At 30.2% G+C, this 72,089-nt stretch overlaps 8 protein-coding genes, 1 non-coding gene and 1 pseudogene across 10 annotated transcripts; 5 read left to right on the forward strand and 5 right to left on the reverse strand.

Moving 5' to 3' along the window:
* Positions 1-5,931: 5,931 nt before the first annotated feature.
* On the reverse strand, positions 5,932-12,921 carry LOC137826643 (uncharacterized). Its single transcript, XM_090297836.1, has 8 exons — positions 12,722-12,921; positions 12,515-12,579; positions 10,388-11,049; positions 10,073-10,298; positions 9,553-9,989; positions 9,063-9,200; positions 8,808-8,895; positions 5,932-6,179 (listed from the first exon to the last, which is right to left on the reverse strand). The coding sequence occupies exons 1-8, from the start codon at positions 12,919-12,921 to the stop codon at positions 5,932-5,934; spliced, it is 2,064 nt and encodes a 687-aa protein (XP_090153962.1).
* A 3,125-nt stretch (positions 12,922-16,046) lies between these two features.
* Positions 16,047-17,390, forward strand: LOC150023402 (aspartic proteinase CDR1 pseudogene; annotated as a pseudogene).
* A 3,244-nt stretch (positions 17,391-20,634) lies between these two features.
* LOC137826507 (aspartic proteinase CDR1) lies at positions 20,635-21,958 on the forward strand. The gene has a single exon (XM_068632493.2). It carries the CDS (start codon positions 20,692-20,694, stop codon positions 21,916-21,918), a length of 1,227 nt encoding a protein of 408 aa, XP_068488594.2. The 5' UTR covers positions 20,635-20,691; the 3' UTR covers positions 21,919-21,958.
* A 1,561-nt stretch (positions 21,959-23,519) lies between these two features.
* LOC137810445 (aspartic proteinase CDR1) lies at positions 23,520-24,925 on the forward strand. Its single transcript, XM_068611694.2, has one exon. The coding sequence runs from the start codon at positions 23,569-23,571 to the stop codon at positions 24,862-24,864; it is 1,296 nt and encodes a 431-aa protein (XP_068467795.2). The 5' UTR covers positions 23,520-23,568; the 3' UTR covers positions 24,865-24,925.
* Positions 24,926-27,509: 2,584 nt separating this feature from the next.
* On the reverse strand, positions 27,510-28,862 carry LOC137826154 (aspartic proteinase CDR1). Its single transcript, XM_068632025.2, has one exon. The coding sequence runs from the start codon at positions 28,845-28,847 to the stop codon at positions 27,567-27,569; it is 1,281 nt and encodes a 426-aa protein (XP_068488126.2). The 5' UTR covers positions 28,848-28,862; the 3' UTR covers positions 27,510-27,566.
* A 6,429-nt stretch (positions 28,863-35,291) lies between these two features.
* LOC137825545 (aspartic proteinase CDR1) lies at positions 35,292-36,684 on the reverse strand. Its single transcript, XM_068631241.2, has one exon. The coding sequence runs from the start codon at positions 36,656-36,658 to the stop codon at positions 35,354-35,356; it is 1,305 nt and encodes a 434-aa protein (XP_068487342.2). The 5' UTR covers positions 36,659-36,684; the 3' UTR covers positions 35,292-35,353.
* A 5,774-nt stretch (positions 36,685-42,458) lies between these two features.
* Positions 42,459-51,518, reverse strand: LOC137827193 (protein LNK2). 2 transcript variants are annotated; one of them, XM_068633424.1, is made up of 8 exons: positions 51,102-51,518; positions 46,727-47,039; positions 46,420-46,531; positions 45,370-45,676; positions 43,811-44,509; positions 43,544-43,701; positions 42,968-43,343; positions 42,459-42,866 (listed from the first exon to the last, which is right to left on the reverse strand). In XM_068633424.1, the coding sequence occupies exons 1-7, from the start codon at positions 51,123-51,125 to the stop codon at positions 42,995-42,997; spliced, it is 1,962 nt and encodes a 653-aa protein (XP_068489525.1). In that variant the 5' UTR covers positions 51,126-51,518; the 3' UTR covers positions 42,459-42,866; positions 42,968-42,994. The 2 variants fall into 2 exon arrangements, with proteins under 2 accessions (XP_068489525.1, XP_068489533.1); XM_068633432.2 differs by having other exon boundaries at positions 46,656-47,039; positions 51,102-51,480.
* Positions 51,519-55,773: 4,255 nt separating this feature from the next.
* On the reverse strand, positions 55,774-55,846 carry TRNAR-ACG (transfer RNA arginine (anticodon ACG)). Its single transcript has one exon. It is a non-coding gene; the product is annotated as a tRNA-Arg (tRNA).
* A 3,847-nt stretch (positions 55,847-59,693) lies between these two features.
* Positions 59,694-62,608, forward strand: LOC150023403 (annexin-like protein RJ4). The gene is made up of 6 exons (XM_090297638.1): positions 59,694-59,845; positions 60,119-60,264; positions 60,572-60,790; positions 61,292-61,504; positions 61,597-61,686; positions 62,202-62,608. The coding sequence occupies exons 1-6, from the start codon at positions 59,773-59,775 to the stop codon at positions 62,403-62,405; spliced, it is 945 nt and encodes a 314-aa protein (XP_090153764.1). The 5' UTR covers positions 59,694-59,772; the 3' UTR covers positions 62,406-62,608.
* A 4,975-nt stretch (positions 62,609-67,583) lies between these two features.
* Positions 67,584-70,642, forward strand: LOC137829591 (annexin-like protein RJ4). Its single transcript, XM_068636433.2, has 6 exons — positions 67,584-68,067; positions 68,490-68,635; positions 68,741-68,956; positions 69,479-69,691; positions 69,842-69,931; positions 70,188-70,642. Exons 1-6 carry the CDS (start codon positions 67,995-67,997, stop codon positions 70,389-70,391), a joined length of 942 nt encoding a protein of 313 aa, XP_068492534.2. The 5' UTR covers positions 67,584-67,994; the 3' UTR covers positions 70,392-70,642.
* The last annotated feature ends 1,447 nt before the right edge of the window (positions 70,643-72,089 follow it).

A 72,089-nucleotide genomic window follows, 5' to 3' on the forward strand; every position in this document is an offset into this window, starting at 1 on the left:
ATCACAAAAAGAAGTTGCGGGGAAGAAAAGCCAGGACGTTCTGTTTTCGGAAAACCAGTTTTGTTCACTCTCGGTCCGGGACTTACTACGCCTTACTCCTTGGGTATTTTGGTCTGAAATTTTTACCAGACATTGGTTATTGTGTCTACTGACTTTTGGCTGAGATTTGAGACCCAAATTCGTCCCACAGGATTTGCAATAAATTTTTTATCCCTCACTGCCAGGCCCGAAAGGAAGGTTCGTTTGTGTCTGAAACTGTTTGATCTTTTTCCTAGGTGAATACTCGTCCGTTTGACCTGAAATTTGTCGCGTTTTTTCCCAAATTCAGTCGAGATTCTTACGTGGAATTTCAGAAAAAAACTATTCCGGGAGAATTTTTCAGAAATTTTGTTGAAAACCAAGGCTATCTTCTACGAAACTTGTGAAATTTCGCCCTACTTTCTGCAATTTTATTCTGGGTCCGTATTGCGTTGAAAAAATTCACAGAAGTACTTTCATATGTTGTTTGCACCCAGCTAAGGAGGCACGTCCATAAACAAATCACAAAAAGAAGATGCAGGGAAGAAAAGCCAGGAGGTTCTGTTTTCAGAAAACTAGTTTTGTTCACTCTCGGTTCGGGACTTACTACGCCTTACTCCTTGAGTATTTTGGTCTGAAATTTTTACCAAACATTGGTCATTGTGTCTACTGAGTTTTGGCTGAGATTTGAGACCCAAATTCGTCCCACAGGATTTGCAATAAATTTTTTATCCATCACTGCCAGGCCCGAAAGGAAGGTTCGTTTGTGTCTGAAACTGTTTGATCTTTTTCCTAGGTGAATACTCGTCCGTTTGACCTGAAATTTGTCGCGTTTTGTCCCAAATTCAGTCGAGATTCTTACGTGGAATTTCACGAAAAAACTATTCCGGGAGAAGTTTTCAGAAATTTTGTTGAAAACCAAGGCTATCCTCTACCGAAGCTTGTGAAATTTCGCCCTACTTTCTGCAATTTTATTCTGGGTCCGTATTGCGTTGAAAAAATTCACAGAAGTACTTTCATATGTTGTTTCCACCCAGCTAAGGAGGCACGTCCATAAACAAATCACAAAAAGAAGATGCAGGGAAGAAAAGCCAGGACGTTCTGTTTTCGGAAAACCAATTTTGTTCACTCTCGGTCCGGGACTTACTACGCCTTACTCCTTGGGTATTTTGGTCTAAAAATTTTACCAAACATTGGTCATTGTGTCTACTGAGTTTTGGCTGAGATTTGAGACCCAAATTCGTCCCACAGGATTTGCAATAAATTTTTTATCCATCACTGCCAGGCCCGAAAGGAAGGTTCGTTTGTGTCTGAAACTGTTTGATCTTTTTCCTAGGTGAATACTCGTCCGTTTGACCTGAAATTTGTCGCGTTTTGTCCCAAATTCAGTCGAGATTCTTACGTGGAATTTCACGAAAAAACTATTCCGGGAGAAGTTTTCAGAAATTTTGTTGAAAACCAAGGCTATCCTCTACCGAAGCTTGTGAAATTTCGCCCTACTTTCTGCAATTTTATTTTGTGTCCGTATTGCGCAGAAAAAATTCACACAAGTACCTTCGTATGTTGTTTGCACCCAGGTAAGGAGGCACGTCCATAAACAAATCACAAAAAGAAAATGCAGGGAAGAAAAGCCAGGACGTTCTGTTTTCGGAAAACCAGTTTTGTTCACTCTCGGTCCGGGACTTACTACGCCTTACTCCTTGGGTATTTTGGTCTAAAAATTTTACCAAACATTGGTCATTGTGTCTACTGACTTTTGGCTGAGATTTGAGACCCAAATTCGTCCCACAGAATTTGCAATAAATTTTTTATCCATCACTGCCAGGCCCGGAAGGAAGGTTTGGTTGTGTCTGAAATTGTTTGATCTTTTTCCTAGGTGAATACTCGTCCGTTTGACCTGAAATTTGTCGCGTTTTGTCCCAAATTCAGTCGAGATTCTTACGTGGAATTTCACGAAAAAACTATTCCGGGAGAAGTTTTCAGAAATTTTGTTGAAAACCAAGGCTATCCTCTACCGAAGCTTGTGAAATTTCGCCCTACTTTCTGCAATTTTATTTTGTGTCCGTATTGCGCTGAAAAAATTCACACAAGTACCTTCGTATGTTGTTTGCACCCAGGTAAGGAGGCACGTCCATAAACAAATCACAAAAAGAAGATAAGGGGAAGAAAAGCCAGAACGTTCTGTTTTCGGAAAACCACTTTTGTTCACTCTCGGTCTGGGACTTACTACGCCTTACTCCTTGGGTGTTTTGGTCTAAAAGTTTTACCAGACGTTTGTCACTGTGTCTATTGAGTTTTGGATGAGATTTGAGGCCCAGATTCATCCCACAAGATTGGCAATAAATTTTTTATTGATCACTGCCAGGGCTGAAGGGAAGGTTTGTTTGTGTGTAAAACTGTTTGATTTTTTTCGTGGTTGAATATTCATTCGTTTGACCTGAAATTTGTCGCGTTTTGTCCCAAATTCATTGGAGATTCTTAGGTGGATATTCAGGAAAAAAAATTTCGGGAGAATTTTTAGGAAATTTTGTGCAAACCAAGGCCCTCTACCAAAACTTGTGAAATTTCGCCTTACTCTCTGCAATTTTTGTTCTGCGTCCGTACTGCGTCGAAAAAAATCACAAAAGTACTTTCATATGTTGTTTGGACCCAGGTAAGGAGACACGTCCATAAACAAATCACAAAAAGAAGATGCGGGGAAGAAAAGTCAGGACGTTTTGTTTTCTAAAAACAAGTTTTGTTCACTCTCGGTCTGGGACTCACTACGCTTTACTCCTTGTGTGTTTTGGTTTGAATTTTTTACCAGACGATCGTCACTCTATCTATTTTTTACCAGATTCGTCCCACAAGATTGGAAATAATTTTTTTATTGATCACTGTCAAGACTGAAAGGAAGGTTTGTTTGTGTGTGAAACTGTTTGATTTTGTTTTTAGGTGAATAGTCTTCCGTTTGACCTGAAATTTGTCGCGTTTTGTCCCAAATTTAGTGGAGATTCTTACGTGGAATTTCAAGAAAAACTATTTCAGGATAATTTTTTAGAAATTTTCGCGCAAACCAAGGCTATCCTCTACAAAAACTTGTTAAATTTCGCCCTACTTTCTTCTATTTTTGTTTTGCGCCCGTATTGCGCTGATAAAATTCACACAAGTACTTTCATATGTTGCTTGCACCCAGGTAAGGAGGCACGTCCATAAACAAATCAAAAAAAGAAGATACAGGGAAGAAAAGCCACGTTTTATTTTTGGAGAACCAGTTTTGTTCACTCTAGGTCTGGGACTAACTACGCCTTACTCCTTGAGTGTTTTTGATGAGAATCAAAAAGATGTTGTTAATAGGAAGAATGGACAAGGGCCAAATCATTTAAAGTTCTTCTTATTAGTCTTTTCAAAAGATAAGGCCTAAGCCCAAAGCCCAAAGCCCAAGCCCAAGAAGGCCAAAGCCTTAAAAGCCCAAGTCCATCCCATGAGGGGCAAGGCCAAGCATTAAATAAAAGAGCATCATTTGAATTACTCTTGTATAGTTGTAGGAGGTGTGGATATTAAATAAAGGAGTATGAATTTGTAAAATAAAGTCACATTATCCATGTGACTTTAGGAGAGTAGGTGTAGGTGTAGTTTTTAGGAGGTGTCATAGTAGAAAAAGGTCACACCTCCCATGTGACTTGTTTTTGGTGGGAATTTCAAATGAGTTTCATTTGAATTTTCCCACCTATTTTTCAGCACCCTCACACTATAAATAGAGGTGTGGGCTCTTGTAAAATTCAGATTGGAAATTGGATATAGAGAAACTCTACTCAAATTGAGAGAGAATTGTGTGAAAACATTGTCTTCTCCTCTACCTTGTCTTATCTTGAGTGCCTTGGTTCTCTCAAGTGGCGGCATTTGCTCACTTATCTTGGAGCCTTCACACTTCAAGTGGCGTGATCATCAACCAAGCTCTCCATTCTCATAAGTTCCTTTCTTCTCCATCTTTACATTTCATTTCCAATTTCATTCGGATTCAAAAACATGTCTAGGATCTTTCTATTCGGTGTTTTGAATTTAAATTCATGTAGTGTTTGGTTCTTATGCTCTTTTGCTGGATTCAAGTGTTTCTTCTTCATTTCTTCTTAATTTGTTCAGTGCATTTCAGTTCTTAAGCTTTTTAATCGGTGCATTTGCTTTCTTGTTCAATTTAATCGGTTCAATTGGCAAGAAATGGGTCTTCCATGTGAGTTTGGTGTTTGGTGCAAGTTTTGGTGAGTTCTTGAAACATAGAACATTGATCCAATTCTATTAAAAGTGCCTATTCATTCTCCAACTCAAGTTGATTCCATAAAATGTCAAAGAATCATTTACATCTTGTTAGTGGAATCATATCAGTTTTGGTCTAAAATTTTTACCAGACGTTCTTCACTGTGTCTATTGAGTTTTAATTGAGATTTCATCCTCAGATTCGTCCCACAAGATTGGCAATAAATTTTTTATTGATCACTGCCGGGGCTGAAAGGAAGGTTCGTTTCTTTGTGAAACTGTTTGATTTTTTTCGTGGGTGAATAGTCATCCGTTTGACCTGAAATTTTTCGCGTTGTGTCCCAAATTCAGTGGAGATTCTTACGTGGAATTTCAGGAAAAAACAATTTCAGGAGAATTTTTCAGAAATTTTCGCTCAAACCAAGGCTATCCTCTACCAAAACTTGTGAAATTTCGCCCTACTTTCTGCAATTTTTGTTCTGCGTCCATATTGTGCTGAAAAAATTCACACAAGTGTTTTCATATTCTGTTTGCCAGCAGTGAAAGGAAGGCTCGTTTCAGTGTGAAACAGTTTGATTTTTTTCCTAGGTGAATACTTATCTGTTTGACTTGAAATTTGTCGCGTTTTGTCCCAAATTCAGTCGAGATTCTTTCATGGATTTTCAGGAAAAAAAAAACTATTTCAGGATAATTTTTCATAAATTTTGTACAAACTAAGGCTATCCTCTACCAAAACTTGTGAAATTTTGCCCTATTTTCTACAATTTTATTCTGGGTCCGTACTGCGTTGAAAAAATTCACACAAGTACTTTTATATGTTGTTTGCACCCAAGTAAGGATGCACATCCATAAACAAATCACAAAAAGAAGATACGGGTAAGAAAAGCCAGGATGTTTTGTTTTCGGAAAACTAGCTTTGTTCACTCTCAGTCTTGGACTTACTATGCCTTACTCCTTGGGTATCTTGGTCTGAATTTTTTACCAGATATTCATCATTGTGTCTATTGATGTTTGGCAGAGATTTGAGCCTCAAATTCGTCCCACAAGATTCGTTATAAATTTTTTATTCATCACTGCCAACAGTGAAGGGAAGGCTCGTTTGTGTGTGAAACTGTTTGATTTTTTTCCTAGGTGAATTTGTCTCATTTGTCCCAAATTCAGTCGAGATTATTACGTGGAGTTTCAGGAAAAAAAAACATTTTCAGGAAAAAAAACATTTTCAGGAGAATTTTTCATAAATTTTGTGCAAACCAAGGCTATCTAAAATTTTATTTTATTTGTTATCATTCAGTAGAGTGGAGAGATTGGTACCTTAAATTTTTGTTTTAAAGTGATCTCCTTTTCTATTAAATAAAAAAAGTCAAGATATTCACTAAATTCTTTTCCAATTTTATCCTTACTTCATATTTTATTTGATTAATTTATTTTGGTTATTTGGACATTTTATAATTTCATAAGTTAATAAAGCAGTTTTTTAATTTTAAAATTTTATTTACTTGTTTTCATGTAACTGACAAGAGAGTGGAGAGATACGTTACTTTATGTTTTAAGTGTCATTTAAATTTAGTTTTATGAAATATATTTTCACTTCTTCAGTTTTCACGGGACGGGGACGGGGACGGTTGTTTCTCAATTTGTTTTTTTTTTATCATTGTTATTCTCTCTTCCATCTCCCTCACTCTACCTCTCTTCTTCCGCTAATTTCTTCAAATCGTTGTTCTGGTTGGCGATGTCTCTCCTTATTGGCCCCTCCTTCGCTCCCTCTTGCCTCACCGAAGACAATGTCTGCGTCTTTCCTAATCCAAAACCTGATCTAGACAACAGAGGCTCGAGAAAGTCGTCGCCATCGGTATGGATGTTTTCGTTGACGACAGAAGATGTTGTGTCCTTAGGGGCTAAAGGTAAAGTGGGAGAGGTGGAACTTTCTCCTGAAATTGAAAATGCGAAGTTTTTCTTATGTTGTAGTTCGTTTTAGTGCAAAGCTATGGATGTCGCAGTGGTCAACCCCGGTTCCAGACTCTTCAAGGCCGGTTTTGCAATTATCGATGAATGACGTGAAATCTTTGGGTTTCATTTTCTTAATCAGGGCTTAGAAAAAGGCTCACAAGATTGCAAGTAACACGATGTATGGTTAGTTCTTTTTCTTCACAATATGATTGGGGGTTGCCATTGGAAGTGGGCATAAACTGTAGTGTAACATTAGTTTAGTTTTTACTTAGTTTATATGCTATGGTGTTATGTTGAAATGAAGTTGAATTTGTTGTGTTTAATTTTAACGATGATTAATAATTATTTTTATGGTATGTTTATGTCCTATATTTTGTGTAAGGTTACGTCTTTCCTAGTTTATTTTGTAGGTTCTGATGGAAGCAATTGCTTTACGAAGAACAAAAGATGTGACATTAATTTTAACGATGATTAATAATTATTCTTATTATATGTTTTGTCTTATATTTTTGTGTAAGGTTGCGTTTTTCCTGGATTATTTTGTAGGTTTTGACGAAAGCAATTACTTTGTCAAGAACAAAAGAATGGCATTGGTGTGTCTACCATCTAAAACTGTTTAGATTTGTTATGTTGAGTTTTCTATGGAAGAACCAGAGTTGTGTGATAGGGAGAAAGAGAAAATAAAGGCATTGTTGAGAAGAAGTTTTATATATGAGAATAAGACTTCGCCAAATTTGTGTTGATTTGAAATTGTGTAAATTCCAGTCACAACGCAACCTTTCAATTAGTGAAGCTATAATTTTGGCTTACAAATATTTACTCAATAGTTTCCTCAACTTGATCCAATCAGTGGTTCAGTTAGGTTTCTCAAGCATTCTGTGTCATAATTTATTCAGCCTAAATTTAGTTTAAAAAAACATTATAATACTTAGCAATGATAATAAGTTCATTTTTAAAAATTTTGATAAGAATATGCATGTAAGAAAATAATAAATAAAATTTATAATTTTTATAAACTTAAAAAATTATGAATGACAGAATTTCAAAGGATCATTTAAAGGTAAATTATGTTTTCTTCTTCAGTAATATAAATTTACTTAATTATTGTTATAATTTAATTAATAAAAATATTTATTAAGAATAATTTTATTTTATTTTTAATGTTAGGAAAGGTGAAAGACATCTGAAATATTAATTTTTATTTGGTCTCTCGAGAAAAATTCATTATTATAAAATCATAACATTTCAAATAAGTGTTTTCTCCTTTTTAGAACATATGTATATAGACAAATTAAAGTTTAAAAAATATGAATACACATAAGTTTATGTTTCATTTCAATAAATATGAATACACATGATTATGATGAAAATAAAAAATGTGAATATACATTTTTTATTTATAATACATATACTATAAATTTATATTGTTAATATAAGTGTATTAACTATAACATTGTTTATTCGAGTTTTAATATTAAACATAAATATATAAATGAAAAAATAAAAATGCGGATACACAGGCACGACAGCGTCAGTGTTTCCACTAGTAGTAATAATAACAATAACATTAATAATATTAATATTTTTATTAGTAATATTAATAATAATTTTAATAATATTAATATTAATATTAATAATTAATAATATTAATTATATTAATACTTATATTAACAATATTAATAATATTATTATTATTGTCATTGTTGGTATATTATTAATAATAATATTAATATTTTTTATCAGTAGTAATATTAATATTTTTTTTATCAGTAAATAATAAAATTAAAATAAAATAACACTTCATGGGTATCTCAACCCTTATACAAACTGCGTAAAACTAAAACAGAAAAAGGTTTGTATTTTTGCTACATAATTTCAGCAAAATATGCAGGGAAAATTTGCTCCTTCAAAACCATTAACCCAAAAGAAAACTCTTTTAGGGTGTGTTTGGATTAGGGGGTGTGGGGGAGTGGAAAGTTGAGGGTGAGTGGGAGTGGAAGTGTGAAGTGTGAAGTTGAGGTTGTTTGGATTGGGGTATGTTAAAGTGGATGTGTGAGGAAAGTTTATTGGAAATTGTGAGTGATGTGATAGTTGTAAGAATATTATAAATTATTTTGAATAGTAAAGTTTGTGAGATTACAATTTTACCCTTGTATATAAAAAAAATAATGATTAATCCTATTTCATATTTTAGTTAATTATAATTTAAAATTAAAGTATAATTATATTATTTAACATTTTATTAATTAAGAATTATTTTTTATTTAAGTTAATTTGTTTACATAATTTTAATATTATAAATGATTTTATAAATTATGTTATGTTATATATATACAAATATATATAAAATTAATTTTAATAATAATTTTCATTATTATGAATAGCAAAATAAATATATTTTAAAAAAAATAGAAATTTGGAATATAACATGAAAATTAAGTAGGTGTCAAAATATATAATGTAAAGTCATTACATGAAGAACATAATAATGTTAATTAGAAAAAGAAAAGACATTCCTAGTAATAACATTTGAATCCTTCTTGTGGAGATCTTCAAAATCTGATTTAACAATTCCCTTTGAGTGGGGTTTTCCTCCTCAGGTTGACCACCTTCATCATCTTGTGGTGGCAATTCATCCTCTTCATCATCTTCTTCGTTTGCATGTTGTGGTCTACCAAGTTGCCATATGCCATTGACCTGGAATATATTTAATTTTGTCATACTTTTTTTGCCAAAGTAATGATTTCAGCCTAGCATTGTTGCTTGTTCATTGGACAAGTCAAAGCCATACACCTGCAAGATCCTCGTTATCAAATTTGCATATGGGAGAGGCATCTTGCGTGAAAGTTCTTTTCAAAAACCACCATTTGACGCCTGGTACTGAAGTATCTTGAATAATCAAGAACTTCTGGAATCCTCGTTGGTGGAGGAGGAACGTCAACATCTTCTGCTGGAGATTTACCCTTACGGGTTCTGTTACGTTTGTGGGATGATGATGCCATCTATAATGCAATTACTACAATAAATAACTAAACAGAAGTTAACATAATATCATAAAGCAATAATATAACAATGACAAAAACCAAAATATTACATTGCAAATGAAAGTAGGAGTTCACAAAACAAAATATTAGATGTCCAATAACTAATACAGACAGTCAAATATTACATACCCAATAAGTAAGAAAGAGAGTCAAATATTACATGTCCAGCTACTAACAAAGACAGTCAAATATTAGATTAATAATAATTAAAGGTAACCCCACGCAGAGATATGAAATCAATGCCTAGTCATAAAGCCAAGCAATTGAAAAATGGTAGAAAATAAATTATTTCATTAAATTAATTGTTTACATAATCTTGCCACATTTCGTTTGCTATATCATCCCTAATATCACACCCTATCCTGTAATCATGTTCACGAGCATGGGTGGTGTTTGGTTGGACATCTTGTTCTAACAATTCATTATCTACTTCTTCAAGCAGAGACTGATCATTGTCGACCCCGCGTAGAAAGTTATGCAGAATACAACAAGCTAAAACAATTTTTGTCATGGTATCCACATCATAATGTGGCTCAGTCCCACTGGCTATAATTGGAAAACGTTTTTTAAGCACCCCAAAGGTTCTCTCAATTACGTTCCTAAGTGATGAATGTCGATGATTAAACAACTCTTTTGCATTTTGTGGTCCTCTTCGCGAATATTCTTTCAAATGGTATCTCACCCCGCGATAAGGTGTTATTACATTTCGTTTTAACATAAAACCTGCATCACCAAGATAGTATTTTCCTACAAAGATTGTGGAAAACTGGGTTAGTATATATTACTAAAACCTTTTAATTTTTCTGCACACCCAATCCCCTATAACTAACCTTCTGGAATAACCAAAGGATCGCCTCGTACCAAAGCATCTTTCAATATCCTTGAATCGGAGGCAGTTCCTTCCCAACCGGCTAAGACATATGTGAACTTCATGTCAAAGTCACAGGCTGCAAATATGTTTTGGGTTGGCCAATCTTTTCTCCCTCGAAAACGAGGCGCATCAGCACGTGCAACCTTAGCACGTACATGACTCCCATCTATGGCCCCTAAACAATCCTAATGTAAACAAAAATTCATAACTTTAATTAACCACAACCTAAAGAAGACATTACACATAATTTGAAGTAATGTTTTTATCAACAAACCTTAAAGTAGGGGAAAAATCGACTGTTGTTAAGGATGTGTGGTTCTACAACCGTTCCATTTGGTTGAATTAAAAATTCCCCCTCCAACCTTAAAATGGCACTCAAAACATTATGAAAGTGACGGGAAACTGTTTCTCCAGACCGATGGAAAAAGAATGACACACTTCGATTCTTCACATTATGCCCAATAATGTGAAGAAATTTCGCTACTTGTTCTTCCACGGTTGATCGATATGCATCTTTAACAAGTCCAGTTCCCCGTATTCGTTCACATAATTTAATGAAAGCTTCTGGTCCCATGCGAATAATGTGACGAGACTGTTCAGTGTGAACCAAGTACTCCATCAATTCTTGTCTGCGACGCTCTTTTTGTGGTTGGGACTCACTGATACAGTTGCTTGTAGTAGGCATTGTGCGTAACAATTTCAATCCAAAGGCAATCATACAAAGAATCATGACTGATGCACCTTCATTATTTTTTTTTATTTGTTCTTCGATTTGTGAAATTAAGTTCATGTTCGCCGCAACAAGATCGTCATAAATTGCAACTGTTTCCTCAAAGTGTACCATCTCTGCCTCGTCATAATTTCTTTCCGAATTCATACCGAACGCGGTTACCGTATCGGTGTAAAAGTACACCAATACAGTTACCCTAAAACGTACTTTTAATTAATTTTAATAAAAAAATTAATCAAAATTACTATATCATTCAATAACATTATTTAATCAAACAACAAATAAATATAAACAAATAAAATAAAATAAAAACCTAAAATTTCTATTCTACTTCTAATTTTCTTTGCAATAATTTATTATCAATCTAAAATAAACTTTTTTTTACTTTTTAAATTAGTATAACATTTTTTTTTAACATTTAATTCTAACACCAATAATTTATGTCAAATACAAATAAAAAAAAAAACCTCAAAATGATATTTCTACTTTAAATTTTTACTGTTTTTTTAATTAATACAACATTTTTATAATGTTTTCTATTATAACATTAATAAATTATGTTTAATCTACAAAAATAAAAACCCTATCAAAATATTTTTGAAATTTTAATTCCATTCAGTAAAAAAAAAAAAAAATTAAATCTGTTTCATAAACAATTCATTTTGGAATAAATAATTATTTTCTACATTTATAATTAAAATATCAATTAAAAATAGCACTTCTAAAATATCAATTACTTTTTAAAAAACCTACAAATTAAAAATTTCTATTTCCACTTGTACAAATATTCATTTTAAATACATTTATTTTTATCTTTCTAATAATTTATGTACAATCTAAAATAATATTAACTACAGATTATTAACTACTTTTTAAGAAACCTACAAATTACACATTTGACATTATTCCACTTGTAAAAATATTCATTTTAAATACATTTATTTTTTTCTTATAACAATTAAATCTTATAACAAAAATTACAAAAACATTTTTTTTAATCTTTTCAACTAATAACATTAATAATTTATGTCCAATTAAAAAAAAATTAACCATACAGAATACAAATATACATTTAAAAAAATTATCTATTCTCTTATAAACAATTAAATTAAATGTTAAATAAAATTAACTTTGTATATTTATTATTATACAATATTTCAGTTTTCTTATACAATATTTATTAACTTTGTATATTTATTATTATACAATATCTATTCTCTTATTAACAATATTTATCTTAAATTTTTCACTTTTCTTTAATGACAACAACATTTTTTTGTTTGATTTAATTATAACATTAATAATTTATGTTTAATATAATAAAAACATAAAATTTACAAATTTCTGTATACATTCTCTAAATAATTCATTTCATAGAAATAAATTTTTTTCTTAAATGTTAAAAAATTAATAACTATCTACGAAAATTAAAACAATAAATCAACTGAAAAAATTAATTTAATTAACTAAACTCCTTAACATATTTAATTAACTATCTAGTAACAACTTAACATAATTAACTAAACTAAACTCTAAAAAAATTATATTACAACAACAGCCTTAACATAATAAACTAAAATAAATTCTAAACAAATTATATTACAAAACCATAATCATAAATATAAAACACAAATTAAATAAAATAATTTTACATAAAAAAAAAATTAAAACCTGAAGATAAGCACTCAACAACAGCAACAACAGCAATAGGATGCCTTATAGGAAGATCAACACACCTGAAAATACCAGAAAACAAATAAATTAACAAACAATTTTATTTCAAAAATTCAAGAACATAATCGATTATGGCATCACCTACACAGAGAGGATAATCGATTATCAATGCATAATCGATTATGCTGATAGGCTAAAAAAGACCATAATCGATTATCCCAAACACATAATCGATTATGTCCCGTTTCACACACATCACATAATCGATTATCAAAGCATAATCGATTATGCTGATAGGCTAAAAAAGACCATAATCGATTATCCCAAACAGATAATCGATTATCACCCATTTTACACACTATACATAATCGATTATCCCTCGAAAAATTTGCAGATTCCACCATAATCGATTATTTTGCCTGTGATATTTGACCCATAATCGATTAACCGTTGAATGAAACATATGAACTCACCTCAGATGAACCCACAGATGAACCAGATGAAGGCACAGATGAACCCAGAGATGAACACACCACTTTCAGATGAATAACCTCTACGTTAATGAAGCCCCTAACACACACTATCACTTACGAATCTCTCCAACTACACACTCTATGCTTCGCTCTGCTCTTCGCTTATCTGTGAATTGTTTCACTCAGAAGCAATGTTTATAAAGAAAAACCAGGAACCTCACACACCTACCTCTCACCCACTTCATTCATGAGGTCTCAAACTTTAAGATGGTCAATAGATTCCTGAACCAAGTCAGGAATCTCTTGCTGTTCACTTCGCATCTTGCTGTTCACTTGGCATGCATGCAGAGGCATGTGCTTCTTGAATCCAGCAAAAAAAAAGCAAAAAAGTGAGGGCAAGATTGGAAATGGGTGGTGATGATTTGGCACTTCCACTGCACAGTGACACTTTCTCTTCACCTTTCAGAAGAAACCAAATTCCCTCAACTTTCTCTTTCGCTGCACTCTCACCCGCAACAAACCATAGAACCAAATGGGGTGCTGTTGTGACTTCCGTCGTCGACAACAGTACCACCCCTGGATCCAAACACACCCTTAGTCCGCTAACTATCCACCATTCTCTTCTTCATTGTTGCCAAGATGGTAATGGTATCTCTTCTTTACTATGTAGCACAGACAACACTGATATGGATACTGATACGACACGGACACAGACATAAAGATACGTATAATTTCTAAAATGTAGGACACGGGGACATAGATCTATATATTATATAATTATGAATTATATATATTGAGTTTCAGTATTTTTTGTAGCAGAAAAATGTTTCTCATGACTATTTCAAAATGATTTGTTTCTTATTTTTATAATCATAATAAAAATTTATATAATAAGTTTGAGTTTTTAGAAAATTAATGTATTTTTTAGTTTTAAAATTGTGTTAAAACTGTGTTAGAATTGTCAGAAATTCAAAAAATAGTTTTTGAATTAGACACATTATGAATACATGTCCTATGAGCGACTGTGTATAATACATGTGTCTGACACGGACACGTCATTTAAAAAACGTGTCTGATGGATAAACAAAACACAACCACTCATTCTAACATCTACAAACCAACTTAGTTCTTCTTATTTGCTATCCCACACCAACAGCTCCTGATTCACCCATCTTCCACTGCAGAAATATTAATCATATAACATTAATGATATTTATATTAATAATACTAATAATAATAATTATCGTATTAATAATATTCATAACCATAATAATATTGTTAATATTAATAATAATAACTAATTATATTAACAGTAATATTATCAATATTAATAATATTATTAATAATATTGTTATTATTGGTATATTTTTAATCATAACAATAATATTAATAATATAACATTAATAATATTTATATTTATATTTATATTAACAATAGTTTTAATAATATCAATAATTATAATAATAATTATAGTATTACTAATATGAATAACAATAATAATATTTTTTATTTTTATCATTATCATATTCATATTCATATTTTTTTTAAAGAAAAAATAAAAATCAAATGATAAGAAGAAATAACAACTAAACCAAATGATAAAAAGAGATAAAAACTATAATTTTTTTTATGAGAGATGAAGATATGAAAAAATAAAATGTTTCACGTTAAGAAATATTCTACATCTAATCAATTGTTTCGTTCTAGTTTAATAAACTGCTTCCTTCCACACATTTGACAAATTACTCACGTTTAAAATTTAAAATTGATAACTTTTTTTTACAAAATGACAGTACATTAGTATTAAAAATAAAATAAATAAATAAAAACAATTCTCAATTAATTATAAAAATAATTAATTATTTAAATACTTAAAAATAGAATATTCAAAATAAAATAATAAAATAAAATAGGAATAAATTTGTATACACAAAAACAATTACAATAAAAAAAATTTCTTTATATATAATTTATATATAAGTATAGATATAAAATTAATTTAGTTGACGTTACATAGAATCAGCCATCAAAAGGGAACACAAAGAATTGGTGTGAATAAATAGCAAAATCCACCACAAATTTAATATTATTAATTAATTAACGTTAATTTTCAGTCAACATTAAATATCTATTTTCCTATAATGTGAGAACGTTAAAATACTTCATTAGTCAACCTTTTTTCAATATATCTAAAATTTAAAATATTAATTGACAATAGAATATCATTACTATTAATTGATTAGATAATAAAAATCTGAAAATAAATATGGATCAAAATTAATAAATACACTAATAAATCATTAATTATAGTCAAAAGTCAAACAATATGTTTTATTTTAGGTTACTCTTTTATCTTTTAAGTTAAACTATGATCACTGAAAAAAACTGCTCTCAGGTTGATAGGGAAAAATTTCAATAAATTTAATTTAAAACTGAAAATGTTTAATTTCTAACATATTTGAGATGTTTTTTCATAATTAATTGAAATTAAACTTCTAATTGATTTAAAAGTTCCAATTATATGTTTTATCCTTAACTTTCCTTAAATTTAATTGACCTTTAATTTCCTAACTTAAAAAATCAAACCCGGTACTCACACTACAAGAAAATCATTAAATAAAAATTTATTTTAGAGAAAAATAAATAAATAAGAAAAAAAAATAAATAGTTGTTATAGTAACTAAATTAGAAACTAAAAAAAATATTAATTTTTAAATTAGTTTTTATTATTAATAAATAGTTTCTAAATTGATATCTAATTAGCTATCAAAGTTTTTGTTACCAAATTTAGAATCTAAATAATTGGTAGTTAAAACTTTGTTAGCTAATTAGATATCAATTTAAAAACTATTTATTAATAATAAAAACTAATTTAGAAGTCAATAATTTTCTTAGTATCTAAAATAATATTCAATATATCAACTAATTATTTTTAATCTCTAATATTAATTTTTATTTAATAATTGTGTGAGAAAAACTCACATTCATGCATCTCCAAGAGTCTTGTAAAAACGTCATTAGGAATCATAAAGATTGAGACATTACTTATTCACTTTGATTCATGTCAGTGATGACAACAATGTCACACTATTCATCTCTTGTTTTTGTTTTACTGTGTCTTTGCAATCTCTATTCTTCAGAAGCTCTCAATGGTGGATTCAGTGTGGAGATGATCCACCGTGACTCACCAAAATCACCATTCTATAACTCCACAGAAACCCAGTTCCAAAGAATTGCCAATGCCCTAAGTCGTTCCATTATCCGTGCGAACCATTTCAACAAATCTTTTGTGTCTGCAAACACACCTCAGGCACCAGTAACCTCAGCTCAAGGAGAATACCTAATCAGTTATTCTGTAGGAACCCCACCACTCCAACTCTTTGGAATCATTGATACTGGTAGTGACCTCACTTGGATGCAATGCCAACCATGTCAAACATGTTTCAAGCAAATCTCTCCCATCTTTGATCCTTCAAAATCCAAAACCTACAAAACCATCGGTTGCTTCACTGATACATGTCGTTCTGTAATAGGTACCTCTTGCCCTACACGCACCAGCAATTGTCTATATACTATTAGATATGGTGATGGCTCATACTCACAAGGAGATCTTAGTTTTGAGACACTTACCCTAGCCTCCACCAGTGGCTCACCTGTCACAATTCCTAGTTTTGGAATAGGATGTGGTCGTAGGAATTATCTTTACTTTCAACATGGAGGTTGTAGCATAGTTGGGCTAGCACGTGCACCAATGTCCTTTGTGAATCAATTGGGTCCATCAATAGGTGGAAAGTTTTCTTACTGTTTGGTGCCAATACGTTCACCACCAAGTGTATCTAGCAAACTCAACTTTGGAAATGCTGCTGTGGTTTCTGGGCGTGGCACTGTTTCAACCCCCATATATTCACGAGCTGGAGAACCATTTTACTACCTAAACCTAGAAGCAATTAGTGTGGGAAGCACTAGAATAGAGCTTGGAGGGTATCCACCAAGAGGTGGAAAGGGAAATATCATAATTGACTCAGGCACAACGCTCATTTCTCTGCTACCTGCTACTTACTCAAAGTTGGAAGCAATGATTGCAAACGATGTTAAGATGACACCTGCTAAGGATCCAACTGAAACGTTGAGCCTTTGTTACAGAGTATTTGATAGACCATATGTGCCAGTGATCACAGCACATTTTACTGGTGGAGATGTCGTTTTATATGATTCCAACACCTTTATTGAAGTGGCGGATCGTATAATCTGCTTGGGATTCCTGAAATCTCATGGTAGAGCTGTCTTTGGGAACTTGGCTCAGCAAAACATGTTGGTTGGTTATGATCTTCAGAAGAACACAGTGTCCTTTAAGCCTGCGGATTGCACAAAGCAGTGATTGATTTGTTGTATATTTTATTACTAGGTCTTTCAATGAATAAATCTTAGTTAAACTTTTGTCTAGCACAATATTCCCTTTTCTTTTCAACCAAATTATACCATTATCACGAATATAAGTCAAATTTGATTAGTACGAATATATTTTAATAATTTGAGAGATTATATATTTACTCACTTTTATTCATCTGAGTCATAACCACAATGTTTCGCTTTATGAATTTATGGATTTGTTAAAAGATGATGAGGATTACTGAGTATGGAAGGTGGACAAAAAATCTTGTACGGTTAGTTCGGCATATAGGTGTTTAAGGATAGATGAAAAGGGATTTTAGGTCAATGTACAAGTTCTTTGGAACATCAAAGTTTTACCTTATGCAACTGTATGGAGAGTTTTAGGACTTCCAACAAGAGTTAATTTGGAGAAAAAGAGGGATAGTTTTGGATAGCATCTTGTGTGTTATGTGTGGGAAAGAAGATGAACCAAGGAGTCATGTTTTCTTCAAATGCAAAGTAGCTTAGAGGGTATGGTGTTTGTGTTGTAAATGGGTAGGTGAGAAAACAATGTATCATTGGGATGCTAAAGTCCTTTTTTTTTTGCAGTTTAAACTAGACTGGGCAACACAAACGAATTGCAGAGTGGATAGCTCTCGAATCTTTTCTTTGGCTTTTCTTTGGTTCAATTAAGGCGTGGTCATGACTATGTAGTAAAGAAAGCTTAGTCGAATTTTCTTATGTCCAGTGGTGCATGGAGCCTATGGAATGCATGAAATCCATCATAAAGAAAAGATAATTTGGGAAGCTGATGGTTTGAATAGGACCCCTAATAGAATTGTTAGTGAATTACATTGGGAAGAAAGATAAGATTTCACCTGGGTTGGGAGGTATAGGGTGTGGTAGTCAAACCAGGGTATGTATTCACCTCTTGTTGCACGTTTTTTTGTATTAGTCTTGTTTGTTTGGTTACAATATGGGGTTGGTGCTACTAATGATACTCTCATGTTCATGTGGAGTCTTGTTGTCTTTTGCAGGTTAAAGAAGGCATAGCAAAAAGTTGCTTATCTATGTTTGACTAAAGATATAAAATCACTCAATAGAGTGTTGTTTTTACTTGCAATGCTGTGTTTCATTTTGTTGAGCCTTGTTTCTTCAGCAGATCAAAGATGGTCGTTTGGCCTATTTGAGTCAAATCCCAACCCCTAAACCTTAAAATATTTCTTTATTAACAATGTGAAAGCACATAACACAATATTTTTCTTTATTTTTTCTCTATGAAGACGATATATTCCAAAACTGCTAAGCCACAACTGCTAATTAATAATCATTGTGGAAATATAATTGAAGTTAATTTGGTTACCATGCTTACAAGTGTTCATCTTCCATATAACATATATGACATTCAGTACAACTACTTCCCTCATCTTCTAAAACCTGTGAATTGCAATCTTCCTTAATATTGCTAAAGATTGGAATTAAATACTACAATTAAAAATACCCTACAACAGGTCCTGAAATTAATAACAATTTTATAGTTCAAAAATAAGTGTTCAACACTTTCCTCACTATTATGACAAATTTGCAATTACTACAGTAAAATATGGAGATAATAGAGAAAATTTGTGGGTAAAATAATGTTACCAACAGATTACATACTGATAACACTGTGGGGGGTAAATTGGACGTAAATAAAGATACCTACAGATATTAATATTTTATTATTCTTATTCTTAATCTTAATCTAATTATTACTATTATCATTTTGTTGCTGGAGTACATGTATAACCCTTTAACCATTACACAATTTTTTTTATCAAATTATTATTAATTTAACCTTATAAAGATTATTTTTATTACGATAATTGTTATTATTATTAGGAAAATAATATTATTAATAATAATACTATAATATTAATAAAATTTTAATAATAATAATTAATAATCTTATATTATTAATATTAATATTAATAATAATATCATTATTGATAATGATATTATTAATATTAATAATATTGATAATAATATTAATAATACTAACAATAATATTTATAGTATTAATAATAACTATAACAGTAATAACATTACTATCTTTATTAGTAATTTTAATAATATTAATAGTAATAATTAATAGTATTAATTATATTAACAGTAATATTAACAATATTAATAATAATAATAATATTATTATTACTGTCATTATTGATATATTATTAATAATAATGGTAATATTAATCATATAACATTAATATTATTTATATTAATAATACTAATAATAAAAATTATAATATTAATAATATTATTAATAGGAATAGTAATAACTAATTATATTAATTATAGTATTAACAATGTATCTAATTTAATTAATATATATTAATTATTTTTTATTTCTGACTTTAATTTTATTTAATAATTCTTTTATAATGTATATGTATATATAAAATTATTTAGTTAACCTTATATTTTTTTTTTTTATCACAATGAATAAATAAAATAAAAGGGATACTTTCAGGGGTATCCCAACCCATATACAGAAACAGTTGACCTTACATGTAATCACCTCCAAAAGTAAGACTACTAGGGTCCATATTTTGAATGTATAAGAATATCCACCACAAATTTAATGTTATTAATTACTTAACGTTAATTTTCAGTCTACATTAAATATTTATTTTCCTATAATGTGAGAAGCACATTAAAAACACTTCATTAGTCAACTTTTTTTCAATATATCTAAAAAATTAAAATATTAATTGACAATAGAATATCATTACTATTAATCAATTACATTAATAAAAAACTAAAATAAATATGGATCAAAATTAATAAATACCTAATAAATCATTAATTACAGCCAAAAGTCAAACAATATGTTTTATTTCAGTTTACTCTTTTATCTTTTAAGTTAAACTATGATCACTGAACAAAACTAAGCTGTTAGGTTGATAGGGAAAAAATCAATAAATTTAATTTAAAACTGAGAAATGTGTAATTCCCATCATTAGTTTGCCCTAAATAGTATTTCTAACATAATTAATTGAAATTAAACTTCTAATTGATTCAAAAGTTCCAATTCGATGTTTTATCCTAAACTTTCCTTAAATTTAAATTTTCTAACTTAAAATCGAACCCCATTCATCCCTTTCATACATCTCCAGAGTCTTATAAAAAATCATTAGGAATGTATGATAAAAGATTGAGACATTACTTATTCAATTTGATTCATGTCAGTGATGAACATAATGTCACTATTCATCTCTTGTTCTCCTTTTACTGTGTTTTTGCAGACTCTATTCTTTAGAAGCTCTGAATGGTGGATTCAGTGTGGAGATGATCCACCGTGACTCACCAAAATCACCATTCTATAACTCCACAGAAACTCAGTTCCAAAGAATTTCCAATGCCCTAAGTCGTTCCATTATCCGTGCGAACCATTTCAACAAATCTTCAGTGTCTGCAAACACACCTCAGGCACCAGTAACCTCAGCTAAAGGAGAATATCTAATGAGTTATGAAATTGGAACCCCACCAATCCAAGTCTATGGAATTGTTGATACTGGTAGTGACATTACTTGGCTGCAATGCGAACCATGTCAAACATGTTTCAAGCAAACCACTCCTATCTTTGATCCTTCAAAATCCAAAACATACAAAAACATCAGTTGCAATGCTAAGCCATGCCGTTTTGTACAAGGTACCTGCCCTAAACCCACCACCAGCAGTTGTCAATATTCTATCAGCTATGGTGATGGGTCATACTCAGAGGGAGATCTTAGTTTAGAGACCATTACCTTAAACTCCACAAATGGCTCTCCTTTCAAAATTCCTAGTACTGTAATAGGATGTGCTCAGAACAATCATCTTGCCTTTGAACTAGGAGGTTCTGGCATAGTTGCACTGGGAAATTCACCAGTGTCTCTAGCAAATCAAATGGGTCCATCAATAGGTGGAAAGTTTTCTTATTGCTTGGTGCCAATACTCTCACCACCTAGTATCTCTAGCAAACTCAACTTTGGAAATGCTGCTGTGGTTTCTGGAAGTGGAACCGTCTCAACCCCGTTTTATTCACGAGAGCCTGAGGAATTTTACTACCTGTACTTAGAAGCAATTAGTGTGGGAAGCAAGAGAATAGAGGTTGGAAGCACTTCAGCTAGAGCTGGTGGAAAGGGAAATATTGTGATTGACTCAGGTACAACAGTCACTTTTCTACCAAATGATGCTTACTCAAAGTTGGAATCAGCTGTTGCAAAGGAAGTGAAGTTGCAGCCTGCTAAGGATCCAAACCACGTGTTGAGCCTTTGTTACAAAGCTGCTAAATCTGATAAACTAGATGTGCCAGTGATGACAGCACATTTTACTGGTGCAGATGTGCTTTTGCATGGTTCCAGCACCTTTATGAAAGTGGCTGATGGTGTTGTGTGCTTGGCATTTGTGCCAACTCTAAGTACTCCTATCTTTGGGAACTTGGCTCAGCAAAACGTTTTGGTTGGCTATGATCTTGAGAAGAAAACAGTGTCCTTTAAGCTTGTGGATTGCATTGCACAAAACAATGATTGATTATTGTTGTTTGTTTTAATAAGTCTTTCAATGAATACAAACTTTTGTCTAGCACATTATTCTCTTCTCTTTTCAACCAAACCATTATCACTTTCTTGTTCTTTCTCATTCCTTCCTTCCACTTGGAGTGCTTGTGGATTAGGTTGAATAAGATCTAATATTTTTTTACGGTAAACTCTATGTGGAAGTAGGATTATAATTTTCAAGAACCTAATTAAAAAACTGCAAATATTGGAAGGGAAAGAAGTAATAATAAGAGAACCAGATATGATTGACAATCTTCTAGTGCACATGCTAGGCATCTAGGCAAAATTTGGAACACCTATCAAGTGCTCATTTTAATATCCATTCATTCTTTGCTTGAAAAAAAAAACTAATTAAAAAATAACACAATCCTTTATAAAAATGAATTCAAGCCTCGAAGTTATAAGACAAGTCATAAAAAAAAATTCCAAACTATTTCAAGACCTAAAAAAAGTATATCATAATTTATAATTTGTTCATGTGTAAGAATTGGTCTTCGTCACTCATACTAAAATTCACTTATATACTTATTTATATAACAGTGAATTAGTTTGGATTGAGTTTCCCTACAAGAAAATCATGAAATAGAAATCAATTTTAGAGATAAAAAATAATTAGTTATGGTAGTGATTAAATTAGAAACCATTTTAGAAACTAAAAAAAACTTTTGTTTTCTAAATTAGTTTCTATTAGAGTTAAAATGGTTTCTAAATTGATATATAATTAGCTATCAAGGTTTTTGCTACCAAATTTATAATCTAAATACTTGGTAGTTAAAACCTTGATACTTAGTTGTTAATTAGATATCAATTTAGAGACTATTTAACAATAATAGAAACTAATTTATAAATCAAAATTTATTTTAGTCTTTAAAATTATCTTTAATTTAGTCATTATAACAACTAATTATTTTTTGTCTTTAAAATTATTTTTATTTCATGATTTTCTTATAGTGTTGAGTGTTGAGTTGGATTTGAGTTAATCATAAATAAAACTTAACTCAAACTCTTTATTTGTGTAGAATAACTTTTACATTATTTTTATATTTATTATTTTCGGAGAATGGAGAGACACTTGTAAAACATTAACTCAAGTAATTGATACTTTCTTATTTAGAAATATATATATATAGGATTACAAGTCAAATTTCATTAGAACATTAACTCAATTAGTATACTCATTTATTCCATTCATATATTTTAGGAGTACAGGTCAATTTTGATTAGTACATTAACTCAAACAGTATATTTATTTATTGCATTCATATATTTTAGTGAATTGTGCATCATGAAAAATGGAAAATTTGAAGCAAATTTGGTTTTTTACCTAAAATTTTAATTTTCTTTTTATCAACAATAAAATATATAATAAATATGTTCACTTTAAGATATGTTCGAACCTCTTACAAAGCAAAAATAACAAAAATTTCATCTTCTTATCCTCTCAGAACCACTTAAAATTTAAAGAAGAACCCCACCACCTAAAATTTTAATATTTTAATGTTTGACCTCAAACACAGTTCAAAACACTCTCAGTGATGCATCTCCATAATCCTATAAAAGGTTTTACGAATGTGCTCGTGTTGCATATTTGAATACTTTGAGACATTGTTTATTCATCTTAGTCATGAAAACAATGTCTCTGGTTTTCGTTTTACTCTGTCTTTGCACTCTGTCTTTTTCAGAAGCTCTCAATGGTGGGTTCAGTGTGGAGATAATCCACCGTGACTCATCAAAATCACCATTCTATAGCTCCACAGAAACTCCATTCCAAAGGGTCGCCAATGCCATGCGTCGTTCCCTAAACTGTGTCAACCATTTCAACCAATCTCGTGTCCCTCCAAACACACCAAAAACCACTGTAGTACCAGATCAGGGTGAATATCTTGTGAAGTATTCAGTCGGAACCCCACCATTCAATGCCTACGGATTTCTTTCCACTGGCACTAACCTCATTTGGCTGCAATGCCAACCATGCAAAAAATGTTTCCCACAACCCACTCCTCTCTTCGATTCCTCAAAATCCACCACCTACAGAACCTTCCCCTGCGCCTCCAACACATGCAAATCTGTGTCAGGTACCTTTTGCTCCCATGTCCCTGACAAGCACTGTGAGTATTACATAAACTACATGGATGGCACACTCTCACAGGGAGAACTGAGTGAGGAAACTCTCTCTTTAAGCTCCACCAATGGCAATGAAATCAAATTCCCTGGAACTCTAATAGGGTGTGGTCGTTACAACACCATTGGTTCCTTAAGGGCAAATTCTGGCATAGTTGGCCTGGCACGTGGACCTGGTTCCCTTATCAACCAATTGGGTCCTTCAATAGGAGGAAAGTTTTCTTATTGTTTGGTGCCAGCACTTTCAAAGTCTAACTCAACTAGCAAACTCAATTTTGGAGATGCTGCGGTGGTTTCTGGGGCAGGAACTGTTTCAACACCTCTGTTTTCAAGAAATGGAGATCCATTGTACTACCTACGTCTAGAAGCATTGAGTGTGGGAGGCAAGAGAATACAGTATGGAAGCGCTGTGGGTGGAAGTGGAAACATGGCGATTGACTCGGGAACAATCCTAAGTGTGTTGCCGAATGATGTTTACTCGAAGTTGGAAGCAGCTGTTGCAAAGTCAGTTAGAATGGTACGTTCGCGGGATCCAAATAAAGTTTTGAACCTCTGTTACGAAGGTTTAGTTGATAAACTAGATACACCAGTGATCACAGCACACTTTTCTGGTGCAGATGTTCCTTTAGATGCTGTCAACACCTTTGTTCAGGTTGGTTACAACGTTGTGTGTTTGGCTTTCGTGCCAAGTCAAAATGGTCCTGTTTTGGGGAACTTGGCTCAGCAAAACATTTTGGTTGGTTATGATCTTCAGAAGAACACAGTGTCCTTTAGAAAAACAGATTGCACTCTGCAGTGATTCATTCTTCTCTGTTTTTTTTCTAATATATGGGTCAATAAATATTTTCAGTCCAGCACAATATACTTGTTCATTTTTTTATGGTTTATTTTATATATATATATATATATATATATATATATATATGTATATATATATGTATATATATATTCCTACCTGAAAAATATTCCTTGAGTAACAATGTGGAAGCACATTATTCATTGGAACTCAGAATGGGTATGTTATAAAATTAATGGAAACAAGATTACATAATTTTCTCTATTTTGTCATGTGAAGACATGAAATGCCAATTTGGGAATTTTGACCATAATGGGGTTATTTTTTTTCTTTTTATCAAAACGGAGTCCGTTTAAAAAAAGTTACAAATTTAGGCAAGTCCTGTCAATTCGGCACGACTTAATATGCACAAATCGTCTCAATTAGACACGACTCTATCACGTCATATTGAAGTCGTGCCAATGTCGTGTCATACTGAAGTCGTGCCAACTTGTCACGACTTCTGCCATGTCATACTGAAGTCGTGCCAAGTTGGCACGACTTCTGCCACGTCATATTTTAATTTTTTTTTAAATTAATTGTTTATATATTGGGTACTAAGTTATGTAATGTTAAAAATTAATTTTATACATAATTTTCTAAGAGTGTTACTTAATCACATTCTTTTTTGAAATTTTTCATCAAAAAAATATACCTAGAAATGTATGGATCATGTTTGGATAATCAGCTTATTCAAACTTTGAGCCATAAACTCCTGAGGACATTGCCGCCGGACATGGTTTTCCACTAGCCAAAAAGTATATTTTGATATTTAATGTCTCATGTATGCAAATTTTTTGATATTTTGATATTTAATGGTGCCGGACATGATGCATACATGATTATCCAATTTTTTGTTCCTTAAAACTAACACTCTTAGAAAATTATGTATTAAATTAATTTTTAACATTACATAACTTACTACCCAATATATAAACAATAAAATTTTAAATATATATATATGACGTGGCAAAAGTCATGCCAAGTTGGCACGACTTCGACAAGGCATAAGTCGTGTCAAATTGGAATGATTTGTACATATGAAATTGTGTCGAATTGGCACGACTTGCCTAAATTTGTAATTTTTTTTAAATGAACCGCATTTTAGTAAAAAACAAAATAAAATAACCTCATCATAGTAAAAAAAAAATTCCAATTTGATTCACACCTCAAGTTTCATCTATCATATTAATATTATTATTATTAATACTATTATTAATTTATTAATAATAATAAATATTAATATTATTAAAATTATAAGTAATATTATTGTTAATTTATTAATAATATTAATTACAACATTAATAATATTATTAATATTTTTTATTATAACTAATATTATAATTAATATTATTAATATTGTTATTAATACTACATTTATTATCAATGTTATTAGTATTTTTTATTGATAATATTAATTATATTATTAAAAAAATTATTAATATTAGTAATAACTTTACTAGTACTATTAATATTATTATTAATATTATTAATACTCTTCTTAAGAATAAATAATAATCCTAATTTGATCATAAATTTGTGAGTTATAATGGATAAAGATTTTTTTTTTATCGATCTGAATTCAGTGTACCTGTCAGTTTATTAATAAAATCATTAATTAATAATAATATTATTAAAAAATCACTAAATAAAGATTAATTTTAAAGATTAAAAGGAACTAGTCACCAAATTAGATGATAGTTTAGAGACTACAAAATTATTGGTATCTAATAGAGTTTTTAAATTATCTAATTAGCTACTAAGATTTTACCAACTAATTATTTAAAGTCTAAAATTAATTAATTAGATATCAATTAGTTAATTAATATCAATTTAGAAATTTGTTTAAAAATTTAAAAACTATTTTAAATATTAATTATTTATTATTTTTTTATCTAGAATTACTTTGTATTAAGGGTGGCAAAGTAGGGTGGGCCGGTGCACGGCCCGCGGCCCGCTGAAAAAAATGCGGGGCGGGTTGCTTATTTCAACCCGTTGGCCCACTTAGGCCCATCCAGCATAACCCGCAGCCCGCGCAGGCTAAGTGCGAGGCAGCGCAGGTTGGCCCGCATAACTTTAAAGTGTATAATTTTTTTTTTTACACCCCCATATTTTCTTCAATGTAGTCTCATATTTTACATTCTGAAATTTTTAATAACATCTTACAACGCATGTTTCATAAAAAAATTATTATGAAATCATTTACCTAATGCATCTAAATAAAAAAAATTCAAAATTTTTATTTAAATTTTTTTCTTTTAATAAATATTTCTTATGTGGGTCAACCCGATTCAGTTTTTGCATACCAAATACGGGACGGACCAGCCCGCATTCTCACTCCTACCACTTTGTATGAAATCACTGATTATTGTTCTATCTAAAATTGATTTTTATGAAGTAATTGTCTTTAAAGTGTAATAATTATAATAATAAATATCAACATAAATACTAGTAATAAATGCCAATACTAAAATAATAATAAAAAATCTTCATGATTTTTACATTTCAAAATTTTAAAAAATTATTTATAAAATAAAATTTACATCTATTTATATATTATAAAATACTCTAATTTTTAAGTTAAGATACTTAAAAAAAAAAATAGTTAAAATATATATATTTTTATTCTTAATCCACTGACAGATACTAAGCAAAACAAGCAACAATCAGTGGTTAGTACAGTCTGTGGGTTTGAAGGAGACTCTTTTCTTTTCCAAGTCATAGCCAACCAAGAAGTTTATCTGAGCCAAGTTCCCAAAGATGGAACCAATTTCACTTGCCATGAAAGCCAAACACACCACCCCTTCATCCACCTCAACAAAGGTGTTCACAGCATTCAACTTCACATCTGCATCACCTCTAAAATGTGCTGTTATCACTGGTGCATGCACTTCATCAAATTTACCTTTGTAGCAAAGGCTCAACTGCTTAAATGGATCCTCAACACGATCCAATTCAATTTCCCTTGCCACTGCTGATTCCAGCTTTTTGTAAACATCACCTGGCAAAAGAGTGAGTGTTGTACCTGAGTCAATTATGATGTTTCCCTCTCCATTAGACCCAGATGAAAAGTTTCTGAACTTTATTCTGGTTTTCCCAACACTGAATGCTTCCAATGTTAAGTAGTAAAACACCATTGGCTCAAGCGACACTATAGGAGTTGAAACACTCCCTTTCCCAGAAACCACAGCAGCATCTCCAAAATTGAGTTTGCTAGAAGTATTAGCCATTGGAGCAAAACAATAGGAAAATTTTCCACCTATTGAAGAACCCAATTGAGATATAAAGGACACAGGTCCTCTTCCAAGGCCAACTACCCCAGATCCCTTCCCTTCAAAGGACACACTATTTTTTCTTCCACATCCTATCACAGTTCTTGGATACCGAATTGAAGAGCCATTGGTGGAGTCCAAAGTGAGAGTCTCCACACTGAGATCTCCATGTGATTGTGACCCATCTCCATAGTGAATTGTATATTCACACTTTTCACCTTCCTTGGAGGCATCTTGCACTGATTTACATGCAGAAGAGGAGGAACGAAGGGTTTTGTAGGTTTTGGATTTTGAAGGATCAAATATTGGAGTGGTTTGGTTGTAGCAGATTTCACAAGGCTTACACTGCAACCAAATCATGTCACTTCCTGTGTCAGCAATGCCATAAACTTTGAAGGGTGGGGTTCCAACTGAATAGCTGATGAGGTATTCACCATCGTTTTGTGTTACGTTGAGCTTAGGTGATGAACTTCTGTTGAAATGATGGGGACGATTCATGGAACGACGCACTGCATTGGCAACTCGCTGGAATTGGGTTTCTGTGGGACGATGCAACGGTGATTTTGATGAATCACGGTGGATGATTTCCACACTGAACCCTCCTTTCAGAGCCTCTGAGAAAGTGATGCTGCAAAGAGACAGTAAAATAAGAACTAGGGTTGATGAATGTGACATTTTTGTTAAACAATGTTTCAGTATTCAGGTTTTTAACTACTACCTGAGAATTTATAACATTATAGTGATACAATTAACGTTGTGAGAACAAAAATTACAACCATTCAAATGAATGGATATTGATTGAAAAGTAATGTTTCGGAGTAATCTGTGTTTGCTAATAAAATAAATTAAAACAATTTAATTAGAACATCGTGATATAGTATAAAGATTTTCTTGCATTATCATTAAAGGGTTGCTTTTGAATTTTCAAAAGTCATCTCTAAACAAAATTTATGTATAAAAATGAAAGTCACATTAAAATTATTAAATTTTGATCTTATATAAATATTATAAATTGTAACTTACTTTTGTTTTTAATTTGTTTAAGTGACCAGTCAACTGTGTAACTATTATAGAATTAATATAGTCCTTTTGAAGAAAAAAAATCCCTTTTATTTATTGTTTTTTTTCTAAATGAAATATATAAAACTAATCAAAGTTAATTTTTCAACACCAAGTATAAACAATATAAAGAAATTTTTATGTAATACAATTTTACCTAATTTAGATTTAATTACTTATAAAACAATAACAAAAGTATTTCATGTATTTCTTCATTTTTTTTTCATTCAGGTGTACTTTCTTTTATTATTTATAATAGTTTTTAATTCATTGATATAATAATTTATTTTTTTACTCATTCCGTCTTTACTGTTATTATATTTTACTTTTATGTATAAAAACAATTTCAATAGTGCTAGATTTTTTTTTTTCCTTTACCCTATTAATTTTTGTATTTACATTTTTTACATATTAATTCTAAAATATATTACATCCTTTAATTATATAATTCATTATTTTTTATGTTATTATACTAAAGTGTGCTAAAAGCAAATTTTAATTATTTTTTCAATCTAAATTCGTTCATAGCCCAGATTTATAGACTAGTATCACAACAAGAAAATACACACATTTAACATTGGTCAAACATCAATAATGAGTAAAAGTCTATCTTAACTAATCAACGTCATATTTCAGTTATAAAATAAAGGATACTAATTATTTTAGAGTCAATTTGAAAGCTGACTTTAACTATGTTAGTTAAGTTCAAGTTAATTTATTATTATTTTTAAATTATTTTTTAATTAAAATAATTTTAAAATAATTTTCTGATAAAAAAATAATATTATTGCCAACTATAATAGTTAATCCAATCCCAACACAATTTCTCTCACTTTAGCTATGTTTGGATAACTTGCACTAGGTCTCCAAATGTGTAACATTTCTTACTTCAATTTTGGAGGGTGCTTTGAAGATAAGTTTTTCATGTAAGAAAAACTAATTTTAACTTTCAACGTAACTCTAGGTTAGAAGATCTGGATGTGAAGATGGTATGGTCACAAGTCCTAAATTTTTCTTGCAGGGTTGTTTGTTGTGTGAAATAGATGTTAATTAATGAAAATTGTTTGAAGCTTATCAATTTGGAAAGGAGTTGATAAAGTGATTGTTTTAGTTTGAATGTGAGTTGAATGTTAAAATTCTTGGAATATCTTGTTGAATTGTGATTTCTATGAGAATACAAGTTATATAATTGAGCACTTCAAAATCATAGACATCTTGATCATATAAAGGTTGTAAAATTTTGTATTTATTCAGAATGATGGATTTGTAAGAAATTGATGTCATACATTTGGAATAATGTATGGACTATTGTTTGATTTGTGTATTAAGTTTTTGCACTTATGTTTTAACATAGATACTCTAACTTCACTGATAATCAAGTCATATACACTAAGATATCAAGTGGTGAAAAGTTGATGAGGGAGTTCATACACATCGTTACCCCTGTTGACACATGATATTGGATGTTTGAACTACCATGATCCTTTCTCTTAGATTCGTTTGTAAATCTATGCTTGAGTATTGGATCAGATGTTAGGCTCTGGTAGAGCCTACTTAATAGAGTATTCCAGAAGGCGTCAGTTGATATTTCGCTTGTTGAATATCTTTAATGTATAGATCTATATGTGGTTTATATGAATGTTGTATACTAGTATCGGAAAGAAATTGAATTCTTGTAGCTGTTACATGGATTTTGTATGTCTATGTTTGTATATGAATCTCAAATCTAATTATTTTCTTTTTATTTATACTTTCGTATGTTAGAACTTTATTTCATTAGCTTACCCTTACATGTCTTGTTTATTTTGTGAATCGTGATGACTAGACTACATACACGAGCATATATACATGCAGGTACAAGAGCATATGGAAAACATTAGGTTTTATCTTGTACATATATCTTGTATTTATATAAATTTTATGTGTATAAGTAATATTTAAAAAAAAAACTATATACCTTGCATATAAACACTCTATTGTGTTCAGAGCATAATAAATTGTAAGTATTTTGGGGTGTTACACCTTGTTTATGTTTACATGTGATATTGATTGCTCGAGTATCACATGAATAATTTTCAGAATTTGTCAAAGGTAATACTAAAAAAATTTAAATTATTCTTTGCCAAAAACAAAAAGATAATAATATTTATTATTAATATTATTATCATTAATATTACTATTAATATTATTAATATTATTATAATTATCCTTAATATTGTTATTAATGTTAATATGATTATTAATATTCTCATTAATATCATTAATATTGTTATTAGTATTACTATTGTTATAAATACTATTATTATTAATTAACATTGTCAATGTTATTAAAATTCTTATTGTTATTATTACTATTAATAATATTATTATTTATGTATTTGAATTATTATTGTTAATATTTAATATTATTATTAGTATTAATACTAGCGGAAATATAGATGTTCTTTTAGACTTGTGCATTAGCATTTTGTAAATATCTTTGTTGTGTTTTCTTTGGAATAGATATTACAATATATGTTTATAATAATTATAATTTTACTAAATTAATATATGTGGTAAATTTAAAAAAGTCATTACAAATTTTAATATATATTCTTCTAAAATATAAAAGCACTAATTTCTAGTAGCTTCATGATTTTCTAACCATAGATGTTTCCTTACGTGCGATACAAAACAAAAATTAGTATTCAGATCTATGTGAGCTCTCATGTAATTCACAAGAAGTAAATCTTATCTCGATAAATTTATTTATTAAATTATAATAACAGTTGAGTAAATTTATATCATTTCACTAGAATACATAGTTTATCTTTTAAGGAGTCTTCTTAATTCTTTTTAGAACATCATCTATATTTTTTTGGTTTTTAAAAACTACATAAACAAATTAATGTCATGTAATTGGACACATTAATAATATATATTACAAGACAATTATTAAATAACAATTAAATTTAAAAATCATAAATAATTAATCTATATTAACTAAATTAGATGTTATTTTAGAAACTAAAAAAAGTTATTATTATCTAAAGTGTTTTCTATTATAGTTGTCTTTGGGTAGATATATATGGACAGTGTTCACCATTTATATACTGCATAATTTTTGTGCAAATATGTGTCACTCCATCAACCCCATATGCACTCTCCCACTTTCGTCTTCATTTTAGTTTCTAGCTAGCTCAAGCCCCAATCTCTAGCAGTTACATCCACCTAATTATTGACATTCAGATGGTCTTTGTAAAATGTGTTGTTATTATCAAGAGGACGAGATAAGTTACATGAACCATTAGGGAAGACAATGAAATTTTAATAATAATACTTATTCTTATTGGATTGAGCATTTATCACTAAGTTTAAAGTTATAATTGATAGTTAAGACACAACTCTTTATACCAATGAGTGTAACATTATAAACATTACGATTCGATTGTGACTTGACCCACCTGATTTTTAGCATGGAACAATTGATTTCATCTACAACAATCTCTTCCTCAATAATTATCCCACTAGGATTAATGAAACTCTTCAATTTTGACTCGGCTCACCTGACTTATATGACAAGATAATTGTGTAACCTGCAATAGTCTTCCTCTAAACAATTCTCTCATGACTGGAAATCGAATTCGTGCTCTTAGCTTTATTATCTAACACTTATCAGTAGACTAAAAGTTATAGTTGATAGTTAGAACACAACTCTTTATACTTAAAAGAATAACAATCCAAGTGTCACAATTCGATTGTAACTTGACTTACCTAACCTCCATCACCAAACTATTGATGTCAAATGTGCAAATTTCTCTAAGATAAAATAAGAATGTGAGAGTGGAGAAAAGAACGTGGAAGAAAGAAATAGAAAGAGTAAGAGTGAAAAACAAAAAGAAAAAGAAGTTGAAAATAGATCAATAAAAAGAAGTAGAAAATAATGAAAAATTTATGAAGGAACTCCTAACTAAAAAGTTTATGAAATAACTAAGAGTCAATAATTCTAAAATCTCTCTATAAATCTCTCAATAACTAAGCGTCAATTATAAATTTTTATTAATAATAAAAAAAATTAAATATTAATAAATTTTTAATATAAAAATAGTATTTAATTTAATTAATATTTATTTTTTATCTCTAAAATTAATTTCTGTTTAATTATTTATAAAAAAAACATCTCAATAGAACCTCACTCCATTTTTAAATTATTATTATTTTTATCATTTTCCACATTATGGATTAAAGATAGTTAAAATATCTCATTTTTCATTTATTATTGTATTAATGAGTAATTAATAATTGTTATCAAATGCTAATAGTTACAATTTATGTTTATTCCAAATTTTAATTTCTCTAACTTTTGCATTAAAGATAAATCATAACGTTTCAAATTCCATAAATAATTAGCATACAAATTTTTAAAACAATCATAATTCAATACCTTAATATTATATTGTATAAGGGTTGGGACACCCCTAAAGTGTTCCATTTATTTTAATTCTTTAATTCTTTGCCAAAAAAAAATTATCACTCTATATAGATTTAAAAATAAATACATATAATAAAAAATAAATTAATAATTAATTGATATAAAAAAATATTAAAATAATAATATTAAGGATTGTAATGTTTTATATAAAATTTGTAGATTATAAATTTGTGTTGCGTTTACTGGTAGGACTAATATTTCGTGGATGCTTCGTAATCATGGAATACTTGTCTTAATTTATGTGGAAAATCAGGTTTAGGCTCTGTTTGGATTAGGGAGAGGATGTGTAGGGATTTGAGGGAGTTAGATGTGTGAGGAAAGTGTAAAGAAAGTGAGGGTGTTTGGATTGGGGTATGTTAGGGTGGATGTGTGAGGAAAGTTCATGGGAGTTTGTGAGTGATGTGATGGTTGTGAGAGAATTTTAATTTTTTTTAAAGGTGTGAAATGTTACTTTACAGATTTACCCTTGCCTATTAAAAAAATTAATAATAAAATGAGTTGTTTTTGTTTAAAAATGAACAAATTTCACATATTTCGTAGATTTAAAAATTATAAATAGAAAAAAATATATGTTAAATGTAAATATACATAATATAAAAATTATAATTAGAAAAAAATATGTATTCAACAAATTAAATAAAAACAGAACTTCAAGTAATTTCTTTAAAATATTAAACATGTGCTATAAAATTGAAAAATAAATCAAATCTTATATAAATAAAAAAATATTTTTTAATATTAAAAATCCTGTAATAATGGAAAATAAAAAATACTAAAAAAAAATATAACGTAATTAAGAATAGAAAAAAAATTATAATAAATTATAATAAATAAATTATAACTCATAAACATAATAATTATACATAGAAATATATTAATATAAACACAACAAAAAATTAAATAAAAACATAATTTCAAATAATTTTTTTAAATATTAAACATATACTATAAAATTAGAAAATAAATCACATTGTACAATAATTTTTTTAAAATACTAATACATTCAAATGAAGCATTATGACACATTTAAATGAGGATAAATTTGGAAATAAGGGATGCTAACATGAATTTCCCTCTACATTTCTTCATTTTGAGAGGAGAGGATATTTACTGTTCACAGGTATATCCTCTCCCTCTCTTCCTCACACAACCATAGATCCAAATAGCTGATATCCCCTCACTTCTTTGCTCGTGAACAGTACATCCATAGAAGCAAATAGGGGGTTAGGGTTACTCATATTTTTCGTGAAGAGAATGCGTGTGCTGATAAGTTGGCTAATTTAGGATTTATTCATATAGAATCATTTTATTGGTATAATAGACTTCCATCTAGTGTGTTTATGAATATGTATTGTCTACCTATGTATCGTTTTTTTAACATATGGATTTTGATCTAGTCTCCCATATTTTTGTATTTTCTTTCTTTTTTCCTTTTTTTAATAATATTTATTTTTCATGTGATGACAGATGATTGTTGTTACTTGAGGTGTCTCAGTTGCATACTAACATCTAATATCAAAACTTTTTATAAAAAAAAATTATCATTACTCTTTGTCTATCATATGAACTCTCTATAATGCAACACAAAATAAAATAACATCCATAGTATTTTATTCAATCCACTGACTTAGACTAAGTAAATAAACAAGAATCATCTCATCTTGGTGCAATCTGTTTGCTTAAAGGACACTGTGTGCTTTTGCAGATCATAGCCAACCAAAAGGTTTTGCTGAGCCAAGTTTCCAAAGACAGCACCAGTTTGAGATGGCTGAAAAGCCAAGCACACAACTCCATCAGCCACTTCAACAAAGGTGTTCAAGGGATATAAAACCACATCTGCTGCACCTCTGAAGTGTGCTGTGATCACTGGCAAAACCAGTTTTTTCAATGTGCCTGGGTAGCAGAGTCCCAACACGTTATTTGGATCCTTAATAGCCTTCAGTTTAACTTCCTCTGCCACTGCTTTTTGCAACCATGTGTAAACATCAGCAGGCAAAAGAGTGAGTGTTGTACCTGAGTCAATCACCACATTTCCATCTCTTCCAGGCCCAGCTAAAGACCCTCCAAACACTTCTCTTTTGCCTCCCACACTGAATCCCTCTAGGGTTAGGAAGTAGAACACTTCTTTAGGTTTAACAACCAATGGGGTTGAGACAGTTCCAACTCCACTAACAATAGCAGCATCTCCAAAATTGAGTCTGCTAGTTTCATTGGAATGGAGAGTTTCTGGGACCAAACAGTAAGAAAACTTCCAACCAACTGAAGGACCCAATTGGTTTATAAGGGATGCAGGGCCACTTCCAAGGCCAACTATGCCAAAATTTGCACCTTTGAAGGACATGCCATTGTTAAGACCACACCCTATTGCAATTCCTGGAAGCTGCACTGGTCTTCCATTGGTGGAGCTCAAATAAAGGGTCTCCTGACTCAGATCTCCATGGGAGAATGTTCCATCTGCATAGGTAATATCATATTTGCAATGTTTTCTGCTGCAGAAGGTATCAAGAACAGTGTGGCATATCCTGGAACTGCAGGGGAGGGTTCTGTATGTTGTGGATTTTGAAGGATCGAACAGAGGAGTGGCTTGGTGGTAACACTTTGTGCACGGAATGCATTGCATCCAAATGATGTCACTGCCTGTGTCAAGAAGTCCAAACACCTTAAGGGGTGGCGTTCCAACTGCATACCTCATCACGTATTCACCAAAATCTGGTATTACAATGGCTCTTACTGTGCTTGGAAGCCCTAAGGATTGGTTGAAAGGATTGGCACGGTTGAAGGAACGGCGCAGAGCATTGGATACCCTTTGGAATTTTGTTTCTGAGGAGCTATAGAACGGTGATTCTGGTGAATCACGGTGGAAAATCTCCACACTGAATCCACCAGCTTCTGAGAGGGAGATGTTGAAAAAACAGAGTAAAACAAAGAGAGAGAAAAAACATGACATTTTGGTCATGTTTAAGAACACAGTGAATGCAACAAGTTTCTATTGGCTTTTTATAAGGTTTTTGAGTGCATGTGACTCAGAAAAAATAGTTTGCAATGTTTAAGGTTTGAAATTTTGTCTCCTGTCATTAAAATATTATAATTATTTGATACTTTTGCCCTATATCTCATTAAATATTAATATTTTAATTATTTTAATTTTAAAAATTATTTTAATATTTTACATCTTGCCTATATTTTCATTAAGAATATTTTTTTATTGTTTAAAAATAAATATTAATATTTTGTTGTGGGTAAAGAAGATATCAAAATATCATTACTCTTAAAATATTAATATTTGAGATGAGTTACTAGGTCAAATAAATAACGTCTTATCTCTTATCAGTTAAAATTATGCCACAGTTGTAAAAGCAATAAAAATTCTGCCAAATTGATATTTTAATTCATTTATTAAGTGTTTATTACTAAAGTATTTGGCTAACTTTAATGTATACCTTCACAGAAAATATTGTTTTAACTTCTTTCTATGTATATAATTAAGACTTTTGAAAGGTATACGATCTTAAAGTTAATATTTTTATCTAAAAAAACTATTTAAAGCATGTTCATGAATATGATTAAAGCTTGCACTAAATTAATATTTAATTATAATAAATTATATTTTAAGCTATAAAAAGTGTTGAGATCCATTTAAAAAAATACATCATAAGAAAAAAATTGAAAAATCATTATATTGTAGATGGTTTTAGGGTTTGCACAACTTTAAATATAAATAATTGGTTTTTTTTAACTATTTTTATCATTAATTATATGCATTTTAATTTAAAAATCATTTATTTTTTATTAAAAATATAGTGTTGCTTCATTAATTGGAGCTATCAAAAGTAGGTTAAGGCTTTTTTCTTTATCAGAACAAATAATAGGTTAAGGCTTCATAGTTATCCACCATATTTCATGGCAAACCTTTTTATGTTTAAGTTTGTCGTTGATGTTCTGTTTTTATTAATTTTTTTTATATGTATATCTTGTATAAGGGTTGATACACTCTTAAAATGTATCTTTTAATTTAGTTTTATTTTTTATTGGAAAAAAAAGTCAAATTGTATTAAAAAAATATATAAATTTAATAGAGGATAAAATCAAGGTCCACTAAAAACCTAATTTACAAAAATTAAACTAATGGAGCCATAATAAAAAAAAATAAGATAAAATATTTAATGTGTATTTAATATGCGTATAATATTAATATAATGTTTTGAATTATCACTTATAGGTATTATTATTATTATATATTAATATAATATATTTTTTATCATCATTATTGTAGTAATTTAGAATTTAGTTCCAATTTTCATATTAAAACAATAGATTGAAAAAGTTATAAAACTAGAAAACTACAATTTTTATAATTAAGTAAATTAACCCGGTTAACCAGCAAATCTATGATGGGATGGACTTTATTTTAGTGAAGGTAGATGATAAATGACCTAATAACTATTAATGATAATGATTTTTTTTTATGGACAAAAGAATAAATCGAATCGAATTATAGTGAATAAGAGATTTTTATAATTCTATTATTAGTTAATGTAATTATTATCTTTATATATATATATATATATATATATATCAAATAATAAAAACTCTTTCTCACATTTTTTATGTTAAAATTAAGTATTTGTATATTTTATTTTATATATTTACGTATTATTGTAATTAATTGGGGCATATATTTTCTTATTTAAACTTTCATTTAATTTTTAAATTTTTTTACTCAATTTATAGTAAAAAGTAATGAACTTTATTTATAAAATCCACACACGTTTTGCTTCTCTGTCTCACATTTTTCTTATATATATCTTAGGAAATAATACATACTTACTTTAAACTATACCTCTTTTTATTTAACTATATATATAAGAAAATTAATATTTATAAAATAGTAAATAATAAGTAAATTGCCGTAAAAATCATGGGTGAAATATTAAAACTAATAATAATATTGAATCTATGTCGATTGAGTTTGAACAAAACTCTATAAGTTGTAGTTTAAATAGAGGAAGAGTGATATTACTTTAAAAAAAAAATTAAGTACAGTTATATAATTTTGTTGGATGAGACTTTTTCTAGTAGTTTGAAGAATAAAATATGCATAGTATTATTGAAAATTAAATAAATGCTAAAGAGTAAAAAATAATTCTATATAAAATAGTTATAAAATCAAATTTATTAATTTTTAGGAATAAAGAACACTTGTTGATAATTTTCCGCTCAAAGTAAGGATATAATTCATTTTTACTTTATGTTTATGTTGATAAATTATTATTTTAGTTGTCATACTACTTTTAGTCTTTTCTAATTATTGGTTTTTTAATAACAAATTGTGATCTTATCCGTCATTCTTTAAATTTCAACATAACATTTTTCCACTTATAGCCTTAATTTAATTGATGTGGAAAAAAAAGTAACTATGATAAGATAGAAAATATAATTACTGAAATAAGGAAAATGATTAAAAATAATACCAAACTTGTAATCCCATTAACAAATGTCTTTCTCCTTCTCTCTACATCTCTTCTCTCTTTTTTTTCTTACTTTTTCTTCTTAATTCTTATCTATTCACAAATATAACCAAATTTGTAGTAGCTGACAGGTTATGATATATTTTTAGTGAATTAGATTTTTTTATTTATTTTTATTCTAAAGATTTTTATTTTTTACTTTTTTTTATAATTTGGTCATTAATCTTTGAGAAACTAGTTGAGAAAAGTGTTGGTCTCAACTTGTTTTACCACATACCGAAATTTCGGTTATGTTTGGATAACATGCTTCCAGTCCTTACATTCTGGAGTGATATTTTTTAATGCAAATTGGACATTAATTTGTATGTTAAACTAGATTGTGCAATTTCTAAATGATATGAATTTGTTTGAATAATGGAAGGTGTATGAAATTAAGATATATGTATAATTGATTTGAGAAATCTTAAATAATGTATAAGGGTTTGATATGTACTATATTGAGAATGGTGAATTTGTATGAAATTAAGGTCATACATTTGGGATAATGTATGAATTCTTGTTTGATTTGTGTATTAAGTATTGACACTTATGTTTTAATAGAGATTACCTAGTTTCACTAACATCAGTTTGTGAGTGGTTGATGAGGAAGTTCATACACACTATGATCGTTTGTAGTCACACGGTATTAGATGTTTGAAGTTTCTTTGATCCTTTCTATTAGATGTGCTTGTGAATCTGAGTCTTGGATATTGGATCAGATGTTAATTTTTAGTATAGCCTACATAATACGAGTATTCTGGAAGGTATAAGTGGATATTTGCTTATTGAATATCTTTTATGCATAGATCTACGTAAGGTTTATATGATTGCTACATATTAGTATTAGAATGAAGTTGTATTGTGATTATTGATATTAAGTATTATATGATTATGATTGATAAAATAAAGAAATTAAATTATACATAAATTATTACTCTAATTAAATTTTTTTACTTATACTTTTGTATTAGATAACTTACCCTTACATGTATTTAATGTATTTAATTGTATATGAAGTGCAATAATTATACTATGTAAACAAATAGATATATGTACACGTATAGGAGGGATATTGAAAAAAAAGAGTGAAAACATTATTTTCTTTTATTTTCTAAAAAAATTGTATATTTTTATAGTGTTACATTAACTCACTCAAAATTACATTAAAAATAACAAATAAAAGATAATATTCTTCTTCGATAAAGAATCTTGATGAATTATTATAAAAAAAGGAAGTAACCGTCCCTTTTAAATTGTTCTTTCTACAATATTTGTGATGGGTGTGAAAGTGGTGTGTGAAATTATTTTGGATACAACTGTTTGGTAACTTGTTATAATATGTTTGAATTAAAAAAATATACCTTTTTAAATGTTATTTTATTATAATAAGGTTATTAAGTAGTTGTAAATAAAACAATGTGTCAAAATATATTTTTTCTATTATATAAAGAGATGGGTACAAGAGTGAAAGATTGAGGAAGAAAAAAAGTTTAGTTTTCTTTTTATTCTCTTTCTCTTAATTTTTTTAAATATTTTTTGTTTTATATTTTATATTTTAGTAATTAATTTTTTTTCCTTGTGTTTCTAGTTAAATATATGGAGGAAATTAGTTGACAAATGTAAGAGGGTGTGAAAAGGAAAAAGAATTGAAAGAATAATGGAATTGCCAAAGCAAACAAAAACTGAGATTCTTAACAGAGGCCTTAAACTTATTTTCCAAAGCACTTTTTTATGTGGTGAAGATTCTTCTAGGCGAGTTTCTTTCTGCACCCCTACATTTTTCTTCTTGTACTCTACATTTATTGAATGACCAAAAATATTTTTTCACAGTTTTGGACGATTCTAGAATAAGGGTTTCATAAACAAAAATATTTTTGGAATAGGAGTTCTGTAAGCAAAGGATGTATCATGAATAGGAAATTCATAAGACAAAAAATTATTTCGAAATATCTTTTTTGGAACACATTTTTTTTATTTTTGGATTGGTAAATCCAGAATTAAAGAAAATATATTAATATTCCAAAAAAGTAATCCAGAAGTCATTTTTAAAAGGGGTAAAATAGTCTTTTTAAAAAATGAGGGGGTGCAAGAAGAAATGTGTTAGGGTGCAGAAAGAAACAGCCTTCTTTTAGTTTCCTCAAACGGTTTGATAGATAATAAATGGGGTATTTTTTTCCTACACCCTATCAAAATTCTGTCTGCACCCATCAATTTTGAAAAAGACTATTTTATCTTTTTTTTTAAAGACTTTTGGATTCTCTTGTACATAAGCTTTACGTAGTGAAAAAATATTTCCTAGAGAATTTATGAAATAAACTTTCCAAATCATAACGTTTTGAAATTTATTTTCAGAATGTTTCGAAAAGAGCTTTCCAGAATAAGGGTGAATTAGATGAGACATTTAGTCATTTTACCTATTTGATGGGGTGTAGGAAGAAGTTAGATGAGGTGCAAGAAGAAATTTGGAGGGTACAAGAAGAAACACCCAAATAAATGGCTTGTAACTTGAGGTTTTAAAAAACGTTAAAAGTTGGAGACTAGGTAACCGCTGATCTAATTGAGTAAAGCAAAGAAGCCAATTCATGTCTTGAAATTATGTCGAAATGAGAAAGTTGAAATGTTAATCTAGATATTCATATCAACACTTAGGTTTTTGCCCTTCTTAATATGTATCCCTAAAATATTAGAGTTAACTGTTCTTACAAGGTCGAATTCCTAAACAAGGTCGAATTCCTAAACAAGGTCGGATTCCTAAACTGACTCCTTTTATCTTCTACTTCCGGTCTTCATAGTCTCCAGATGTAGTAGTCTCCGATTGGTTTTTCTTTTTGTCGAATGAGTGGGAAAATGATGAACATCTAACTAAAGATAAAGCAATTTTTCTTTAGATGCTCATCCCGGGTCACTAAGGTTACAGATCACGGTACTGACTCTTACTTCATTTCTCTGTTTTGACTTGTAAATATATAGTTTAACCCTGGAAACAATTCTGTAAGATATGAACGATCACAGTATTGGAAGAGATACAAAACAAGTTCTGATGTGGGCATACACAATTTTTCCAAGTTCTGTGAAAGCATCAAAAGAAAAACCTATATGCATATAGGCTACACAATTTGTGTTCCTCACTACAACTTTAACATGGGTCAAAAAGTGTTTGAGGCGTCTTTCTTCTAGTTATCTAAGATTATCTTTTTCTCACTACTGATTGCAGATGCGTTTTAGCTAAACCAGAAACATGAACAATCCTAATAAACAACCACAAGCTGATATTAAGACTCTATCTCAACATGACGTGGGGCAGCTATAAGAAGTTTAACTACAGAGAAAAATAGCACAAACTTTAAGCTTGGTCCAAACCAGTCTGGCCAAGACTTGACTTTTTGGCATGAGTGGCATTTCTACTAGGTACACAAATATGACTTGGTCTTTTAGTCTTTGTCATGAGTTACCTTACTAATACGTAATCTGACACAGTCATTATTAACATAAGCCAGCACTCACTCACCGAGCTGAGTAAGTTCATATGTTGAGATACATACTGTCATAGTTTTGACAGATGAAACAGATATTATTCATAACTTGGACGTGCGAAACAGGTCTTCAGGATTCTGTGATTATAGACTTCCTCGGTTTCCTTGATTATGATCGGTACAACTGACAATAACAGAGAAGTTTTTGTATTACCAGTAAATGCATATATAATCAAATAAGGAAAGCATAGCAATAAATAGGGAAATAATAAAGGAAGGAATTACCTTCCAATTTATGGGGAACCCTTTTCTTCATTGAGAGGCTTCAAGCACCTGATCTCTGGCATCAACTACTTCATTGTCACAAGCATTCACTGAAGTGTCTATGCAATGACTGTTTTCAAATGGGTCCTCCGGCAGATGCTCAAGCCCTTGGTGAGAAAATTGTTGATTACCTTTCAAGTCTTCATCTGGCAAGCATTCCATTGGAAAGTTCTCCAGGTTAGCTTTTTTGCTTTCAAATTGTATCTTAGCAGAAATAGGAGACTCCAATTTATCAGAATAATTCTCAGTTAACTCCAAAGGCCTATGAAAGAGCAAATGCGCCACAGTTCGATCAATGGGATTTGTCTTCGCTTCAACATCAGTAGTCCCGGCATATCTGAGAAACGATTTATACAGGGAAAATATGTTAAGAGCCTCAAAAGGCAAATCATATATTCAATAACCAAAAGCCAATTGATCAGTGGCACAGTAGGGCCAATTTTATAACCTTGCTTATAACAAGTGCCTGATGGATGAATGTAAATAAACTAGACATCATGAAATTAAAGTAGCTAGGCATCTAAGTGTTTTCCAAACCTGTTTTGGCTACTGCTTTCTTCTCTGGCAGCAGATAAAATTTCTTCTCTGCTACTATTGTTTGTACTGCTTGTATCACTAGCACAATTCCTTAGCATTGCACTTTGTGCCAACCGGAACAAGCTATCTCTAATGCAGAGTCTTGTTTTGACATCTAACTGTAAAAAATGTTTGCCTCAGGATTGTAGATTTGTCTGTCTTTGCCTTATTGTATAGAAGGAAAAAATTATACAACACAGCTTAAACCAATATAAAACTCAAGTTCACCTTTGATATCACATCCTGAAGCATGTACAGAATTGTGTCTTCAACAAAATGATCATCAATTGCGGAAGAGATTGTACTAGAATCATCTTGCTTAGTTGGAAGATTTCTTAAATCTTCTATCTCAGGATCAGCTCCATCAAAATGTTGATTATGCATTTCTATGGCACATCTTTTATTAATTGATTTATTAGTGTCAGGAACTTGATGGCCAAATTCTTTCTGTTGTTTCTGAATAGCGAGCAATGCCTGCATTTGCTGTCGCCTCCTTAATTTTTCAATTTTTTCCTGGGGAGTCATAGTGAGAGGCTTCACTGAGCCCACAGACTTGTTCACAGGATTCATTACACCAAGACATGCTTCATACCCAGAAAGGGCAGGCTGTTGCATAAGACCACCTGACTGAGCCGGTGGTTGCACTGAAATAGAAGAATATGTATTTGTCAGGTTCCCGTATGCAGGGGGTGATATATATGTGTTTGTGATGTCCAGGTATAATGTCTCAGGTCCTTGAAGCTGGTTCTGTTGCCCAAGAATGGAAGCGGGGGAAGACTGCATGACTGAAGACCCCAGCTGATTCTGAAATTTTCCAGATGTGGTCGATGAAGGAGACCAGCTACCATAAAACTCCTGCAATGTTTTTCCATCCTTTTTACCTTGTGATTTTTTCCGAGTTTTCAACTGATTCTTTAGCCCAAAATCCTGAATAACAACAATGGAAAGATCAATCGGTTAGTTGACATTTGAGAAGAAAAAGGAGACTTCCAAGGCAGCACATAGTTATGCTAAGAATAGGTGACAAACCCTTCAAAATTTTGATATACATAAAAAACAGTGTAGTTCTATAAAAATGAGCAAAGAAAATAAGCAGTTCAAACCAGGAAACACATTCTCCAAGTAAAAACAATTTCTTCCAAAAAATTGCCAACGAATTTATGCCAAATTTGCAAGTAACTTTAGCAATGAAAGAAAATTAACATCCCACATGAATCTCTGGCCTCATTGAGCACAAAATAGATTGGATAATAGAGTCTTGTGCTACCTATAAACCTCTAAAATGTTTTGACTGTGAGCTTGAAACTAAAAATTGGAGGTAGTACAGTTCAAGTTATCACAAAAAATAAATATTTGTAAAATTCCTTGTTTGGATAATTAAATTTAGCAAAAGGATGTTGCATTGCCTAAGAAGCTGTAATGTTGGTGAAGGAAAGGTTACTAATGGCTAATTTGTCTAGCTAAGCTAGTGGGGCATTTGTCTTGTCTACGTTATGTAATTGGGGATTTAAGGATTATTAAAAATTTAGAATTTTGGGTAATGTTTGGGACTTGCTTGAGAAATCTTATCCCAAGTAATTATAGTTTTCTCTTAGATTAGGATTAGGACAAGGATTCCTTGAGGCTTAAGTTTGGGTTGCCTCACTTTCTGAACTTTAAAAGACGTGTTATTTATCTTATGGACATCAGCTTAATATTGATACCAAGATATATTTTTCATTAAGATTTCTTTTGGCTCTTTGCTTCCATTTTACATCACTAGTCATTCTCAATATAACTTGACATACCTGTTGCTCCTTTTCAGCAGGAGTAACTCTATCTCCAGAATATCCTTCATTGAATGCGTTTCCGGGAGCATTTTGAATGTCATGAGATGAAGGATCGCCAATCCTTTTAAATGAAGGGGAAAATGATTGACCGTTCTGTTGAACATATTCTGTCTTAATTTCCAAAGGCTCGGAGCTGTTCCTTGAAGCACTTGCTTGGTTTGGTGCTTCCAAGTGTATGGGTACTGAACAGTTACTCGTGTCTTTGGAAGACCACAACTCGGCAGAATTCTCTAGACTTACATGGCCAAATATAGGGTCATCATTGCTGCAAAATCATCACTTGCGAGAATACTAAGTCAGACGTACACTATTATAAGCAACAAAAGCTCAAAAAACTGAGTACTAAACAGACGCACAAAACAGATCTGATGTACTTCAATAACATTAAATGCTAAACTGGAATCTTCGCACTTAATGTTATTCATCATGATTACAATATAATTAATCCCAGGAATTGTAAAATACTATGGACAACATTAAAAGTTGACAGCATAAGGTCTAAGTTGTGAGTTTAAAAAGTGAATAACAGGAGATTTATATAAGTTTGACATCATAATATCATCACTTTGTGCATTTTAGAAATGTTAGCAACACATGCTCTCTAATGAATTCTAACACTCTTCATTGTTGGGTAAATTTCATCCAGGACTTACAAAATATGTGGGTCCTAGTGCCTATTTAGTGCACCTTACTCCCAATTTACTATTACTAGAATTCCTCCTTTCATTTTGAATATTATCTATATACAGTTATTGCTGTTACAATTAGGCATATACATGCCTCCATCTAAATTTGATAGAAACAAGTTTAAGGGCAATTATACTCGAACTGATCCATGAGAAAGTAGTTGTGTAATTTAATTTGCAAAACAAGTTTTCAAAAAGAGAGTAAAGTGAAGTTTATCCATTATGATTACTGAAGAAGTTCAGAAAACATCTAACTAAAATCAAATTAATAATTACCTCAATATTTGTACCTTATAAGAATAGTACAGATAATATACTTTACCTGAAAATTTGATCAAGGTCGTCAAAGCTTCCTATGTTGTCCCAGGCAAAGTTGGCAAATTCACCTTGCTTTTCTACGTCCTTTTCTAACTGCGTAGTCTCTTCTGTCAAACCTATAAATACATATAATTAGAAATGATAAAGTATAACTACATACTTTACTGTTTTTCACGTAATGATGGTGGAACATGAAGAGATACAACTGCACACAAACAAATACACTGACAGACATGCTACCTAGTCTACTCGTAATTCCAATCATAAGTAATTTTACCACCTCTTTGCTGAAATAAATTTGCTAATTTCACCTAAATTTTTCAATACTTCAGCACCCCAGGAACCCTGATCAGTTTTAGCAGCACTGGATAAAGACAAGTCAGGCCATGAGTTTGTGCCAGATTCTGAGGCAGACTGTCCCTGAATAGTATCAAATTTGGAACTACTTCCCAGCTTTTCTTTATGAAAGTCAGTTTTAGTCTCGGTCCTCTTCTGCTCAATCAGTTTACTGGGAGAAGCTTCCTGATTCCATTTTTTCTCATCATGAAGATCCTCACTTGCCTCTTGATAAGGCACAATATGATCATCACTCTCGCCCGCCTCTCCCCATACTATGTTAGCAAGCTGAAAACAATCCATTTAAAAATAATTAATAAATATCAATGAGGCAAAACTCAACAAGAAAAATAAAATACTTCAGATGCTAGCTGTAGAGAAATTCATAGACAAAGGAAATACTGTGGCAAGTTGGCAACACTATAAGAGTGCTTTCCGTCATTTTACAATTTGCGGATGTCATGGCCATTGTGCCATGGCAAATTATAGCAATCATGATTGACATGGACCCTCTTTTTATCCTTTAAATTGCTTTTCAAAACCTTCATCCAATCTTCTGTTTTTTTCTCCCACTATTTGTTGGGACAATTACCACTCATATTCTCACCTGCACCACCAAAACAGTGATTCTAACTCTAGCAAAACCTCTTCAGTTTTTTTATCTCTTCTATTTTTTTTCTTAAATCTTCTTCATTTGCTTTTTTTTCTTCACAATCTCTTCTTTGTCTCTTCTCTATATTTCTTGATTTTACCTCTATTTTTTTATTTCAGTTTTTGCTGCCATCTTTTTTCTCCTTTCGTTTCCTTCTCTATCTTTTATTCTCCTTTCTGTTTTTCTCATTTTCTTGATTTGTCTATTTTTCCCCTTCATCATCTCCTTCTCACTTCAAGGATATTTTTAGTTTTCTATTCGTTATCTTTTCTTGTTGGTGTTGTTTTGAGATTTTATGCTTATGTTACGAGAGTGGTAACTGTTTGTTCATAGAAAATACTTCTAATTTTGTTATTTTCATATATGTTATTAGTTTTTATCATGTCTATTTAGCCTATGTTTTGGTTTATTTTATTACATATATATATATATATATATATATATATAAATTCATATATGTTTGTGCTATTTCCTCGTAACCATCATTTGCAATATAGTATGACAAATTTGTGGCTTTTCAACATGGACCATACATCTAGAACTGATAACATTGCTAACACACTTCAACCTAATATAATAAGCAACAACTTAATCCTATAACACTTTTCAAGTTAAACAATTTTTTATATTCTGTTACACCTTGATTAGAACAAACGTCTGCTATAGACCTGCGTTGTCCTCCATTCATTTCATTTATCAGATTTGGATATGAAGAAAACAGAGAAAAAGCTTTAACAAAAGCTGAACTTAATAGACTATATATAGACTATATTTCACTTGTGTGTAAAGAGTACATAAGCAAAGTCTATATATAGACTCAAAAGTGGTTACACAACCATAACAGAAAACAGTACCACTAACTCCCAACATTCGGTTAAAAAACAGAATGTGTACAACACTAATACATTTAATTATCATAATTTCCTATCTTCAATATACTTATTTCCATCTTAGCACCCATAAATTTTCTACCTTCTCTAGAGACAACAATTACAACGTAAATAATTAAAAGTATGCCACCATGCATCAAACATTTATTTGCCCTTAATAAAGTATAATTTCTGTCTTATCAAAGTACAATTTATAGAGAATATGCAGTCACAGATTGGACTATGGTACTTATGGTCTTCAAAAGCAATGCATCATGAACACAACAAGGAGCGTAAAATGTTACAGAACACAGAAATCACATTAGGAACTAGAACTTAAAACTATAAGTTCTTGCTATTTTTTTACCCCGATACATGTTTGACGTTCAATTCCTATTATTTCCCTGTGCACTACAATAAACAAATTAAGTAAATATTTAAATGTTATCATCTTGAGTTTAATGTCTATACAATATGGGAAACTCAAGCAACCCTGAATGCAAGATTGCAATCATCAGTGCAACCAAAAAGATTCTAACAATGTGTATGTCAGAGAATTATCATATCTAACTTTTTCAGTTCCCCCCTCTCATAATTTATGAACAGGAACCAACAATATGTTGAACCAAGTGTGTTCAAGCTTTGAAGAATCCAAACCCTTTGAAGGTTGATGAAAGGCTGGATGTGCTTGTTGTTGTTGAGCTGTCTTTAGATAGGATCTGGGGTAGATTAATTGTATATATCCACTCTTGATTGAATCCAAAGCATAAGCATTCTCAAACTTTTTAATTGAAAAGTGTTTTTCAAACTAACTGAAAAACAACCTATTGTTTTGTCGAAACAACTGATTGTTTTATACTTAAGTGTTTTTAGAAAGGTTGAAAACTGTTTTTGATGGTTGACTTGCTGTCAAACCAAAACAACCGATTGATTCGTGGAAACAACCGATTGTTTCGTGGAAACAACCGATTGTTTGTTTTAGGACCATAACAGAAAACTGTTTTGTGCTTTGACTGAGCATTAAATGATTTTCTAACTGTTTACGCTCCAGTTTTTAATGCTTTGACCAATCTTTAAATGCAATAAATAGTTTGTTAAGATTAAGTAACAAACAACAACTTTGTTTTAATACAGAAAAACATATTTGAGTTTTTCATAGATTGAGCTTTTGAAAAGTTGAGAATTGCTTAGAGATTGCATTTTGACCAAAGAGTGTGAGATAGAATTTTCATCTTGTATTGATTTCAGATCTTCTCTGTAACAAGTGTAATCCTTTGTACTTTGAAAGAAACTTTGTGTGTATAGCTGAGAAGTGTTGTGTGTTCTTGAGGGGATCAAGATCAGCATTCTTAGCGGTGTTGTGCTAAGCCAAAGGAAGTGTGTGTCTTGAGGGGATCAAGGACACTTCTTTGGTTGTGTTGTGAGTAATCTAGGGTTGATTGCTTAGTGGATTCCCCAGTGGTTTCTGGGAAGACTGGATGTAGCTCTGGGTTAAGAGTGAACCAGTATAAATCTTTGTGTGCATTCTCTTTATCCTTAATCTCTTTAAATTTAGTTTTTATATTTGTGAACTAGTATAAACAACCGATTGTTTCTGCGAAACAACCGATTGTTTTTCTTGTGATGTGCTTATTTGCTTTGTGTTTTGGCAAAATATATTCTGATTCAAGTGTTTCTCGAAGTAATTTCATTCTAGGCTTAAAAGTTTGCAAAAACCCTCTTTAAACCATTCACCCCCTCTAGTTTAAAGCCATACATTCTAACACAATATACCATAGGAAGAAACCATATCATCTTCACATTTCCCTTGAAACAATATTATTATTGATTCCACTCTTTCCCAAGCCTCCTTATATAAAAAACCATAAATCCAAGTGCAGCAACCACTCTTTACCAAAATGTATCAATAAACATAGGTTGATTTTTCTTACCTTTCTAGGAGACAGACACTACAAATTACAAATCATGACAACCTTCCACCTCCATTACTCCTCCTTGATGCCAAACTTCATTTTAAGGTATCTGGCAGTAACTGTACTCTTAACCATTGTTTAGTTGGGGAAATGGATGGGGATGAGGGATTCTGATAATGATTTGTTCTTTGGTTCGATTTTTAGGAGGGGAGGAGAGGGGAATGGAGGGAGCAGAATCCCTACCAATATTAGGGTTATTTAAAGGGGAGGGGGGGAATTTAAAGCATTTCTGTGTTGACTAAACTATCCTACTTATGTTTTGAAATATAAAATTTCAAAAAAGAAAATTACTTTTAGCATATCCCTCCCTTGTGAACCAAACAAGAACAAAGTTATTTCTATTCCCCTGCTCTTCTTACCCAAACAAAGATGTCTAATCAAAATCCCTCCCCTCCCTTCTCTCCCCCCACCTCCAATAACATCTTTCCCCTCCTTTGAACCAAACAATATATTAAGGTCCAGGACCATTATGATAAGATCTCTAAGAATTCAACCAGAATGCAGCTACAAGCTCCCTCTGCGGTCCACTCATTTTTTTCCAAAACACTGCTTAATGGATCATAATCCACTTCTCCTAAATTCCGTATTGAAATACTTTGATATCAATTCTCAAACTGAAGCAAGGACAAAATACAACATCCTCACCTCAATCTCAATTTCTGATAATCATTCCAGACTCAAATCTCAACCACCAAAATACACCCCAATTTATTTCAAACAAAAAATGTTATACACAACAATAACCTAAGCTCGTTTAGTTAAAAAAAATATTAAAAACAAACATCTAACAAACTACGATCTAACAATAGCAATAATAACAAAAAGTTGAGGAAAAGAAATTGAAAACATGACTAACCTCTTCGTCGTTCCAATCAAACATTTCTTACATGCGAGACACAGAAATTGTACAAGCGAGACACGGAATCGAACGCCAGAGAATGAATTACTCTACTCATCGCCGAGAAAAAAAAAAACTAAGAAGATTTTCACACAGAGAGAGAGTCAGCAGAACAACAGCAACGCCACCATGAAACGAAACGACGTCGTTGCGGAGGACTAGCTCGTGCTTCACATGACGCGCCGCGCGAAGAGAGTGGGAAAGAGAGAAATTAGAGAGAACAGTTTGAAGGCTTCAGAGAAAGTGTGTGTGTGTTTTGAGAGTAACGGCGACGGAGATATGTGAGAGAGAGAGAGCGCGTGAGGTGAGGCGCGAGTTGACACGTGTGAGCGTGCGTATCTAAAGTAGTGGCTCTGAGAGAGTCTATCAAATGCCGAATCCTCATTGGTTGTTACTTTTTTGTTTTGGTTTGGGTGTGGGCCCAGTGGGCCCAGTGAAAGGCCTATGTAGTGGCTCAGGTAGCATCAGAGGTTGTTTTCGTGGGGCCCACCGTTTTGTTTATCAAGTGGCTCTTGGTGTGATTCTATGATCAAAAACAGAAATTACAAAACTCAATTTCAGATTAGATTTTTTTTTACTTTAGTTGAGAAAAAGAAAAAATTAATTTAATAAAAACATATGAAAAATAAAATAATTTTCAATTATCTGGCATGACAGGAGTAAAGAAAAAAAACAAGTTATGTAATTTCAACGATTTGATAAAATGTAAAAAAAAAAAAGTATTAATAAAAATATATGTAAAACACTACACTTAATTGTATTGTTTCTGTAAATCTTTTCTTTTTTCTCTTTCTACCAAGCAAACAAAATTCACTCCCACTCTTTTCCTCTTTTTCATTACCAAACAAAAAGGAGGGTAATGTACTACCCTATACCAAAAAACAAAGAGCATTTAGTAACTATTTGTTATATTATTGTATCACCCTAATAATTGAAAGTTAATCATTATGTTTATGTAGAACTTGATTTTGTATCTGATAACCAAATGAGTTACCTAGACATTATACAAAGCCTTTAAATACTATCTTAAAGAGTATTATGTCTATCTAATTACTTTCTTATTCACTTATACTTGATTATCATATAACTTGAGTGTGGAAAAGTCTTCTGCAAATGGACTCATACTCAATTCTCAACCATAAAATTTGACAATCTTTTAAAGATGAAGTTGACTCACTCTTACAACTCGAACATGCACCTCAGACGCAACTTATTATCATCATCATAGAGAGAGAGTCACAAATAAAATTGAAGAGACTTTATAAACATGTGGTTTTGGTATAGGTGTTGGAGAGAGAGTGCTTCCAAAAATTTAGATTATAAATTTGGATTTTTCAATTTTTAAAATTTACATAAACAAAATGGAAATTTGATCTAAAAATATTATAAAATATGGATCAAAGTAAAAAAATAGATTTAAATAAATAAATTTTTAATAGAATAGAGGAATGCAAAAATTGAGCAATTTGACCAAATTATATATTTTCCCACCCTTACAATTTTGTATTTAGACCATAACTAAATTGTTTGACTCTAGAAACCAAGTATATATATTTTGCTCACTTAAGCCTATTTTGTTTATTTTGTTTCTTATTTAATCTTTGTGTTGGTTAAATGAATGTGGATATTTTCATTTAATCTTTATTTGACAAAATGAAAATAGAGGAAGAAGAGTAGAAATATAGGAGATTGAACTAAAGTAAAAATAAAATGAGTCTCATTAATATATATTTATACTTTTATTTTCATTTATTTTTTTGGTCTACCTAAGTCTTTTTTGCTCATTTTTTAGTTTTTGTGTTCTCGCGTTATAACTCATATATGGTATCTAGGATTTGCTACAAGGTTTGAGCATAGTCATCTTCCTTCGTTTGAGTTGTTTGTCTTTGGTTTCTCATGATGTCACACTAAAGTTTTCTAGGTTTGAAGAAAGTGGAAACACTTTTGAGTAGGTTTTTTTTAGGGGATGTTTTGTTTGTATTGTATTTTGTAGTATTTTGATTGAAGATTGGCTATAAGGACTCTGTTAGGATAGATGTTGAATTATTTTGATGTGGTCTACCATTCCTTTGAGGATTATGTTTGGTGGTTTGTAGAGTCAGGTGGTTGTGTGGGGGTCAGGTGTTGAGCATATTGGCCTTGGTCATTTTCTGTATAAGGGTTGAGACACCCCTGAAGTGTGTCATTTTGTTTTATTTATTCTTTGTGGATAGGAAAAACTATTATTTTGTAAAAAAGTATTTCCTATGTGTTATCTTGTGGAGGTAGGAGAAGTTTTACCTAGTACCACGATGAAAGTCATTTTGTTCTTGTTCAAAATTAGTTGACTTTAATCCAGTGAATTCAAGTGTCTTTGCAATCCTATTTGTATCATATTTATCGTATTTAGAAAAATAATTTGAGAGACCAGAAAGTTCAAGGTACTCGAAAAAATAAGTTCCTGGATATAAGGGTTCAATGACTCCTAAAAATCTTGGTAATAGAATTATTATTCTCGTTAATGTTGTTAGGTTTGATCATGGCAACCCCCAGAGACCGACACACAATGATCATCCAAAGAATCCTCTGTCCAAAAAATCATGATGCCTAAGGGGCAAGTACAGGTGACATGACTTCACTTGATACTTATACTTTTGTTTTCATATCAGTATCACAAAGTGTCATTATACCACATCCTTGATCTAGTTTAAGACAGTACAATTTCTATGTTTTAATTTTTCTTGCATAGAAAAATATTTATTTTTCAATTTTTATTTTGTGTGAACTAAATTATTTAGATTTAAGAAAATAAAGTTATGGAGAATAAAATAGCATTGTAAAAAAAAGTGTTATAATTAGATTTAAAAAAGTTATGTTATTAATTTATTATGAAACTCTAAATTCTTTAAAAATAATTAAAATTGTTGACCTCGTCATTTATTACTTTCATGATTAAACTCCACAATGTATAAGGTAGTTGTATATAGATGATCATATATTAATTAGAATTTTGATTTGGATGTGTTTCTAGTTTAACTACATTTGAATTTCTCTTTTCCTTTCACATGTGGGAGTTTTGTAGTCCTTCTACATTTATCAATTGAAGACAAAGATATTTTTTTTTTCTATTAAACTAGTAGTAATGTTTTGATTTTTAGATTGTGTTATTAAGTTTTGTTGAAGTATTTATGTGTGATATGGGGAGGTTGGAGATTCTAGTTTTGAGTTTTATTATATATAAGTCACCTCTCAATAATACAAACTACCCTGAGATATTTTTTGGAAATGAAACTCTAGGTACCATATTTGAGATTTGAAGTTATTGATTAACTCAAAATTGTGTGATTATATTTTTATATTGTGTAAGTTTGTATTATTATTTGTGTTGGTGAGAATGTCTTTTGAGTTGCGAAACCAAAAATGAGAAAGTTATATACACCAAGGATGTACATAATAAAATAATAAATATATATTTAAATTTGTTTGGAAAAGAATTAAAGATATGTTATTCTTATGAGTATTTGATTGGTCACTAAAGATGTTCAAACGATGATATTTTTTGTTAAGATAAAGCATTATTGTTTAAGCATTTAAGTGTTACTCAAGCGATAATGCTTACATTCAAGTTAAGCGAAAGAGAAGTCATATGAATTCTCTCTTACTAGGGAGTTTTGTTGCTCAAGCATCATATTGAATACTCAAACGACAAAAATTAGTGTTGATTCTCTTTTTTCTGAAGTGGTGATGCTTAAACGTTCTATTTGTTGCCTAAGATAATAAGATAAATCATATTGATAATGATATAATTGGTAAACAAATATGTATACTAAAAATAGTTATGTACCGATCGAGTTCGTACGACTGACTAAAAGACTCAGCACTCAGTCAAGGTCGACCTATATGACTGAAACCATCGCACTCAGAGGGGATTAATGAGACTAATCAATGATCAATCACTAGGTAATATATTCTTAATTACGACCAAAATCATTAATATGACCCAATAACAAATGGCTCATGATAATCATATAAGTAAGCACAGATTTCAAGAATCAAGAATGTCATTATTCTGTACTAATAACACCAAGTGTCGAACACCAAAATCTCACTCGAGTGTCGGAGTACCTTTTGCAGGTACTATCCGAGCCCCCGAAACCCACGAAAACAAGGAGTAGAGAATGGAGAGGAGTACAAAAAGCTCATTCGAGAGGGGAGAAGAAAGAGTAGACCGACCGACCAAGAAAGAAGGAAATCACTCTCTTGATTCCAACCCGTTCGAGAATAAGTTACAAGTATTCTTCTTTATTAATAGTTATACATAATAATCATTGAAATAAAAGTATGTTATAAAATTATAAAATATTTTTATTTAAAATAATTATAAAAATAAATATTTCTAATAAATGTAATATGTTTTTCATTTATTAAAGTATAAATAATGTAAATATCGTCCATTTTTTATTGTTGGTAAATTTTTGTATTATGTAGTTTTTTTTATTGTGAGTAGTTATTTGAATTTAGAAAATCAATTACTTAAATGATAAAATTATAAAAAATTATTTAAAATTAATTATTAAAATACTTCAATAATAAATAACATAAAAAAAAGTAGTTAATAACTTGAGCAGAAAATTTGAAAACAAAAGATAAACGACTCCACTGGGGATCGAACCCAGAATCTCTGGTTCCGTAGACCAGCGCCTTATCCATTGGGCCATGGAGTCACTCTTTGCTTCTAAAATCTAAAACATTTATAATATTAGATTATTATAATCTAAAGTTTGTACCTTACATTATTCACTAGACAGATGAACGGCCAATTATGGTGGCAGGGATTTAATTAATTTTCTTTAACAATTATAATTTCGGAACCTAACCTATTTATAGAGAAATAAGAGATTATCCACATCAAAAGTCTTGTACATAAAATTGTTCAAAATAATTTAATATTGATCACTTGTAATTTAGCGTAACAATATATATCTTGCATATTAACATATAGTTATTTATATGAATACTAATGTCAATAATTGAAACAAGAGATTATATTCTTCTTCCCAACTAGCTTGCATACTTAGGTCACCAAGAAGAAGAAAGAGGACAATTGATTTTAGGATGCATGGAGGAAGAAAAGAGAAAGAAGGAGTAGCTTTTGTTATATAAAGAAAAGAGAAATAAAGGATTGTGCAACCACTTCCACAATTTCTAACTTCAACAATTTCCATTTTCTTTTGTTCTTTTCTCCAAATCACTCATACTCTTTAGATTTTTTGGTGTTGGTGTCTAACATTTTTATGTTCTCGGTCGTCGATATATGAAGTACTTGCAAAAAGTTCTTCGACACGATCAAGTATTTGGTATTCATTAGTTAGGGATAATAAATGTTATTATATGCATACTTTGACTTGATATCGATCAACTATTCACATATATGAGTTGAACCCTCGTGGTAGTAGGTCTAGATTATCTCGAATAAGAATTCATCCTTGTATTAGTCTGACATGAGATACAAATTCATCGTTAACTTTATGCTTAAGTCATCTTAAATCTAACCTATCTAAGTATACTCAGTCAGAGAATTAGAGTGGTATTCAATCCAGATGTCCGAAAGGTTTTCAACTTTGTTTATGATATTTCGAAGTGTACTAAACAACATTAATATTAAAGTCCAAGTTTATTTTTGCATACTATACTCTACTTAAACACAAATCAACACATAACTCAATTACAAAATTAAAGAATTAAAAACTTAAACATAAATTAAATTTAATTATAACTATTTCATATTTTTTTATTAAAAAACACACAAAGTCCTTACATTTTGCATACCTGTTTTTAGTATATTTTTAACTAGATATTTTTTTTTCTTAAATTAAAATCATTTTATTATTTGATAAAATATATAACCGTGAAGTCTCGTCAATAAAAAGCAACAACATAACTCTTCAAATAAAAAATAACAACACAACTCCACAATTTATCTATGTTTTTCAACATAAAAGAATGCAAAACCTACATGTGTTTCCCTAAGATAATATAAGTTAAGAATGTGAAGATGCTCGTGTTCCCTCGCTTCATGTGTATGCCTCGTGTTCATATGAAAACTGCAAAATATGAATAAAGTATTCATCAAAATGGACTTTTACTTTGTAACGTAACATGATGCACACTACACGCAACTTTCTCAACAAAAGGTGGAGAATTGTTGATTGTTGGTTGAGAACTCAAAAAAAGTTAAAAATTATTTTTGAAATTTGATTGCTTGTTGATGACCAAAATCAATTACAATGTTCAAAATCCATAAATATCTATCCAAGTTACTAAAACTTATTGAAAATTTCACATTAATTATAAATAATAAATAAGGTTATAACTGGGTGTAAATTTCAATCCTATATAAGTTGGTTTTGTAAGGTTTAATTAGATTTAAAGTCGAATTCTTAAGATAATATTAGAGTCATTAAGAGTTTATCTTAGCAAAAGTTTGTTCAACCTATTGTGTCACCCGCTATCGGTTCCTATCAGACCATTCATAAATATATAGTCTCACACACGAGTTGACAGGTTTTAACGTAATGGGGTGTGTTGAAAAGATTAAAGACAATGACATTTGATAGTACATACGTGATTACAAATTTTACCTTAAAAACCAATTTTGTAAATTTGAGTTAAACTTAAAATTTATTTCTTAATCGTAATTTAATGTTCGTGTTAGTCACCGTTTAAATTGTTTTAATATTTTATTCTTGTGTAATATAAATTATGTACAGAATATAATTAAATATTCCTATTCGTAACATATAACTATAAATAACATATAATTATAATTACAAATCTATATGTTATTTAATGAATCACTTTAATATTTTTTTATAACATGTTTTATTTTTTCTTCATAACATGTTTCATTGTCTTTTGATGCGTTGGAAGTCATGCCAGTTATAGCAAAGAATCAAATTCTACTTTAGGTTTCTTTGCAACGTTTAATCGCAATTTCTAAAGTTTAAAATGTATTTCTTAATGACAAAGAATGGTATTTATTAGTTAACATTTGATGCACTTAGAAAATAAATAATCATCTCATGAAAAGTAACGTTGAGATTTGATGATCATGTTAAGGCGATAACAACTAGGAATCAATAGTAATATAAATATTAATTCATTTGGGACTATGAAGAAACCAATCTCCAATATCACATATAGTTCAATATTTCTTTGTCACTTTCAGGCTCTTGAGACAGAAATTAAGAGCTCAATTTTGAGTGCTTATATGGCTATAATTATTTTTTTTCAAATCACACATAATCACTTAAGACATTTTATTAAGAAGTTGATTTTAAGTATAATTTAATCATATAAAATTGATTTACAAAGTGAGGTCAGGAAAGTTTATATATTCTTCCCTCTTCCAACTCATTGAGGCGTCTTTTAAGGATAAAATCGTGACGGAATATCGACCTCCAAAGCGGACAATATCTTAAATGCAGTGATTGACCCTAGCGATACTATCTCTCGGACTTGAAATCGGAACAATACCTAATTATATACTATGAGGTGTGAGACTATATATTTATAGGTGGTAGTCCGATAGTTAGAGTTTGATAAGACCAACACAATTTTATTAGGATAGGTTCTGAATGACTCTGATATCATACTATGAAGTAGACTTTAAATCTAACTCAATCTCATATAATTGATTCATAATGTGATATTTGCACTCACTTATATATTATAAAATGTTTTTATTTCTAATCGATGTGAATTTTAAAAAAAGTTCTACATTAGACTGTTAAAAGGTGTAATTTCTCATATTCTAAGAAAAATGTTTTGCTTACATTAAAATGAAAAAAAAAGTTGTATTCTTTGAATTTAGACGTGTAATTTTAGATGTGTGTATAAAGAATGATAGAGATATTAGATGACATGTTTATTGGTGTAACATTATAAAATAATTATGAATTTCATAATATTATGACGAGTAAATTATATTTAAGAGTTTTTACAAATATGATGGTTAAAAAAGAATAATTTTAGGATATATTGTTAAGAAAACATTTATAATAAAAGTTATAAATATAATTGAAGTGAATAAAATATAATGTAACGATGAGTGTTCTTTTTCTTTCCTTGACCTTTTTAATAAAATTTTAAAAGTGCTATTTTTTATTTTTTATTTACTTTTTTATCCATCCCATTTCAACACATTGGTGTGATACTTAATACCAATAAATCGGATTAATGTTGCAGCATGATTCTTCAATTTCCCAGTGCTCTAAGGTCAAAAAAGACAGCACAATTAAAGATTATGGCACTGCTCTTAACAAATTGGACTCAGTTAAAGCATAGTACATAGCTGTGTAGCTATAGGCTGTTCATAGTACATAAGAAGGTTCATATAGACAGTGACACCCTCTTGGCATTGTTCTAACCAAACTTTTCTGGGTAAACTTTAAATTTTTTTTAAGAAAAATAGGTAAACTTTTCTGGGAGATTAATAATTGGAATTAATGATACTGTTATTGAAAATAAAACAAGATAAAATTGGACACTGTAAAAAAGCATAGTAGTGTATTAATTATACTATAAATATAGGAGTTGGAAACCAAACTCTAACATACCCAACACCTTTCTGAGGAAACAATAATCAACAATGGCTACCCTCATTGCTCCCATCACTTTTTCACCTGGTGCAGATGCAGAAGATCTTCACAAAGCTTTTAAAGGTTAATTTCTCTTCCCATTCTCCTTAAATTAAAAAAAAAAGGAATTTTTTATTTATTTACCAATTTGTTATTATGGTTTTCTTGCCATGGTGAAAATCCATGAAGAATTCTGATTCTGTGATGGAAACATTTGTGCCTCAGTCCTTCCTTCCACCATTTCTACAAAATTCAATGTAAATTTTGGTGTCTACTTAAGAAGAAATAGTTGATCATCAATATGATGTAACTTTTGGCAAATACAATATTTGATATCTATGGTTTTGAACTTTGCAGGATGGGGAACTGATGAGAAAACTGTTATTGCAATATTGGGTCACAGAAATGTTTATCAGAGGCAACAAATCAGAAAGATTTATGAAGAAATTTACCAAGAAGAACTCCTCAAACGCCTAGAATCTGAACTAACTGGTGACTTTGAGGTAACCATTGTAAAAATAATCAAGATAAAATGTGTTTTGAGTCCCTTGATTTCTCTTACAATTGATCTTAGTCTTTGTACTCAGAGTGTGTAGATCAATTAGTGTGGAGTTGTGCAAGTTTAAGAACTAAAATCGAGTTTGAATCATGGCTTTGCAAGATAAAATTGGATGACTGAAATCATGGCTCTGAACATATTGAGATCAAAGCTAAAACTAATTCTAGAACACAATTTAGAACATCACATGATTTTGTGACATATAGCCTAATGATTTTGAAACATGGGGTGTGAACAAAACAACAAAACAGAGATCAGTGTACCGTTGGATGCTGGAACCTGCAGATCGTGATGCTGTTTTGGCCAATGTGGCAATCAAGAGTGGTAGCAAGGGCTATCATGTGATTGTGGAAATTGCTTGTGTGCTTTCATCTGAGGAGCTTTTGGCAGCTAGGCGTGCCTATCACAACCGTTACAAACGATCTTTGGAAGAAGATGTAGCTACTCATACCTCTGGTGATCTTCGCCAGGTGAATAATCTTTTTACACCATGTCAATTCACCATCCCAATTCATAACATGTTTTTGTTCCTTTCATGATTCATATAGTTTGAATAACTTATATATGTTCTCTGGTTTTGTCACCTCATATAGCAAGTCATTCATCTGTGTGTCATCATAATACTGATTGAAGGATAGTATGAAACATTCTTCTCTTTCTAAGTTATTGTGACTGAAATTACAGCTGATAAAAGTATTTTAGAACTCTGATTGCAATCAAATGACTCATGAGATCACAATTATATTGACAATGGATACAATAGCAAAAACTGTTGGAGATCTTACATCCACATGAAAACCTCATCTTATAAGTCAGTTTTGTAAGATTGAGTCAGACTTAAAGTTCACTTCTTAATAAAAAATCTTTAGAACCATTTTTAAAACTTTGGTCAAAAGTGCATGCTTGATGAAATGTTAGGTGCATGCTAACGGTTTTGACTAATGAGTTTGTGGTTGGTTGGCTTTATGCAGCTGTTGGTTGGGTTGGTGACCTCATATAGGTATGGTGGTGATGAGATTAATGCAAGATTGGCAAAGACTGAAGCTGATATTCTTCATTCATCTATCAAGGAGAAAAAAGGCAACCATGAAGAAGCCATTAGGATCCTTACCACAAGGAGCAAGACTCAACTTCTGGCAACTTTCAACCGCTACAGAGATGATCATGGCACTTCCATAACTAAGGTACAACATACAAAGTTTTCTAGTAGATCTTTGATAAAAAAAAAAACACTAGATAAATAATTGACATGTGTGTATATATTTACTTGTTGCAGAAATTGTTGGACGATGCATCTGATGATTTCAGGAAGGCATTGCACACTGCTATTAGATGTACCAATGACCACAAAAAGTACTATGAAAAGGTCAGATTCCCACTATATTTCTGCATTAAGTATATCAGTCACCATTTTAAAAAGAATCATGTTATTTGCTTGCTTGCAACTTTACAATGTTTTAGTTGAAATCTTGAATTTTAGCAATCATAAACTTCATTTGGGTATGTGCTACACTCTACCTTTTTTGTTATGATCCATGTTTCCAAATGTTTTACATTTGTGCTTCATGTCAGGATTTTCATGAATAACCAACTTCATTTATGTAAATATTTGAATTTAAATAACAAGCTTAGATGACACAAGTGTTTGTTCACCAATAAAAACTGAAGTGAAACTTCAATTCTGATAGAAAAACAACACCAACACTACTTATAGTAATGTATCTAAATTTTGCATGAAAACCAACTCAAAATTAGATTTTGTGTCCAACAGTTATGATGTTTTCTGAAGCATTTATTATACTCTGATCACATATTCTTTATCTTCCTTTTTCTCCTTTGTTTTATCTCAGTTCTTTATTTATAATATACTATGATGTATAGGTTCTGCGCAATGCAATGAAAAAGGTTGGAACTGATGAGGATGCACTCACTCGTGTGGTGGTTTCAAGAGCAGAGAAGGACTTGAGGAACATTGCAGAGATCTATTACAAGAGAAACAGTGTTCATCTTGAGGATGCAGTGGCCAAGGAAATCTCAGGGGACTACAAGAAATTCATCCTCACTTTGTTGGGGAAGGATGTTTGAAGTGATTGTTCTAGCCAAGGACATTGAAACATATTTTGTATCTGTTTATGTTGTTGGTTTCTTGGCCTATGATTTGGTTAATTTTCCAATTCTGAGTGTGCTTTTATCAGTCATGTGTCTATTGTCTTTAATGTGTACTTCTGTTTAACATTACTACTTGCGATGTTTGAGCACTATAATAAAGTTTGAGAAAATTATACTAAGTTATTTTTCAACACACTCATGCATATTTTCTAATTTTTAAATAAATATTCAGTTTTTAAAACTTTTATTTCTATTTACCTGTTTGTTTTCAACATTCAAAAACTAAGAAGATATGTCTAATAAACATGGAGTACAAGAAAAAAAAAACATGTCTAGTTGATAGTGCATTATCCAAAGATGAAAGATGAGATTACAACACATTATCATTGTTCATAAGGAAACCTAATGCAAGTAATGGTGAAAATTAACACAGTGACAAAATACTAGACTCCATAATTACATAGGTTGTATTGTAGATCTAGAAAAGAGGCATTACATTTGTTGTATGAAGAAACAATGTAGTATCATATGTAAATGATATTGAAACTCCCCCTTTCTATATATTTGATGTGCATATAAGTCCATCAACAAATTAAAATATTCAAAATAATTAATTTAAAGAACTGATATTATAGTAATAAAATTATTATATGTTTCTATTCCTACCAAAAATGGATTAAGAGAGTTTCGAGGTGGAGAAAAGATGACTTCTCTATTGACGAAGTCTTGTAGTGTTGACCGAGCGCAATGAGATAAAGGAGGTCCACCTGCAAAAGACTCTTCAATGTTTAAGTCAGTAGGAGCACAAAGATGCGATAGATTGATTTCTCATCAAAACCATAAATCTTGTGGTCTAGAAAAAGTTTTACCCAGGTCCCACGGTGAACGCCAAATATTCCTACCAAAAATGGATTAAGAGAGTTCCGAGGTGGAGAAAAGATGACTACATTATGAACCAAGCTTGGTAATGTTAACCGATCAAGGAGAGAATGAAGGTCCGTCAGTAGGAACACCACAAATATGAGGATAAATGCTTAACAATATGAAAGTTAAGAGCATAGAATTATATATATTGTACTTTCTGAAGAGTATGTATTTATAGATCTCTTAGATGACAACATTAGAACCTACGTACAATTTTAATTTTAAATACAATTTTAATTTTAAATACTTTTGTAAATAGTTTTAAATACTTTACATTTACGTTAGTAATTATATAAGGAGTACTAATCTTGATAATTTTGAAAAATCTTCCATTTAAATATTAGAAAATGTATTTAATATGATAAATCATTTAAAATAAACTAAATCTCACTAAATGAACTTTATAACTAATTCATTCTTATAAAAAGGAGTTCAATAGGAATGAGTAGTCCCAATTAACTTGATTAAAATAAACTTTAAATAACTTTAATATTTGGTTAGTTTATAAATTTTATGATAACTCAATTTTACAAATATATAATAATTTTAATTCTATCATTGATTTGAAATTTCCAAAATTAAAAAAAGCAAGTAGATTAATTATGATTTAATGTTAAAATGGAGATTTTTTTCCATCCACTTTAATCCAATTACTTAAACCTTTCACGTTTTGCCCTCAATCCTTGTAGAAGTGGTGAGAATCCTCCATCACGCGTTTTCATTTGTTCTTCATCAGTTTTTTAGGGTTCTTTAACGTATGCAATAATTAATTTACACATAAAATAAGTAACACCCAAATTTCAAAAAGCATGTAGCTATTAATTCTGAAACAACTATATACCTATAAATCATAACATCACCATAACCATAGTTAACAATCCATCAACACATTTTCCTTAACTTTAAATTAACCACAAACACAACCAAATCTAGTTATCTACAATGGCTACTCTTGATGTTTCATTCTTAACTTCAACTAGTGAAGATGATCTGGCTCTTCACAAGTCCTTCCAAGATATTATTCATAAATGATTCATATTTTTCTTTAATTTTCTAAGTATTATTCATAAATGATTCATACTTTTTTTTCAATTTTGTATGTGTAGAGTTTGCTTTATCACTTTTTTGTCATGTTTTTTATTTGAAAATATCGAATGATTCGACACCAACGTATTGCAGATTTCATATTGACTATAGATAATAACATTTCATAATATATAAGTAGGTGCAAGACATCCCTAGAGTGTCCTTTTTAATTTAATTATTCTTTACTAATAAAAAAATACAAGTATGTTCAAATCTTACCCTATAAGTTGGTTTTATAAGGTTGAATTATAATTCAAATTCATCTTTTAATATGATATCAGATTTATTTAGAATCTATTCTAACAAGAATTTACTAGTCTTATTAATCATTCGTTATCGAACTGTTATCAAATCACCCGTAACTATATAATTTCATACATAAGTTGAAAACCTCGATACTAAAGAATGTTAAACCACCACTTATAACTTAAAACCTTATAAATATAAGTATGTAACTTTGTGGGACTCCTAACACTTTTCATATAACTATGAATGGTGGTTGTATTGTAATTTATATAATTTCATCCCACATTAAACAATTAAATTTTTTATATGTGATTATTCAATTCAAGTGTGTTCTTAATCAATCAATTAAGCTACTTAATTTGTTCAGACAGTGTCTTATTGAATATCGAGGAGGCCCCAACATAAAATAGTTAGAAAAAAAGTAAAAAGAAAAATGAAAAGCTCAAGATTCCATGTTTTATGAATTATGAAAAGTTGATTTTTTTTTCTCTTGTAAAATATATATAAAGTTTCGAATCAAGTTCATTTTACATTCTTTTTCTTATACATTTATTTTCGATTTAAACAAGTGTGAGAAAAACAATTAATCAAACAAAAAAAAAGTAAAAAGATGTTGAAATAGAAAATGAAAAGGTGATGTGTATGAATAAACTACTTAGGTTCTTGAAAATTCGAACAAGATTAGTTGAACAAACAAAAACATTCTTAATTAGTGTGTACCTACCATGTGACAAGTTTTACAATCCATTAACTGTTTTTCTTTTTATGTTGAAACAATAAGATTAATTATTGCTTCTAAAGATATATAGTTTACTATGATAGGAAAACGAAAATTATTTCAATATATAGATATGAAAAAGGAAAATACATATAACATTCATGAAATTACTATTTTTTTTACATCACAATATATTAAAATTTAAATAATCAAATAATTATGTCATAATTAATTACATTATACATAACAATAATTGATGAAATAATGTTATATATATACTACAAGAAAATCATGAAATAAAAACAAATTTTTAGAGACCAAAATCATTAGTTGCAATAGTAACTAAATTAGAGACCACTTTAGAAACTAAAAAAAAAAATTAGTTTATATATTAGTTTTTATTATTGTTAAATAGTTTCTAAATTGGTATCTAATTAGCAATCAAAATTTTAGAGACCAAATTTAAAAACTAAATAATTGGTAGTTAAAAGTTTGGTTGGTAATTAGATACCAATTTAGAAACTATTTAACAATAATAGAAACTAATTTAGAAACAATTTTTTTTTTAATTTCTAAAATGATCTTTAATTTATTTACTATTGCAACTAATTATTTTAGTATCTAAAATTTGGTTTTTATTTTATGTTTTTCTAGGAATGATAGAACATAAAATAATTGCTTATGTATAATATAATATGTAATCGATAACATAAATAATATAATAAAATATTAATAAAATAACGATAATAAAAAATAAAAGTAATTAAAAAATAAAATAAAAATTAAAAGTAATGAAATAATAAGTAAAAGTAATTAATAATAATATATAAATGAAATATTAAAAAAGATTAAGAACTTATAATAATAAATAATTAAAAATAATTATAATATTATTATCAATATTAGTAATAAAATTATAATTTAATAATTAATTAAAAAAATTATAATAACAAGAACAATTTAATCATTTTATAAACATATTATTTTATAATTTTAAAAATTATTACATCTATTAAGTCACTAACAAATTTTTATATATTTCATTTTTATTTTTCTCTCTCTTTACTCTCTTACTCTTAATCAGTTTCTTTTTCTTTTAATTTTCCATTCTATTAAATCTACTTTCAAATCCAAATAAAACATAAATTCTTTGTAATCTTAACTTAGAATATATATATATATATATATATATATATATATATATATATTACCTTTTTTTATGGACACGTCATGCCAGATTAGGTTCTGAGTTGTATGTTATCATCATCAAGGATTTTAGCAGTTGCTTTATTTAAAAAATAAATAAAAATTCAGACACTACTACGACTTTAGATATTTGACGATTCCTAGAAGGTAAAAAACAGAAATATGATAATAAAACATATAAAAAAATAAGGTAATAAAATTTGTAAAATGATATATTCAACTAATAAAATTAGCCTTTAATTTTAGAATCTATGAAGTTTTCTTTACTGAGAATTTATTAAGTTTTGGGAGAGGAAGGGGAAAACTGAAGAAGTAAAAATGTTCATGGTACAAAACAATTTACTTAGGAATTTGTAAGAATTTTAAGTTTTTTTAATTGTGAATAAGTTAAATAAGTTAAGAAATTAAAGATGAAACAAAAACTCGTGGCTTCCAACATCATTTTTTAAAAAATAATTTGGTACAATCTAGCAATTTTTTCCTATATTTAGGTCATTTTTTTCATCTTTTCGTACCTAACTTTCTATGTACGAAAAAAGTTATCTAAAAACATATTGACTTTTTTTATAACAAAAAATTTAAATTAAATTTTAAATATTAAGTAGTTTATGAAATGGGACTCCTAGAATATTATATATATATATATTAAATAAAAGCAATCTGCAGAAACTCGTTTTGCATGTGAGATAATGAAAATTCTCTATGAATCTAAACATCATTTTGACCAGATACACTGCACTTTTCAATAAGTCAATTTTTAACTAAATATTATTCAATAATTTTATATTTTTATTTTTGAACCTTTCAGTGATCTCTTTTGTTAATTGTTGCAAATCAAGGATAATTAAGGATTAAGAAAAGGTGGCAAGCAATTATGAATTATGTATGGTGTTTATTTTATCTCCCTAACAGTAACAGCAAATTAAGAACTTTGATTACAGCACAGAAAATTCTAGATGTGCCACATCATTATCATGATTACAATTATAATTTATGCTTTGAATCAAATCAACCTTCCATGTGGCATTGATCTGATCACAGATGGGTCGGCAAAAGAAAATTTCATCAGTAAATAAACTATTTCTGCAGATGATGACATAATGCCAAAATGGCCTTGGAGTTTGAACACAGTGTGAATGAGAGAAAAGGAAAGAAAATCAATGTAATAAATTATTGTCTGAAAAAAGCCACAAACCTTATCGGATTTCAAGGCTTGGATTGGTACTAGATAGATATTACTCATCCCAATAGAAAAATTACAGCAAAAATTATACATGTATAAGCTATTGTGTACACATACCTTATTATAAATAGAAAGTATGTGAGCATAGCTTTCTTCATCACACCATCATAGTAAGCACTTTAGAGAACTCACACTTTCATCTATGGCTACCCTTATTGCCCCCAGCAACCACTCTCCCCAAGAAGATGCTGAAGCTCTCAGAAAGTCTTTTGAAGGTGGCTTATAACCATCATTATCATCATCAAGATCCCCTTTGTTGTTTGGATCATACTCGTTCATGATCTTGTTGATTTTGAATATTTCATCTAATGAAGATCTATGACAATTTTTCTAACTTGATTAAACTAAAAAGTGCATTTTTTGTGTGTCTCGGGGTAATCTAGTGTTGAATCTGATGTACTTCTATAAATCTTTGCAAAGGGTGTTTGAAGTGAGTGAGTTAAAGTGATTTTCAGTTTTGTAGGATGAGAAAACTGTGATCTAATATTGATTGACCATGTAATTTCAGTGTTGAATTAGAAGTGTTTTTCCTTTTTATTGGAGGGTAATCTGTTGGAGTGATGAACCCGATGAACTTGTGTGTGTCTTTGAAATAGGTGTTTGGAATGAGTGTGATCGATTGATTTCAATTTTGTAGGATGGGGTACTGATGAGAACACTATAATAGCAATTTTGGGTCATAGAACTGTTCATCAGAGGCAACAAATCAGAAGAGCTTATGAGGAAATTTACCAGGAGGATCTTGTGAAGCGCTTGGAGTCTGAGATCAAAGGAGACTTTGAGGTACCTTCAGTGTGAAATGTTCTTGTTAGTGTTCCATGTGCCTTTTGAAATTCGTGTGTGCTAATTTAACTCTGAACTCTGTACTGTGTTAATTGTACTGAACAGAAAGCTGTGTACCGATGGATACTGGAACCTGCAGATCGTGATGCTATTTTGGCCAATGTTGCCATCAAGAGTGGCAAAAACTACAATGTCATTGTGGAAATTGCCACTATAAACTCCCCAGAAGAGCTTTTGGCTGTCAGACGTGCTTATCTCCACCGCTACAAGCACTCTTTGGAAGAAGATCTTGCAGCACATACCACTGGCCCTCTACGCCAGGCAAGTTCTTGTGCATTGAATACATGTTTGATCCACTCTGTCTTGAAAAAGCAAGAGTCTTTTTTTGACCAATTTCTTAAAGATCACTTTTTGTTCAGTGTTTACAATCTAGTTACATTTAAGAGTGAAGGGTAAGTAGCCAAATAGATGACAACTTTGCTTCAGTAGTATGTTGGGGTTTTTTGTTGGACATGTGGAAACAAAGGTTTGATCCAATGTAGTTAGGTAAGGTTTCTGAATTTTGAGTGAAGGGAATGTTATGGTGCATGTGATCTGAACTTTTGCTTCACTTTATCTTGGAAAATTTTATTTGACCAATTCTTTTCAATATTTCTGTTGTAATCAAATATAAGATTAGATGTAAATTCTGCTTTGTGGTTTTTTGGGATTTTCAATTAGACATGCGGCAACACAGGTTTGATTTTGATCCATTGTAATTTGTAAGTACAAGTTTCTGACTTTGTGAGTAAATGGAATGTTATGGTGCTTATGATCTGAGTTTTTGTGGTTGATATTGAACAGCTTCTAGTGGGGTTGGTGACCTCATTCAGGTATGTTGGTGATGAGATAAATCCAAAATTGGCACAAAATGAGGCTGAAATTCTTCATGATGCTGTGAAAGAGAAGAAGAGTTCCTATGAAGAGGCCATCAGGGTCTTGACTACAAGGAGCAAGACTCAACTGGTTGCAACTTTCAACCGTTACAGAGAGATCCATGGAGGTTCCATCTCTAAGGTAAGGAGATACCAAATCCTTTTATGTCCTTTTGGCAAATCACCAAAGTTATGATAATAATTTTCAATGTATGCCATTCAAAAGAGAAGTAAATAAAAGTTTAGATGCTTTACTTTATGAACTTGTATTTGATATTTCTTATGATTGTAGAAACTGGTGGATGAAGGATCTGATGATTTTGAGAAGGCATTGCACACCACCATCCGTTCCATCAATGATCATTTCAAGTACTATGAAAAGGTTTGATGTTTGAACTCACATTTTTTCTCATTGTCCTATCCAATCTCATGGTATTTTCATCATTAAAATTTGGGTTGTTGCATCAAGATAACAGTCCTATGCATTTCACAGAGTTGACCCTTTATATGTTCTCCTATAACATATTTGAATTTGTTGATGTCATGAAAATAAACTCACTTTCGAAACTGTTAACATGATGTTGAAAACCAACCAACTCATGACAATATCTACCATGATTCACCTTGATTTTTTTTAGGTGGTGAGAAATGCTATCAAGAAGGTTGGAACTGATGAGGATGCACTCACCCGTGTGGTTGTGAGCAGGGCTGAGAAGGATCTGAAAACAGTCTCAGAGGTTTACTACAAGAGAAACAGTGTTCTTCTTGAGCATGCCATTGCCAAGGAAATTTCAGGGGATTACAAGAAGTTCCTTCTCACTCTGTTGGGGAAAGAGGACTAAGTTTTTTCTGAGGGCATTTGTGATCATGAGTTCAGAACTCACCAACTCATACTTGTGTTGTTTGGTGCTTCAGTGTTGGTTTTCCTTTAGTCTGTTTTTTCCCTTGCTCTTCCCTTAATTATATTTCTGCATGAGAATATAGATTTCTCTTATGAGTGGTAGTGTGATAGCTGTTTTGGTGGCTATAAATTATGAACAGACTAAAAAGAAATAAGAGATCATTGAGAATGCCCATTTGATTTTTGTTAAAATTGATTTTGAACTATCAAATTGATGGGGCTTTTGCCTTCTGCACTATATGAATTTGCAACCCTCAAATTTGCAACTCAATTTCTGAAAAACACTACTTTCGTTAACTCAAAATTATATGTAGTCATATTAAGAATTGAGTTATTTGCACCATTTATATAAGGTGAGATTTGATCATTCTTACCTTAATCACTGATTAACTTTTCAAAAGTTGATCAAACTCATATTTAATCACTCATTATTTGTCATTCTTAACCTTAATCACTGATTAACTTTTCAAAAGCTAAGCTGAACAAAGAACAAAAAAACTTCACATGGTATTTAATCTAGGAATCCTAAATCTAAGTAAGAATATGATATTACATGTGCAAACATTTCTCAGGATAGGTACAAGGAGTTACATTTGGATCCAAATTTTGGCCAATTTGATGCAAGATATGTTCTGAGCATGAATCAGTGATAGTCTAACACACATTTGAATCCAAGTTTTGGCCAATTTGATACTAGATATGCTTTGAGCATGAATCAATAAAGAAATAGGTAGAATGGTTTTTGTACTTGAGAGTTTCAGAGTCACCTACCACGATTATGCAGTAGAATATGCCAGCAAAGAAAACTACTATAAGAAGCCAAACAAGGAAGGTCTCAACATAAAACTACAAATGAAATAAACAATCATGCATCAACAATCATGCATCAAACAAATTTAACCATAAAGTACAATTTCAAAACACTCTGTGATTCAATCAAACACTTTCAAAAAAATTTATCTCTCATCTGTTTTCACTTATCAACTTAGTTCTGTTACATTTCTTTCTTTCTTTCTTCTTTAGGACAAACAGAAGAATTCCAATCCATCAAAAGTAATAAGAATTTTTTTTCATTACAACCAACCCATCAAGTTTTTTCTCTTTCTTTTCAATTCCTCACCTACCAATCTATTTCTCATGTAGTATTTGGTTGAGAAGAATGGTGGGCAGAGAAAAAGGAAAAGGAAAAAAATGGCATGAAACTGAAAATTTGGTTGTGTGAAGATTGGTTCTTAAGATAACTTAAGATGACAAATCTAGAAATTGAAAATTACAATTTAAGAGCCATGGCTCAATTACCATAAATATTGAAAAGAATTAAAAAAAAACTAATCACTTTTGTTTCTCTTCAAACATGATTAATCATATAAATTTTTTAATTTTTTTTAACTAAAATCTCTAATTAAATAAATTGATAAAATTACTATTTTATATATTAAGTTATTCCATTATAATTAATAATTAAAACTTAATTAATAAATGTGGATGATTTAAATTATAATATTACTATATTTTTAATCATTTAAAACATTAATACATTTTTTTATTAATTTTTTTTTAAGTTTAATTAAGGATCAACGAATTAGGGCGGAATGAAATAATTGGATTTGATTTTAAATCTAACTCTATATTTTTTAAA

The sequence above is a fragment of the Phaseolus vulgaris genome, chromosome 11, assembly GCF_051622355.1.
Source record: "Phaseolus vulgaris cultivar YP4 chromosome 11, ASM5162235v1, whole genome shotgun sequence".
In the NCBI taxonomy this organism is placed as follows: Eukaryota; Viridiplantae; Streptophyta; class Magnoliopsida; order Fabales; family Fabaceae; genus Phaseolus; species Phaseolus vulgaris.

Excerpts from the sequence above, each read along its gene's own strand:
- LOC137829591 (XM_068636433.2), top strand. The coding sequence starts at position 67,995 with ATGGCTACCCTTATTGCCCCCAGCAACCACTCTCCCCAAGAAGATGCT. Across the intron at positions 68,957-69,478 it reads CCACTGGCCCTCTACGCCAG|CTTCTAGTGGGGTTGGTGAC; the intron begins GCAAGTTCTTGT and ends GATATTGAACAG. Across the intron at positions 69,932-70,187 it reads ATTTCAAGTACTATGAAAAG|GTGGTGAGAAATGCTATCAA; the intron begins GTTTGATGTTTG and ends GATTTTTTTTAG.
- LOC137826643 (XM_090297836.1), bottom strand. The coding sequence starts at position 12,921 with ATGGTGGAATCTGCAAATTTTTCGAGGGATAATCGATTATGTATAGTG. Across the intron at positions 9,201-9,552 it reads ACGAAATGTGGCAAGATTAT|ATGGCATCATCATCCCACAA; the intron begins GTAAACAATTAA and ends ATTGCATTATAG. Across the intron at positions 6,180-8,807 it reads GCCACCACAAGATGATGAAG|GAGAAAGTTCCACCTCTCCC; the intron begins GTGGTCAACCTG and ends TTTCAATTTCAG.
- LOC137826154 (XM_068632025.2), bottom strand. The coding sequence starts at position 28,847 with ATGTCACATTCATCAACCCTAGTTCTTATTTTACTGTCTCTTTGCAGC.
- LOC137826507 (XM_068632493.2), top strand. The coding sequence starts at position 20,692 with ATGATCCACCGTGACTCACCAAAATCACCATTCTATAACTCCACAGAA.
- LOC137825545 (XM_068631241.2), bottom strand. The coding sequence starts at position 36,658 with ATGACCAAAATGTCATGTTTTTTCTCTCTCTTTGTTTTACTCTGTTTT.
- LOC137810445 (XM_068611694.2), top strand. The coding sequence starts at position 23,569 with ATGAAAACAATGTCTCTGGTTTTCGTTTTACTCTGTCTTTGCACTCTG.
- LOC137827193 (XM_068633424.1), bottom strand. The coding sequence starts at position 51,125 with ATGTTTGATTGGAACGACGAAGAG. Across the intron at positions 47,040-51,101 it reads TTGATTGGAACGACGAAGAG|CTTGCTAACATAGTATGGGG; the intron begins GTTAGTCATGTT and ends GATTGTTTTCAG. Across the intron at positions 44,510-45,369 it reads CTGCTGAAAAGGAGCAACAG|GATTTTGGGCTAAAGAATCA; the intron begins GTATGTCAAGTT and ends GTTGTTATTCAG.
- LOC150023403 (XM_090297638.1), top strand. The coding sequence starts at position 59,773 with ATGGCTACCCTCATTGCTCCCATCACTTTTTCACCTGGTGCAGATGCA. Across the intron at positions 61,505-61,596 it reads ATGGCACTTCCATAACTAAG|AAATTGTTGGACGATGCATC; the intron begins GTACAACATACA and ends TACTTGTTGCAG. Across the intron at positions 61,687-62,201 it reads ACAAAAAGTACTATGAAAAG|GTTCTGCGCAATGCAATGAA; the intron begins GTCAGATTCCCA and ends TATGATGTATAG.